This window comes from Hippichthys cyanospilos, chromosome 18 (genome assembly GCF_059441005.1).
Source record: "Hippichthys cyanospilos isolate Australia breed blue-spotted pipefish chromosome 18, RoL_Hcya_1.0, whole genome shotgun sequence".
NCBI classification, from domain to species: Eukaryota; Metazoa; Chordata; class Actinopteri; order Syngnathiformes; family Syngnathidae; genus Hippichthys; species Hippichthys cyanospilos.
Window position 1 is genome coordinate 15407781 of NC_142386.1, and position 71526 is coordinate 15479306.

The 71526-nt window shown below is 41.1% G+C and overlaps 4 protein-coding genes across 11 annotated transcripts in view; 3 read left to right on the forward strand and 1 right to left on the reverse strand.

Moving 5' to 3' along the window:
* Nucleotides 1-516: 516 nt before the first annotated feature.
* Nucleotides 517-14666, forward strand: bacc1 (BPTF associated chromatin complex component 1). The gene is made up of 6 exons (XM_088441517.1): nt 517-864; nt 3403-3497; nt 3570-3671; nt 10866-11101; nt 11387-11476; nt 14345-14666. The coding sequence occupies exons 1-6, from the start codon at nt 844-846 to the stop codon at nt 14407-14409; spliced, it is 609 nt and encodes a 202-aa protein (XP_088297643.1). The 5' UTR covers nt 517-843; the 3' UTR covers nt 14410-14666.
* Nucleotides 14617-20674, reverse strand: LOC148409138 (uncharacterized). 7 transcript variants are annotated; one of them, XM_088441519.1, is made up of 10 exons: nt 20179-20673; nt 19664-19790; nt 19166-19436; nt 18927-19005; nt 18459-18508; nt 18333-18393; nt 18200-18264; nt 18025-18071; nt 17450-17534; nt 14617-16596 (listed from the first exon to the last, which is right to left on the reverse strand). In XM_088441519.1, exons 3-10 carry the CDS (start codon nt 19252-19254, stop codon nt 16506-16508), a joined length of 567 nt encoding a protein of 188 aa, XP_088297645.1. In that variant the 5' UTR covers nt 19255-19436; nt 19664-19790; nt 20179-20673; the 3' UTR covers nt 14617-16505. The 7 variants fall into 7 exon arrangements, with proteins under 7 accessions (XP_088297645.1, XP_088297651.1, XP_088297650.1 ...); XM_088441525.1 differs by having other exon boundaries at nt 18025-18068; nt 18206-18264; nt 19664-20674; XM_088441524.1 differs by having other exon boundaries at nt 18206-18264; nt 19664-20674.
* On the forward strand, nt 20111-22389 carry ovca2 (OVCA2 serine hydrolase domain containing). 2 transcript variants are annotated; one of them, XM_088441515.1, is made up of 3 exons: nt 20111-20362; nt 21602-21887; nt 21965-22389. In XM_088441515.1, the coding sequence occupies exons 1-3, from the start codon at nt 20200-20202 to the stop codon at nt 22161-22163; spliced, it is 648 nt and encodes a 215-aa protein (XP_088297641.1). In that variant the 5' UTR covers nt 20111-20199; the 3' UTR covers nt 22164-22389. The 2 variants fall into 2 exon arrangements, with proteins under 2 accessions (XP_088297641.1, XP_088297642.1); XM_088441516.1 differs by having other exon boundaries at nt 21608-21887.
* A 24155-nt stretch (nt 22390-46544) lies between these two features.
* Nucleotides 46545-71526, forward strand: part of smg6 (SMG6 nonsense mediated mRNA decay factor) — a 42305-nt gene continuing 17323 nt past the window's right edge. Inside the window, exons 1-11 of the mRNA XM_088441506.1 lie at nt 46545-46687; nt 48755-50032; nt 53816-54401; nt 57995-58190; nt 58288-58398; nt 58892-58998; nt 60238-60316; nt 60387-60677; nt 63236-63297; nt 63412-63557; nt 63638-63754. Coding sequence (XP_088297632.1) covers nt 46600-46687; nt 48755-50032; nt 53816-54401; nt 57995-58190; nt 58288-58398; nt 58892-58998; nt 60238-60316; nt 60387-60677; nt 63236-63297; nt 63412-63557; nt 63638-63754 — 3061 coding nt within the window. The 5' untranslated portion in view covers nt 46545-46599. The remainder of the gene's footprint in view (nt 46688-48754; nt 50033-53815; nt 54402-57994; nt 58191-58287; nt 58399-58891; nt 58999-60237; nt 60317-60386; nt 60678-63235; nt 63298-63411; nt 63558-63637; nt 63755-71526) is intronic.

Genomic DNA, 71526 nt, shown 5'->3' on the forward strand with positions numbered 1-71526 from the left:
GGCATTTTCCAAACAATTGGCCCCACATTTCCACAAATGGTCCCCAAAAACCTTTTGGCATTTGCGCATCACTAAAAATTCGTATACATTCACCTTAACACTCATTCTCTCCTTGACGAATGGCGGGGCGGATGACTCCTTTGTCTGGTAGTCTGGCGTGACGTCATCTTAATTGGGATATTCAACTCAAATCCAAAGAATCACATCCACAAATCCAAAGGAGAGTTTCATGCAAAAACATGGAGTCGTGGTGTGAAGTCATAGTCGCGCAAACGAGAATTGTATTCAAAGTACTTGGCAGTTGCAAGTTTTCAATTCATAAGTTCAACACAGTTTAGATTCGTACTCTTACGAAAACAATTCAACCTAAACACAATTTGGAGTTGTACTCATAGGAATTGTTAAACAGCAATATGCCTTTTTGTCAGCGATCTTACGCCATAGTACATCGGCAACAAGGCGGCCAATGAACCCGTCGGATCACGACGGCCCTCCTTTTCCGGTGAAAATCAACTAATGGTGTGCAGTTAGCGTCAACAGTAGTCTGGCATTGTGTTTACTGCTTAGCGTTTGTTCCTGACTGCAAACTTGAATCGGCAGTCAATTGGGTTGTTTTCGTACCGCCAAATTCAATTAGGCAAGCTTTTGTCTTAGCTTTGGACGGACTTCGTTTTATTGTGTCAGGAATGTTGGGTCCCTCTCCAGGGGAACCCGATAAGAAGCGGCGGCCAGCCCACGGCGCCCCGTCTCATATATGCTAGCTAGCTCGCTACGGTAGATCGTGTTATTGTTGCATTGTCAAAGAAAGGTCTGCTAAATGACGAGCTGCTGACTTTTTCCGACATGACGTCTGCTTCTGCTAAGGTAAATGAGCAATGTCACTCTAAAGCAAACAACATGTTTTGGATGTTTTCTTATATTTGAACCACGTAAGACTTTTTTTCTTTAATGAGCTGAGCTAAATATAGGTATGACTCGTTTCCGCTCTTTTTCACGTTCACGTTTTCGTGTGTTCACCTCACACGCAGGTTTTTGACGCTGAGATGAAGCCCCATGAACAATCGACACTTTTAATCAACTGCGGCAGCACATGTATTGACATTTTATGACCCCTCTTTTACGCAATTTTGGCGCTCTTATGCTTGTCATCAAATACAGATCCGGTAATTACAAGTAGTGATAGCGAAACGAAGCTTCATTCAGCAAGATTTCCAGTCAATTGGTTGCATATGGTGCAACATGGCATGTATGGTGTTTCATTTATTTACATTAGTTTTCCGTTTTGAATGGACGTGGAACGCATTTAAGTGATGTGTGCGAGAAAAAGGGATAAAGGTGCGGTTGAGCGAGATTGGCGTAGATTGAATGGGGTAACGAAAAGAATAAAGATTTGCCGTGTTATCCCATTTAGTAGGAAGACAGCAGAATTAGGACTCACGGCTTTACCCTTTGGAGATCCGAGAAGCCTCCTCTTGCCCTTTTACAAGGTTACAATGGTTCAAGGCCAGAGGTAAAATACAGGATGATGTGAAGGTATACAGTCGTATCACATTTGTGACTTGTTATGGGGTAAATAAATGATGATTAATTAATGGAAAATGAGATTGTCTGATCGTTTTTATGTCATGAAAGATGCTTTATCTTATGTCCAAGTACTTTTATTCTTTGCAGTTAAGACTAAAGGGTGCAAATATGGAATATATAAGAAGTCATTATATAGCACAATATGTTTTCTGTAATCTATATTGTTTACCTGTATTTGTATGTAATGTGTATCTATTTGTCTGTATTTGGTACATGCAGCATCCATTTCAACCTGTGGGCCTGGAAGGGGGCTCCTCCCACCTGTGGTCCCTTCTGAAGGTTTCTGATTTTCCCCAAATTGGGGTTTTTGAGTTTTCCTTCCCCTTCTGGGAGTTTTGACAGGGGATGCTGTTGTGTACCAGATGTCTCTGCATGACTTATTTTTTCGAAAGAAGTCTTGACATGGCCTCTTTTCATCTGTGAAGCCCTTTGAGACTTTGAGATGATTCAGGACTATACAAATAAAATTTGATTGATTTTAGGTGCACACAAATGAGTTTAAAACTGTCAAATTAGACGCAGGGATCAAACCCACACCACCATTATTGGAAGCATCAACTGCACCTGTGCTACGAGTGTACGATAACCAAGCAAACATGATTGGAATGACGTCACTGGTGTAATGAAAAAATGCTAATTTATACAAGTACGTCTCTGTTTTTATATATCGACATATCCTGATTTATTTTTTTAGTTTCATCCAATGTGTACAATGCTGAAGAAAATTATATACTGCTTAAATTTATGCCGTCCGGACAGTGACCGTGGTCAGAAGACATAAGGGAATTAGCCATCTTCTGGATATTTTTCTGAGAACATGGAACACCACCCATTTTTTTGTTTTGTTTTGTTTTGAGTTGGAAACGTGAGGTAATTTATGTTAGCTTTCTTAAGTCTTGTAAATGTCTTCACCTCTTGAAATCTTAACATATTGAAAACATTTCAAAACAATTTTTTCAAGTTTTTTTTTTTTTTTTTTTTTTTTTTTTTTTAGTAACATCAGTCTTTTTGATAAAAATCTTTATTTTTTTATCCCATACCTATAAAATGATAATGCCGAGAAAAGACAACGGTGTTTTATTGTAACTATAATGTAGATTTACATCACGATTGTCAACAAAATGGCTCATTTGCAAGGGATGTTGGATCAGGCTTTTTCAGACTGATACCACTGAGTGTATTCTTTGAGTACTCACCTGAAGTACTTTTGATGTATAGAATTTAACATAATTATGAGCAATGTATCAAACTTTTACATAGTGCCAACTACAGCTGAGGAGGACTTGCTCAATGTCATTTTTTTTTTTAAGCTTAAATATCACTGGCTGGTGCCTGCTGGCTCCATGAGTACTTAATACCTTAAAAGAAGGCTGGCGTCAACCATGTATCGGTTCTAGTCCATATTGTTTTTAACATTGTCTTATTACTCTTTATTTTTTTTAAGATGAGCTTGCACTTTATTCTTCCTGTACTACTGTGGTGCTGTGTTTTACTGGAAACTTAATTTCCCTGAGGGAACACTTCAGAAGGATAAATAAAGTATAATTGAATTGAATAATCATAATTGGTAATCAAATGCTGACTTCATCTCATTCATAGTCACAGAATCTTGCTTTTGCACCGTAATTGTTTACATAATTGTTACTAAAGTGATGCATCATAAATTTTTGGCAAAAAGTAACATTTGTGTTATCAATATGTTGCATTTGTGTTCTAATTCTTAATACAAAGTTGCTCGTTCCTTCTAATTGTCATGAAAATTTTGCTTTTCCTTTTAAAAGTTGTCTTTGTGTGATTGTTGGGCCAATTGGTACGCAGGTGGGCGAGATCTTCTCAGCGGCCGGTGCTGCTTTCAGCAAACTGGGCGAGCTGACAATGCAGCTGCACCCTGTGTCTGACAGCAGCCCTGCAGGGTGAGCCCGGCCACCAGTGCGGCTATGCTACACTGAGATAAGCGAAGGGTGCTAACTTCTAACTATTTTCAGGGCCAAGTGGACAGAGACTGAGATCGAGATGCTGCGTTTAGCCGTTCGGCGATTTGGTGACGACCTCAACAGCATCAGCAGTGTCATTAAAGATCGCACCGTGTACGTACGCGAAAAATTCTTAGCAGAGCTGATGAAGAAAACATTCCAGACCTTGTCCAAAAACCCTCTTTCATAATTTTAGCCCTCCTATGTAATTTTAAAAGGATAGCCTAAGCAAAAAATGTTCTTCACATTAAGATGGTATTCATTTGACTGTTGAAGAGATGTACAGTAGTGCAACTAGTCAAAATGGCCGCCCCTTGAGATGGATCAATAATGGCAGCTTCATTCGTAATACACAAATGCATCATCAGAATGCCATCTTTATACAGTGGTATGAAACAGATTGGGCACTCCTGATCATTTTCAAGATTTTCCAATACAAATCATTGATGGTCTGGATCAACAATTTCAGTAAAATATAACATATAGCAGATAAACTGTGATATTTGAGAAGTGAAGTGATCTTCATAGGATTTACAGAAAGTGTGCAATAAACATTTAAACAAACGTAGACAGGTGCATAAATTTGGGCACCCCAACATAGAAATGACAATATTTAGTAGAGCCTCCTTTTGTAGCAGTAACGGCCTCAAAACTCTACCTATGGCTTCCAATGAGGGTCTGGACTCTGCATTCTGGCTGAAGGTATTTTCATCTTTACAAAACATCTCCAATTCAGTCATGTTTGATGGTTTCTGAGCATGAATGGCCCACTTTAAATCACACCACAGATTTTCATTAATTTTCAGGTCTGGGGCTTGAGATGGCCATTCCAGAACATTGTACTTGTTCCTCTGCATGAATACCTTAGTAGAATTTTGACCAGTGTTTAGTGTTGTTGAAGTATCCATCCCTGGTGCAACTTCAACTTTGTCACTGATTCTTGAACATTGTGTGTCAAGAATCTTCTGATACTGAATCCATGCGAACTTGAACAAGATTGCCAGTACCTGACCTGGCCACACAGCCCCATAGCATGATGGAAGTACTACCAAATTTTACTGTGGGCAGCAAGTGTTGGTCTTGGAATGCTGTCTTCTTTTCCCCCCTTGCACACACGTGTGCGCAGAAAAGGCTGATTACGCATTACTCTCCCATACACCATCTCTTTGCGCAAAATACGCTGAATAGTTGACTGATGCACAGTGACACCTTAAGAAGTAAAATCATGTTGCTGGTTTGTGGGTTGAGTTTGAGTGTTCTCACCATTTTTCGCCTCTGCTTGGATAAGATTTTTCTTGGCCTGCCACTTCAGGCGTTAACTCAAACTGTGCCAGTGGTCTTTCCATTTCCCATCTTGTAAGTCCTTGCGACAACACGCAACATGTATGATAATAACAATCTCCCCTTTCTTTAAAACAAACAAAAAAAAAAAAACTGGGCAACAACATTGAACATCACAAATAACAGGGCAACAAGTTTTGAACATCAATAACAGCCACAAACAACTTGTTTCAATGTGCGCATGCACCCCTCCTCTAAGGCTTTCAAAAGCATGAGGGTTGAAGCACATTATTTAGTTAAGTAATCAGCTACCTAGTTGTAGCTTTGCATTTGACCAACGTACCTCTTTGATTTTATTAGTTTGTAGAAGCTCTTTCATACTGCTGATTTCTAACCTGAGTCTCTTTTCTGTGACTTGTTTTGTGGATTTTAGAGCTTCAAACAGGGAATGATTGTGTGTGACACAGATGAGAGGAAGAAGTTTGAGGTCAGGGTTTTTAGTGGTAATTTCAGAATAGAGTAGCCAAGAACAGTGCATTGTCAATCCTATCTGACATGGCAAGTGTTTCTCCTGCTAGTGTGCTCCTTACTACGTGCCTGACTTTTTTAGACTGCCAAAACAGTGGGGAGAATCTTCAATTTTTTTTTCCCATGAGAGCAATTAGTGTACCTCCTTGCGTGCCTCCGTCTGGAAGATTACCCAGCAAGGCATCACTGAATACAGCCAAACTCTACTCATCATTGTTGCCTAAATACTGAAACTTAAGTGTGACTTTTTCTGACTTAAGATTGCGGATTATTTTGTTGACTTCAATGACGGACTGGACAGTAGCATTTTTAATGTTTGATGCCAGGCTGCATACATCAAACATAACATCAGGTCTTGCTACCCACAAAATTTGTCCTATTTTAGACCTCAGCTGGTCTCCAATGTATTCAATGAAGCATCATTTTGTTTAGCTCGTGCTTTCAGTATAGGAACTGGTTGTAGGTTGTCAATGTAGGTGTGTTGATGCACCTGCACTACACTGTCAACAGTTACAATTCAAGTTCTTCTCGACCCACATGAAATACAGATTTGAGTACAGAGATGACGGTGGAAATGAATATTTGAATGAATGAATATTTCTTTAGCTTCCCTTCCACACCATACACACCAGCTTCTGGTGGTGGATGAATATAGATGTCTCTCAAGAGTTCCATTCCCCTGCAAAAAGGCAGATTTAATATCCATAGAATGAATTGTCCATTTCTTTTGACATATCATAGCTAAGAGCAGTCTGAGTGACTCTGACACACATGTGGGAGAATCTTTTTGCAATTCATGAATACTGTATTGACTTCCTCAAATCCTCTTTCCACAAGGCAAGGTTTGGGAACAATTCCCTTGGAAGTTTCTTTTAGTGTATAAACCCATCTAGTAGAAACATATCTTTGACCCTTGTCACCGATTTCTTCAAATACATTGTTTTTTCTCCAGTTTTTAATCTCTTGCTGTTTGGCAACATCAAAAGAGATGTCTCTTGCAATGAGTACATCAGCATCAGCATTTTCACATCCTATTTGAAGATTTTCATCTTGTGCCATATTTAACGTTTTTGTCCCTCGCTTCCATTAGGTTCAATGTATTGTAAATTGTACCGTTTTTGTACTGCCCCTTGGCTTTTCCTGTTCTGCCTAAAACTAGCAGTATGTTGGGTGTCATCATTTTTGTTTGTAAATGTGACTACCTGCCCTGGTCTCAATTTGACATCAGTAGTAGCAACAGCACTAGTTACATCACTTTTGGTTTCTGTCTCATCAATTTGTTTGTTAGTTTCTCCTTCAATTGGTTGTCTGTTGTTAGTAACTTGTTCTTCTTCTCCATTAACACTGTGTTCATCATCTGAACTCTCTGACACCTGATCTTGAACTTTGCTTTCATTTTCTTTGCAATCTTTGGGGAGACAGGGCAGAGCAGGCTGATTTTCATTTTGTGCATTTATTTTATTTAGCCTGGATTGGTGTACTCTGACAAGCATTCCACCATGTCTGATGAACACTAATGCTCCGTCCTGGCCAGTGACTACAGCAGGAACTTTCCACTCTGAACTATCAGCTCGTTTATGATACACTCTGTCTCCTGTTTCATAATTTTCATCTGTACATCTGAGCTGCTTGCGAAGTGCCCTTTTTATTCTTTCTGAGCATTCCACCTCTGTAAAAGCTTTTCTAGCAGCATGTAATGCTGCTAGGTGTTCTCCTACTCTACTACCCATATTGATGTTCCCTAGAGCAGGTAGTGTATCGACCAGAACAAAAGGAAGGCTGGGATTTTGTCCAAACACAAGCTGATGTGGACTATATCCATGCACATTGATCATAGAGTTTTTTTTTTTTTGCCATAAGTGCCCAGTCTAAAGCAGTTTGCCAACCACACAGATTTTCTTTTTTTACCTTTTAAAAGGATTTCAGTCAGAGTCAAATTATGTCTTTGTAGTAGTCCATTGCTCCAGGGACTGTAGCCCACTGTGGTCTTCGTCTCAATTTTGAATTTTTTTGCCATGTCTCCAATCCCCTCATTGTTGAACTCGCCACCATTGTCCGTAAAGATCAGTTTGCGAGCACTAGGGATACTTATCCATGAGTGAATGAAAGAGTTGACGATCTCTGAAGGTTTCTTGGTCCTCACAATATTTCCAGTGCTGAATTGTGTAAAGTGGTCGATGATGTGGAGGTACCAAACACCAGGCTCCAGCTCGTGTAGATCCATTGCCACTTTCTCATTGTATTCTGATGCCAAGGGTAATCCAACAGCAGGCTTGGGCTTTGTCCTGCGATGTTTCTGACAAATTTCACAATCGTGAATGAACTCCTCCATTAATGGCTAGACAATCTTCGTCAGTATTTCCAGAACTTTGAATAAGTTTCTGTAGCCAGTCTGCAGAGTCGTGACCAAATTGCTTATGAAGCTTCAGGAGCACTTTGCGTTTTTATTTAGAAGACATCTCTGTTGTAACTACAAGGACTTCACCCTTATTGCAGCTTTCATTTGTATATTCATCTCTGATATCCACACAATAGTGTCCCGAGCTCAAGAATTCAAGAGGCACTTGCTGATTAAACATGACAACGCTGTCTTTCTCCATATCTAGGACTGTTCCTGCTTTCTTTAAAGACATTTTGTTCAACAGTAAAGGAACATCAGCAGCAACAACTGCAGTTTCAATGTGGCATTTTGTTTGCCCAATTTTGGAAGGTATTTTTACTTAGAGCACACCACTTGTCCATCTCCAAATCTAAAAGGCCTGTAATTGTTTGCAACAGCTTGCTGATTTGGCTTTGGTTCAATTCGGTGATGTAGCTGTCCAGCCACTTCTCACCACACACAGTGCATGTGCAAACAGTGTAATAATGGCTGAACCCAATGATTCAGTTAGAAATACCTCAGAGTCCGTCATAACTTTAGTAAACAGTGTGATGTTACACTCATCCACACTGTCTTCTTCTGTTAACTTGACTTCATTTCTACGATGAGGACAATCTTTTGCCCAGCGGTACGTGCTCTGACAAATGGCGCATTTTGTCCGCTTACCATACTTGTCTAGTGGATTTGTGCCTTATTGCTGCTGTCGCTGTCCGCTCTGCGTTGGAATATGGCTTCTTCTAAATTTATCAGTCGTTCCAGACTTTTGATCTTTGAAAAAAACGGCATCTTTAACTTCGCTGCCGTTGCCTGCTCCGGGTATTTTTCCTCCGAAAATCCGCTTCAACGCTGATTTCATCGACGTAAAAGTCAATTTTGTGCACGCTGTAATTGCAAGCTGTCTACTCTTCTCTTCGAGACACGACATATCGAGGAGTTTAAACGCCCACACAACGTCAGGCCGAGTCATATTGTACTTTTCCATGCGGTTGTATCTTTGCGCAAAGTCTGTTATATAGTCTTCCATGGAAACCGCACTGCCTTTAGATATCAAATCAAAATAAGAGTATGCTTCATATGCGCGGTCTTTCTCTTCTCGTAAGAACACTGTGTCCAATTTAGTAAGCAATGTCTCCATACCATCATCTTTATTCATGTCTTCTGCGGATACTTCCAACTCGATTTCTCTGGCTCTTCCTTCGAGTCCCAGTGCCACCGCTAGCCTTTGCTTCTTTTTATCCAACTCCGTAACCAGTCTCCAAATGCTGACTTCATTTTTCCAGCACTCATATGGCCTGGTTTCGTCGAATTTGGGTGGTACCTTATGAAGAGGAAAACCATCCTCTGCTACCATTGAAAGTATTCGAAATTGCACACGTAGTTTGCAATTTACATATACAGTGGGCCCCCGGGTTACGAACTTAGGCTACGCTCGTATCTCGAATTGCTCGTATAGCGGGCAATCCACACCCATGTTAATTCGTGAATGCGTGCAACCCGCGCCGAAGCCTTAGGTAAAAACGTCACACCTTAGGTAAAAACGTCACACCGTATACATATATTAAAATTGAGTGACATAATCTGCTGTACACTTGTATTATGTAACAAATACAATGGATAAATGGCTTTTACCTTTGAAACGACGAGACTTGAGCTGGGTGTAAGCAGAGGGGGGCAGAGACCAACGCTCAAAGTCATCAAGGCGATAGATATGCTATTGGTCTTACAGTGTTACAGTAACTCTTTCAGTCAGGGTGCAAATCACGGAGATACTAAAACATCATCCTCTTATTTCTTCCTTTACCGCTGCTAGTAATTTTAGAAGCTATGTCTAACAGATAAAGTTTGCAAAGTCTTCACAACATTCCGTTTTTCACTCATTTTCTCTCCTTCCTTCCATCCTGTGCCATCAAGCTAGATAAAGGCATTCGGCCAATAGCATATCGGCATTTCTGTGATTGACGTGTGACGCCGGCCAATAGCATCTCCGTGAGTGAGACCGGGTGACCTTAATCGACCAATAGCATATTCGCATCTCCGTGACTGACTGATAATTATTCACACTTTTTTTTTTAAACGGTTGGAATGTATTGACAATTAATAAAAAAAAAACACACATTTAAACCAATGACAATTCTTTGTCCTGCAATCGGCACATTTAATTTCATGTCAGCTGTTTTTCCCTCTAGCTGTACAAACACTACACTTAAATGGTAATATATTTAGACACCGTGAGTGAGACAGTCAGTGTGACGTTCTAAGAGCAATAGCGTTCACGTTGCTGACATAAGTATCTACTGGTGATTTAAGTGACGCATCTGCTGAATTTAATGACGCAGTTAAGCGAGAACATTTTAACATACTCAATGGCTGGCATGTCGGATTGCTCGTAAGGCGAAAGGTTTGTTCGTAAGTGGGGGACAAAAATCTTCGTGATCCACGCTCGTAAGGCGAATTGTTCGTAAATCAGGGTGTTCGTAAGCCGCCGACTGTGTATGTATGTATATATATATATATATATATATATATATATATATAGAAGAGAGAGAGAGAGAGAGTAATTTATGTATAAATAAGTTAATGTGCCAGGTGCCACCTTTTGTGTTTACACCCAATATGGTGCCATACTGGGAGGAGAAAATGCAAATTGATAAAAAAAAAACACAGTCACATGTAGAGATTGTATCCATTTTTAATATACTTCAGTTTATACACAGTTAAAGAAAACGACTTGCCAGACTAGTATGCTACATTCTCGCAATTGGTCAAAGTGCTTTCTACTGGGGAAAGATTGACTTTACAGGGGCAAGATAAAATGATCAAATGACTGAAATGTTTTCATTTTCAGTTAGACAAGTTTGGCTGGCTGTATTAAAACCCCCTATGGCCTTTAGTTAGCCCATGTCTGTCTTAGAGTGGGGGTTAGGGGTGAGTGGGATTATAGCAGTCATCACCTGCAAATACTGAACAGAAGCATTGAACTGCTGATTTGTTGTAAACTGGTAATCTTGTATTTTCAAGTGGCCAGGGGATTGACGGGGATCACTCTTAAATTGGTAGTGATTAAAAATGGCACTGACAGATTGCCACTGACAAATTGCATGCCTTTTGTCCCACTGCAGTGCTCAGATCAAGAGCACAGTCAAGAGGAAGTTGTACGAGGACAGCAGGGTGCCCCTCGCCGTCGAATCATCCAAAAAGACCGCCAAGAAAGCCGCCGCTGCTCCTGCCCCAAATGCCACTTCCCCTTCTCTGCCAGCCACCCCCGCACCTGTATCCACCCCGCAGGTCGTTGTGGCAACGGGAATGCAGAGCACCACCTCCCTAGCCCCACCTATCAAGAAGCAGAAGACAGCGGGTACACCTCTCACCCTGAAAAAAATCCAAACATTGCATTGTCATTCAGATTATTTTGAGATCACTTCATGATAGCTGCATTTAACCATAGTCAACAAATTTACCATTGTGGAATTAGAAACAAAATGCTTTGTTTGTGCTCAAATGGTTTAATTCACCTTTCATGTCCAAGTTGTTAATGGAAGGTTACATTTGGACAAAACAACTTTATGTGAGCTTTTTTTCATTTTTTGGGACATTGTCATTCATGGGAAAAGTCAGAGTTAGTCTTGCCTCTTGTTTGCAGATGTGACGCTGAGCGCACTCAACGACTCGGACGTCAACTGCGACTTAGTAGACATGGACGGACTAGGCAAGAAACTCAACTTCGACCAAGGTCAGTTTCTGTCTGGTGCCTCCAAAAATATGTTTCACCGCTATGAGAAAATTGTCCGTCTTTTTTGACCAATTAGACAAGTTTTATGCCTAAAAAATGTGATATTCTTACCTCATAAGTTTTGGAATGGCAGGTCTTTCTTTGGTTGGGGGTGGTGGGGGGGGGCGCTAAACGGGTTGACCCACTGCCACCCTTTCTACACTACCATAGTTTTTGTACGTCCTGTTTGTTGGATAGTCCAGGTTTAGCTTGTTAGATTCTCATTTGGACGCAATTTTTACATTAACCCTTTACTGGGCACGGCAGCCGCTTTCGGCCGATAGTTTAAACAGGCAACAATGGCCTTTGTTAGGCACATGTTTTCTATGTTTAAGTCCTAAACGGGCAAGAATTTTCTGGATTTAAAAAAGTTTAGGTGTATGTTAGAATTTAAGCAATGGCTGTTAACAGACACTTTCGGCCATTTTGCTTGTTGAGAATATCGGCCTAAAGTGGCGCTGTGCCCAGTAAAGGGTTAAATCATGTATTGTATACTCTGTCATTAATTTCACCAACATCACACTGAAGTGATATGCCTAAGGCATGGAAGTCAGAACTCAAGACTATTACTAGAGGCTTCATTTGTGATATGTTATTTGCTAAACAAATGCAACCCTCCCTTCAAATTTACATTTTCACCCCTTAGTTGTCTTGCAGTCTTCTTTTTTTTTTTTAAATAAAAATGCCAGCATTGACATCCGTACCTTAGCCACGACTGTCACCAGGTGGTAGAAACAGCAAACAGTGCATATCGAGTGGATGTAATAAAAGAATAAAGTTGTACCGTATCAAATCAGTAAGAGCTGAAGAGGTAGACAAACCCAGACACATTTACTCATTTTTTTATTATTTTTTTTAAGTGACTATTTTTAAATATCTACTATTATTACTTATGCATTCCTGTGGTGTGAGACTGGTCACTTCCTTTTGGTCCCGCCCCCATGTTGGCCCACCTCCATTGTTTGGTGTCAAATGTCAGCATATTGTGTCGTTGCGCAGTTTTATTCTCAGGTCTTGACGACATGAATCCAAACCCACATATTCCCCTCTTCCTTTGCAAAAAAAAAACAAAAAAAAATCTCACTCGATATAGTTTCATTTGTATAAACATATTGCCTCTACACGCAAACCCATCTGCGCATCTTCAAATTCATTTTCAAGCACACCAAGCCACTAGTCAGCAGTAGATTTTTTTTCACAACATCATTTAAAAAAATTCAACTTTCATTAAACAAACAAAACCTTCGTCACAAGTCAAAGAATAAAAATGAAAAAAACAAAAAAGGCGAAGCCTGGCAATGGATAACAGAAACAGGAGCGCAATTTATTCTCTCCTGATTCCTTGATTTTGCATCAGACGCAGAGCAGGTGAGCTGTACGCTCGCAATAAACAAAGAAGTGAGGTGCTTGCTTGATGTATGTTACTTGTATAACGCAATGATGTAAACACAAACCTGCACTCTGAGAGTTTGGTGAATCTCCTTTTGCCATTGACTGTAGTTCATAGAGACCTTAGTTTTTAATGGAAACTCCATTAATTCATAATGGGGGAAAAAAAAACGGTCACATAAGCGGATGACAAAATGCAGACATTTACCGCCTCTTTGCAAAACCCCAGCATATGTGTAGACTGCATGTGCTTTTTTGTTGGTTAATGTATTTGCATTTGTTTTACTTGCAGTTGTTATTTCGTTTGTCTTTTTACCTCATTTCTGTTTGTAGCGTTCTGCTTTCAGCTTTTTCACTGTAGTTATGGACCAAACTAGTTGTCTATTAGGTTTAAACTGCAGGGCTTCATGCTCAATTCTGATTTTTTTGTGAGCTCCTTCACATCTTCTGGGTTAATGCCACCTGTGTGTGAACGCTAAACAGCCCAAAAGTGTCCCGCATGTGCATTGAGGACACAGTGACGTCACACGCAGCAGGCATGCCTTCATGTTTATGGAAGTACCTGGTGATGGAAATGGGCCTGCTGTCATACAGGAGCCAGGATATTTTTCATCTGTTAAATTTATAGAGTAAATTACATTGAGGAGGGGAGGAAAGAATTTTTTTGACTTGGTATTTTGTGCATTGCCAACAACAGCTCGCTGGCTGAGAGTGAGACAGAGACATACACCTCCAACCCCCTTCATTGAGTTGCCTCCACCTCATCTGCTATTGTTGATTTGGTTTTTCCAACATGCCTTTTTGAGCACAGAATTCTGATGTTTGTTGCTCATTTTCGATGTGCAAGTCAGATGAATGCAACCTGGCCATTCAGACTGAAGTCAAAAGAGGTTTCACATTTGGGACCACATAACCAAGATGCCTGGGTTGCATTTGAAAAAAAATCTGATTTGTGTCTTCCACAGTCATCAAAAGATCTGTTACAGGTCGTATGGGGGGGGGGCAAACATCTGAATTGGGTTACTTCAGGCTGCAGTGTGAACCTAGCCATAGTTAGTTATGATTATTTTTCACGGAATGGGAAATAATGTCTTGATTTTGAACAAAGGAATGGAAATGAAGTTTTCTATATGCCATTGATAATCAACAAACTTATTGACAGATTATGATAATAATTAGTTGTAGCCCCACTTTGTTTATTTTCATGGGAGGCATTGGATTGTGTGAGTCCATTTGAAAAGCCACCAAACGGACACGAGACCGCCACAAGCCATTTGCCCATTATTTCCCCATCTCAACACAAGCGCTTTCACCACACCAGTGGCTTTCTGCTGTTTTTTTTTTTTTTTTTTTTTTCCCTTCTCACCGCGCTGTCCAAATCAAACGGTGAACTTGACTTTTGGCCATCCAGAATGGGTCAGCGTTGTTTGTGCTTCACAGAAAATCTCAACCTGGATTCCAGCCTCATCATCAACCCAGGCGACCTCCCGTTGCTCTCCCGCTGACCGGCACCACCTATAGGTTTTCAGCATACTTCTGCTTAGAAGGCCGCAAGCTTCAGATATCAGCCATCCGAATTGTTTACAGTAAATTTTAAATATGTAATTGGAGGCTTGTTTTCTGACTTGTTTTGACAATGGCACAAACCGCTAACAATTAGTAATGTTCCATTCTGATAAAGTGCTCACGTTGAAAGCATGCAGAGCCACAGATGAAATGATCCAGACCTTGTTTTATTTTCATAAAAATATTTCAGTTCCCACAGAGGCTCATTTTATTCCTTCTTATGCTATGTTCACTTCGACACTTCATCACTTATTTACACAAACTGCTCATCATTTGACAAAAATCCAAAAAGGGTAGCGGCATTTATTGTCATCTTTGGTTTGAAAACAGTGTTGTCTTGAATTTCTTTCCTCATTGATCTTTTTGACTTCACAGAAACTGTTGAACTTTGATGCAAGTAACATGTTAAAATCGAGTACTCAGCATTGATTTTGAGTCCACCATTGTCCCAGATGGCAGTCAGTCAAAAATGCCTGCACTTCGCTCGTTGGAATTATGAATTTATAAGGCAATGTCAAAATGACTTTATTCTTATGTTACAGTCAATCCCCACATTATTACACTTTTAACCTTCCATCCTTTATCTGTAGCCACTTAATCCTCTCTAAGGTCACTGGCTATCTGGTGCTTATCCCAGCAGTCTTAGTGCATTAGGCGGGGTCTGGTTGCTAGCCAATCGCTGGGCACTCAGATGAACACCCATTCACGCACCCAACCTCACGTAAGAATAATTTACAGTGTCCAGTACACCTACCATGCATGTTTATCCATTTTGTTTTGGTTTTTTTCCCCTGCCACTGTATACACGCAAGTCTGAATTTCGAATACTGTACATCATTAGTGTAGGAGTACATTGAGCCACAACCTCCCAAGCAGCACTAATGGAAGACATGTAGTGGAACTGAGTCTTGTTCTCCACTGTTGGTTTTGACTTAAGCCAATTCCCCAACATTTTCTTAACCGAACTGGACACTCTGTGGACTTTTGCACAGTGCTGCACACCAATGGTTCTCAAATGGGGCTCCACAAAATGATTAGCAATAAGAGAAAATAAGACTTACCCCTCCAGTACATTTCACTTTTGGGCTAATTATTAGCACGGATATTGCTGTATTGCATCATAATCTAGAGCAATCTCTAGGTTTTGATTTCAGGTGAGTTTAGTTCTATTTAGAAAAAAAGCCTTGCAATATGACAGGCATACAAGAATAAAGTTGTACATTTAATTCACTTGTTCCGTCGCTAAAACTGGCTTAGCTAGAAAAAACAAGTACTCGTTAAATGAGGCATTTCAATCATTGTACTTTTTTGCCTTATAACATTTTCTCAAAATATCAAATTGTTATACCATTTGGATGGTGGGTGAAGGAGGGAGCACAAGGTAGATCTAATGTGTAAGATTTAGACCATTTCTAAATAAAAAGGAATATTTAATGATTATGAATTTTTAAAACTTGCAAATAAATGTGTTTTTAACGACCAACTGTTTGTTTTAAATATAATCGTAGGTCAAGTTATTAAATTATATTACATTGTGTGTAGCACTCCTCTGGAAGCTGCCATGCCTGTTATAGCTATAGACAATGGTAAATGCAGCACCCCCTGCTGTCTGTGATAAAAAACGGTCTAAATCTTATATATTGTCAATTTAAGTACAGTAGTTGCATGAAAAAATTCTCCCTGTGGGTGTGGACTCGTTTCAAAACTGTTGCTGTAAGCGGTCATGGGTAAAAAAAATGTACAGGTGGTGATATTGAGACATAAGTGTCCACTTGGGAGCACCGCAAAATCCAGTGTCAACAAATCAGCTGACTGAATGTCAAAATTAGGGTTGCAAGATGGGAAATTTGGGAAAAAAAATTCCACATTGGAAACTACATGGAAATCGGGTTTTCACAGAATTTTGCAATCCTACTCAAAATGGTGACTTAGTCCTAAGGCACTTTCAGGTTTGCTCCGCTTGTCCGCCTTTCTAGACAGGCCCCATGTGTGACATCATTACCATGGGACAAAAAATGTGTCAGTGGGGCCGGGTTTAATGTGGTGGGTGGGTGGTGAATGATGTGAAATTGGGCGGAGACAACAGAGGAACACCTCCGCCTGGAGTGGAGTCTGCAGCTGAGGTACTGTGGGCAGAGACAAGAAAACAGAAATATTGATGGGCAAAGAAATCTTTTTTTTTTTTCACAAGAACTACTTTTTTTTTTATTTTAATTTTAATTGATTAATTGGATTGACTTTTTTTTTCTTCTAATCCATCCGTTTCCAATTGCTTATTTGAGGTATGTCATGTGAGCAGCAGTTTTAGAAGGGAAGGTAAGACTTCCCGCTCTCTAGCCACTTTGTTCAGCTTCTCCAGGGATCTCCAGGCCAGCTGAGAAACACTGCATTTCTCGGGTCATCCCCGGATCCTCTTGCCAGTGGGATATGCTTGGAACACCTCACCACGGAGGCATCCGCGGGGCTTCCTAACAATTGCCCGAGCCACCTCAGATGGCTCTTCAACATGGTGGAGCAGCAGCTCTACTCGAGTCCCTCTCAGATGACCTAGCTTCTCACCCTATCTCTGAAAGGAAAGTTTGGATTCCGTGTGTGCGAATCCCATTTCGGCCGCTTGTAACCGAGATCTCGATTTGGTCACGACCCAAAGCCACGACAATAGGTGAGGGCAGATTTAAAAAGGAAAAAATAAGTACAACGAATTCAACAGGATGACCTTGGGCGTCAACATAAGCAATCAAAGCTAACTACCAATGTTACCTCGAGCTATAGAGCTATAGAGTAAGTTGTTTGAGCATCACATTGTGATATTTTATGAAGGGCATCAATGTTCGTGGATGGCTCTAAATAGGGATGTTTTTTAATTAATAGTTAATTTGGTTTCACAAACGAATTTGCGAGCAGGTAGTTGTCAATTTGATGGTGGGGAGCATTATGATTGAAAGCAAAGAAAGGCAGAGTGCTGCGATTGGTCATCACCTGAGAGCATATCTACTGTGATGGGCAGGGTCTAACACTCCAGCCACAAAAAGCTTCTTCGGGGGACTGTCTGACTCCGCCCCTCCTGAAACAACATCAAGAGAGGACATATCAACTCTGATTGACATCAGTACATTCATACCTTCACTTAAGCGTTTTGTGGGTTTAGGCACCAAGCTTGTAACTATTGGCTTGTAATATCAAGTCACTTTTTCCCACTGAAATACTATCAACGCCTTCCAGACACCTCGTAAATAATTTTTAAACCCAGAAAATAGCGCTAGATTTGTAGAAAAGTTCAGAAAATTAAACTGATTTTGATTCAGTTCCTGGCTTGTGGTGTTCGTAACATCTGTCAGAAAATTGGCACAAATGCACTTCCAAGTGTGTGACTTAAAAAAAATTATAAGAATCAATCTGCTTTCATGAAAAAAAGTCAAAAGAAGATTCACTGCTAACAGACAGATGGTCCGGGAATTTATGCACTTCGTAACTCGAGCAAAAACTAGTTGGGGCTTTAGTAAATTAAGGTGGCGCTGTCTATAAAGCTAGGTATTCATTGAAAACATGGAAACCTTTTCTCTTGAGTGGTGTCAAAGCGGGGCATCTGATGTTGGCTCTGCTGGAAAAGTTGAGAGGTAGCAAAGATAGCTCATGAGTTAGAGTAAAGAAAACTAAGGGACATTTCCATAAATCAGGGAAGGGAGCAAGCGAAAGAGAGCTAAGTCCCAGCTGAGTGAGTGGTTGTACCCCAACCTCCTGGTGAGACTCGGCGAAGAGTTTGGCGTCAAACCGCTTTCCTGCCAACTGAACCCCTGACACAAAGGCAAACGAGCTTAAGTGTACACACCATGAGCGCAAAAAGGCGAGTATCAAGACGCACCTGGGTCAGCGGGCACTGCTGCCACTGGCTGCTGGCCGTAGCCACAAGCTGACAGGAATTGCTGGAATGCAAATCAGAAGTGTGGATGTGAGCGGCCACAAAGTGGGCAGAGCCAGTGTGGTGCACCTGAGTCTGTGCGCTGGGTTCCCGTGAAGCGATGCCTCCATGTTGTCATCCTGCACAAACACGTCATATTGACTTCAGGAGTGTAAGTAAAATGAAAGTGCAAACAAAAAGCTCATTTTGGAGACAAGCTGCTATTTGGGAGAACAGTTGTTGTTGTTTATTCTTTTTTTTTTGGGGGGGGGCAGGACTTTGATGCTGGTTCAAATTTAAATTGTCATGCTCTAGTCAGTTTATTAGAATGCACTTTTTTTTTTTGTTGACACAACTTGTAACTTGTAACATTTTACTCACCATCTGTGAAAAATAACGGGGATCCAATGGCTCAAAAACTTGACATTTAACAGAAAATCTGAGCTTCGTTTTGGATTCTGCACCCCAAAACAGCTGTCAGATCCAACTCAATAATAATTGAGTAACTGTCCCAACCTATTGCACTGAGGAAAAAAACGCCACAACATGCAAACTGACCTGTGACGGACAGCTGCAGTTGACGGACACCCGTCTTTGTCGCTGTGAGACGACTGGACTGCATGCGGTCATCCGCTCACTGATGGACGTAAACACCACAATGACACATGAAAATTGTTTTTAAATTGTGTATTGGTCTTGTTGGGTCTTAATGAGAATAAAAAAATAAATAAGAATATTGACTTATAATTGATGCACCAAAAGGTCCATTACGGTCTGTTAATGTTAACACCACCAACCTGACACTGGTGATCATAGGAGCGCTGATTGTCCGACGTAAAGCCCCGGCAGCTGCGCCTGCGCACTGGTCCACTTCCATCCGCTCCATCGTGCTGGGCGCGGGCCCGACGACGGACGGCGCTCGCAGCCGGCCCGCGAAGCCTCCCAGTCGGCCGAGAGCTCCACTCGAGTCCGCTTAGGAGCCTGACCCGCAGGCCTCGCTCACGAAACGCCGACGATTGACCGCCGGTCGGATCGGCGACGCGGCCTTCTTTCTATCGCATCGCCCCCCTAAGCACACAAACGCACACATTCAAAATAATAATGAAAGGACGACGCGGTTCCAGTTCTGACCCAAAAGCTATTCGAAGCGTTAGTCAAAATCAACAGAGACCAAAGTTGACGACCAAAATCATGAATTTAAAAATCTGTCAAAATCTGCAAAATTCGCGTCGGAACATGAGAACCAAACAGGATGATTCCAACTTTGTCCGGCAGTCCGCACACACTTTGCTCACTTTTCTGAAGTGGGGCGCTTGGCTCCCGCAGAACCGGGCCAGGGTACCGTCCCACCCTTACGCGCGCCCGACGCGTTTCGAGAACATGTTGAACGGATTCGGTACAGCCAGCAATTTTCAGGCAACACTTTGACGAAAGAAGAGACAAAAAAAAAAAAACATCAACAGTCATCAGCAGAAGAAAGGGAGCGAGCCCTCGTGTGGCTGCAAAGAAAACTACAGTACGGGCGCTGGAAAGTTTGACGCATTCAACAACAAAAAAACCTGTAAAATAGATTTGTTGAATAGGACCTTATGTCTAAAGCCTAATGTATTTGATTACATTTCTGTGGTTGATAGAATTATACAGTGTTTATAAGAGTGGCTCTGTTGTGTGCGCGCGCGCTGTGCGTATGCCTCTGCGTAATTTGGCCACTAGAGGACAGCGATGTGCACGATGTGCTTAGTTTCGCGGATATAAAGAATACTGAAGAACTTGGACAGAGAAGCAACACTTAACTTAGCTAGCCCGTTACCTCCGGTGATCTCGTGGCTAAATGTCGTCGCTGCGGGTGTTATGCGTGCACGGCTACCGGCAAAACGCTGCCTTGTTCCGGGCGAAGACGGGTGCCCTACGGAAGCTCCTCAAAAACAAAGTCCACTTTGTCTACGTGGACGCGCCACACTTGCTGGTGGTACAGGGTGAAGGAGATCTTCAAAGTGAGGCTGGCTCAATTCCCCCCCGTCTTGCTGCTTAATGTCAATTCTTAAAAACACTGCGTAACGCAGTTGCTTCGTCAATGTTACGGTGTCGTTCCCACGAAGCAAATCTGAAGTCAAACGTGGATAGAAGGCGCAGTTTATTGAATGGCCACTCGATGGCGGTCTGAGTGAATTCGCCCAAATTAAAAGTAAAGTTAAAGATGAATGTTTGTAAAATCGACAGCATAGAAAAGACACAAATTAAATAATTCCTGGTTTCGTCCACATCATCCATTTGCTGTCTTTGTGCCGTAGGCTGGTACTTCCTGAACTGATTGTCCAATATCACACAGAAGTGGGACCACTCACAAACACACTTAAAGGGATAGCGTGTATGAATTAGACCGTTTTTTTTTTTTTTTTTTTTTTTATTACGGGCAGCAGGGGGTGCAGCAGGTGCTGCATTTACCATTGTCCGTATCTTTAACGAACATGTCCACCTCCGTGGACATGAAGTGCCACCCCCCATGTAATACCATTTATTGATAACTAGAGCTATGGTTATATTTAAAACACACTGTTGGTCATTAAGAACACATTCATTTGCAACTTTTTGAAATTTACTATCATTTGTTCATTTTTAATGAAAAACTAACGGTCTAAGTCGTTCACACTGTTCCGGGGCAATTTGGAGTGTCCAATTCACTGGTCCATAACTTGTCAGAAATGTTTGATCAATGATTTATGGTCAGCAGTTTTTTTTAGAAATGGGTTTTTGAGAAAAGACAAACTTGTTTATTCTCCTTTTATGAAAGGATTAGAGAAGTCTTGACAATATTTCATGTTAACACAATGCACAGGATTTGGACAATTGACCATTACAATATTTATTAATGAATTTGGTAGTGAATTAGTTGTCACTCAGTCCGATGTCACATCTGTAGTCAACCGTTTAAAACAATAATCTGCAATCATTTTCAATGACAATCCCACTTTTGTAATTTGTACAATTTGTTGTTACCTGCCTTCATTGTCCAAAAGTGATGAGGCAGTGTTGAAATAATGCTCTTATCCCCAGAGATGACTTGCATGTATGTACAGGTACAGTATGCCTGCTTATGTCAAAACCAAATGTTCCTATCAATGCTTGATGTACCCTCTCTTTTTATTTCTCAACATTTTCTTTGAAATTGAGTGGAAACGTTTCAGAAACATACATGTCCAATATTAATGTGATGGTTGTTTTCATTATTGTTGGCGGAGACCAGGACGCCCGAGGCTGGTGGTTCTCGGACCCGGGTGCCCAAACCTTTAGTGCGCAGCAGCAGTGCGCAGAAAGTGGGGGCCTGGACGAGAGCATTGCAGCGGTGCGCAAGGCAGTGTTGCGAGACGGCCCATTTGATGGCATCTTGGGCTTCAGCCAAGGCGCCGCCCTGGTGGCCATGCTGTGTGCACTGCAGGAGTCCAACGCCGAGCCAGATTTCACCTTTCGCTTTGCCATCCTGGTCGCTGGGTTTCGCAGCGTCTGCACACAGCACATCAGGTAAGGCTGACAAAAACTTTACCATGTGTACATATGTTAAAAAGACAACTTTGTTGTCCTTTGCACGACTTCTTCAGTTTCTACTCAAGGCTGCTCCAGATGCCATCCATGCATGTGTTCGGCCTGCAGGATGGCGTGATTCCTGCCGGCATGAGCCGGGATCTCCTCTCGCTCTTCCAAGACCCATACGTGCTCACACATCCTGGCGGACATTTTGTCCCTACTGTCTCAGCCCACAAGCAAAAGTACCAGAGCTTTCTGGAGCGCTTCCTTTAGTGGAGGACACAAATGAAATACACAGCATTTGCTTTGAAATCTCACTTCTCCTTGTAAATCAATCACGACGAAAAGCCCTCTAAACTAATAAGAACTATGGGAATTGGTGAAAAAGTTTGATTTGTCTGATTTCACGTGACCTCCCTAACTTTGAAAATCCAAACAGCTCCTCATTCAGTATGTGTAATTTTGAAGTTTATCAATAAATGTGCATTCGAAGGCCAAATTATCACATGTAACAATCCATTTGCAATATAAATATCAACATTAGAAGTCCAAACATCACTAATGGCAGCCTGTTGGAAGAGTTTATCTTACTGCAAGAGTGAACATCATCAAGAAGCATACCAATCGGAAGTCCCAACTATCGATAATAATCATCTTTTTTAAATTCAGATATCAGTATATTGTCTCATTTTCAGCTGTAAACATTACCGATGTCAAACATTTAAATATCAATAACAAGCAACTATTTGACTCGTCTCCCTTATAAAGTCTAAACATTAGGGCTGTCAAAGGTGAAGTGTTAACTTTGGAAATTAATTAAAATTATATGAAGCATAAAATGTCCATTAAAATCACAGGCACAAAGAAAAAACAAAGATGGGCGTTTTGGTTGCTTTGCTTTGAAACAATGCTGACATGTTCAGATATGATCAATTCTAGCTTGCCCTGTGTGGAGTTTGTTCTTCCTGTGCTCACGTTGGTCTTCTCGGAGCACTACGGTCTCTTTCGACAATCCAAAAACATGCATGGTAAGTATATTGGACACGTCGCATTGCAGTTAGGTGTGATTGTGAGCGTGAATGGCTGTTTGCCTCGTTTGTGTGCCCTGCAATTGGCAAGCAGTCCAGGCTGTCCCCTGCCTGCTGAGACTGCTGAGATTGACACCAGCAAGCCAGTGACCCTAATGAGGATAAACTACTCAGGAAAATGGATGCAAAGCTAAGTTAAAACATTGTATTAGTTGTACATCTATGGCGGGCGTCACCAAAGTGGTGCCCGCGGCCCCTGAGTATCACTTGAGTAGCTCGCAGATTTGTTCTGCAAATAGTTTACAAGTGACAGAACTTTGTCATTCTCAAGGAATTCCATCCATCCATCCATTTTGTTCCGCTTACCCGGCGGGGGTCGGGTCGCAGGGAAGCAACCTCAGAAGGGAAGCCCAAGCTTCCGTTTCCCCGGGCACTTCATCCAGCTACGCTGGGAGGATCCAAAGGCATTCCCAGGCCAGCCGAGAGACATAGTCCCTCCAGCGTGTCCTGGGTCATCCCCGAGGCCTCCTCCCAGTGGGACATGCCCGGAACACCTCACCAGGGAGGCGTCCGGGAGGCATCCTAACCAGATGCCCGAACCACCTCAACTGGCTCCTCTCAATGCGGAGGAGCAGCGGTTCCGAGTCCCTCCAGGATGACCGAGCTCCTCACCCTATCTCTAAGGGAGAGCCCGAACACCCTGCGGAGGAAACTCATTTTGCTTGTATTCACGTTCTTTCGGTCACGACCCACAGTTTGTGACCATAGGTGATGGCAGGAGCATAGATCAACCGGTAAATAGAGAGCTTTGCCCTTCGGCTCACCACGAGAAGACCGGTACAGAGTCCGGATTACCACAGACGCTGCACCGATCCGCCTGTCGATCTCACGTTCCATCCTACCTTCACTCGTGAACAAGACCCCAAGATACCTGAAGTCCTCCACTTGGGGCAGGACCTCCTCCCCGACTTGGAGAGAGCCCTACACCCTTTTCCGACTGAGGACCATGGTCTCAGATTTGGAGGTGCCGATCTTCATCCCAGCCACTTCACACTCGGCTGCAAACTGCTCCAGCGAGAGTTGGAGGTCACGGTCTGATAAAGCCAACAGCACCACATTGTCTGCAAATGGCAGAGATGCAATGCTGAGACTCCCAAATTGGACTCGTTCAATGATTCGGCTGCGCCTGGATATTCTCCCCATAAACTTAATGAGCAGAATCTGTGATAAAAAATCTGCCCTACAACATCCAGAGTCTTTAGAAACTCTGGGTGGATCACATCCACCCCAGGGGCCTTGCCACCAAGGAGTATTTTGACCACCTCAGTGACTTCAGCCCCAGAGATAGAAGATCCCACCTCGGAGCCTCCAGACTCTGCTTCCTCAGGGGAAGACGTGTTGGTGGAATTGAGGAGGTATTCGAAGTATTCTGCCCACCTGTTCACAATGTCCCAAGTCTAGGTCAGCAGCACCCCATCCCCACTATACACAGTGTTAATGGTGCACTGCTTTCCCCTCCTGAGACGCTGAATGGTGGACCAGAATTTCCTCGAAGCCGTCCGGAAGTCGTTTTCCATAGCCTCACCAAACTCTTTCCACACCCGGGTTTTTGCCTCGGCAACCGCCGAAGCCGCACACCGCTTGGCCAGTCTGTACCTGTAAGCTGCCTCTGGAGTCCCACAGGCCAAAAATGCCTGATAGGATGCCGCTTGAGGGCATACCTTACCGCTGGTGTCCACCAATGCATTCGGGGATTGCCGCCACGACAGGCACCGACCACCTCACGGCCACAACTCCGATCAGTCGCCTCAACAATGCAGGCGCGGAACACGGTCCACTCGGACTCAATGTCCCCCACCTCTTCCGGGACGTGGGAGAAATTCTGACGAAGGTGGGTGTTGAATCTTCTTCTGACAGGGGACTCCGCCAGATGTTCCAAGCAGACCCTCACGATACGTTTGGGCCTGCCAGGTCTGACCGGCATCCTCCCCCATCATCATACATACCAAAAAATCATCAGAATCCCAATACTCATTACTATGATTTAAACCAATATAAAAGTCAATAAATCAATATTAAAATGCACCAGAAATCAATACGTTTCTTATCAGCTTCCGTACTACACTCTGTGCCATGACGTCACCACACCGCCTGTTCGAGATTGTCAAGCTTGCGCTGCTTTGAAAGAAGTTTCGTCGCTTTCCCACAGCTGCCAATTTAAATGTTTCTGTTCTGCCTTTCAGGCAACATTCAGTTAATTTTGTTTTGGCTAACACTTGTTTTAGAGCTATGCCTTTATTTTGCCGCAAAATGTAAATGTAAAATGTAAACAGGAAGTGTGGTCAACTTGTGAGCATGGAAGTTACTCAAGGAAGAGGGAACCCAGATGCGCCGCCGTACAGAGGGACTCGAAAAACGGATGTAATGGCATCTTGTGTATCTGGGACGGATTAAACAAAATTATCAATGTCGAAACAAAAACAAAAAAAAAAATCTTAGCAAAGCCAGTCGCGGAACCTAAGGCATACATTGAAGAACACAAGAGAAGGCTCGGTATGTGGAAAAATTACAGTTTATTGGCGGTGTCGATCTGCCACTTCAGCCTCTTTGTTTTAATCTGGGTCATTTAATTTTTTATTTAGTCAAATTTGGCATGTTCTTTTAATATATTTAGAATTTTATATCAAGTTTGTAATATTTTGTTAATGCTTCTACTTCTACCTAAGTTATGTTCAAATTGTTTCCAGTTACTATAGTTTGTCATAAGTGTGTCTTTCTTTAAATAAAGATTTGTTTTTGAGTACAATGATGTGTGTTCTCTTACACAATACAATAACAATGACTTATTTTATTTACTGAATATGTTACTTTAGGTTCTATAAACACAATACAAAGTACATATTGCAAAGTGCATATAAATATACTTCAATATACTTCAGTCAAAATTGACCACAGATGGACAAAGATTTACCAGAGCACAACAGACAAGTCCAATCTTATCTATGGTATAATAACCATCAGTGTCTTTGTGCATCAAAAAATCAATTGGCAATTTCCCACCCAAAATAGTATATTTCTGGTGCACACAGCAAATTACACCCTCAACGTGAATCCTGATATGAGTAATTTTCCATGACGTTCTATAAAAATATCAAAACAGTCAAGGATAACAGCACATTTTTTTCCAAAAGTTTCCTGAACTACTTTTTTAATACCAAGCTGTCAATTATGGCGTTATATTTGTGCCACAATTACGCACGCGCGGAAAAAAAATTTGAGCGTTGAAAATCAAACTGAGTGAGCGAAAACAGATTTTGAGCGTAGAAAAAAAGTTCTTGAAAAGAAGTTTCTCGCTCAAAATTCCTTTTTGCTCGCTCGCAATAGCATTCTTGCGCTCAACATCTCGCTCTCGTTCGCGATACTCCTCCCTCCCTCGCTCAACATCGCGTTTGCTCAACATCGAGCTCTCGCTCGCTCGAGTCGTCCTCCGCGCTCGCTCAGTTCTGCTCACGCGTTACATTTGTGCCACAAAACCAGCCAATCAGAGCTTGTAAAAGCACATTGACTGACAGCTTGGTATCCAATGAGATTGCTTGTTGTGTTCACCCGGAACGAGCAAACGAGAATGCGTCACATCGACGTGGGCGGGAGGGGTGGGCTTATATTATTAAAGTACAAAAACTAACAAGGTATTTCTGTCAAATGATACAATACAATAATAATAATAATATTAAAATTAATTCTCCAGCCCAAGTCCGTGTTGACGCACTCTCGTTTGCCCTTTTCGGGTGAACACAGGGCAATCGAGAGTGCGTCAACGGATAGCGTACAAGCAATCTCATTGGATACTAAGCTTGTCAATCAAAGTGCTTTTACAAGCTCTGATTGGCTGGTTTTGTGGCACAAACGTAACGCGTGAGCAGAACTGAGAGAGCGCAGAGGACGACTCGAGCGAGCGAGAGCTCGATGTTGAGCGAACGCGATGTTGAGCGAGGGAGAGAGGAGTATCGCGAGCGAGAGCGAGATGTTGAGCGAGAGAGGGCTATCCCGAGCGAGCAAAAAGGAATTTTGAGCGAGCAATTTCTTTTTCTGTGTTCAAACTCCATCGGTGCGCGCTCAAACTCTTATCATTACGCGCTCAATAGTTTTTTTCTTGCTCTCAAAATCTGTTTTCGCTCGCTCAGTTTGATTTTCTCCGCTCATTTTTTTTCCGCGCGTGCGTAATTGTGGCACAAATATAACGCCATATTCATTAACATGGGTGCGTCATGCAACGCAACCGAGCGGAGCGGAGCACCGCAGATGCTAGTGGAATCGAGCTGTGACAGACTACACTGTAATCAATCCTGATTGAGTATTTTAATAGCAACAGCTTTGTTGAGGAAGAGGAAGTCAGAAAGCATCAATCCTGGTTGAGCATTTTGATAGTAGTGACTTTGTTGAGGAAGACGAGGTCAGAGAGCCATCAATCCCGGTTGAGCATTTTGGAGGAAGTCTTTTGTTTCTCAAGTCATCTTCCAAGTCATTCTTGTTTCTTACACTGACGTCTTGACGTCTCAAAGCTCATTAGAAGAGCACAGTTTCATGAACACGTTAAATTACTGATACATTGCATTTAGAAAAACACATATTTCCATGGGGGGGGGGATTAAACATATAGAGCAGGGGAATAAATGAAATGGAAAAGTGCGATGTCTCCCACCGGCCTTTAATCCAAAATGTAGACATTTTGAAAACTGCATTTTCCATTTGGCCTTTATTTCTCTGATGATGTGGCGCTTACAGTCGGCGGCGACATAATGAGCAGCAGAGTCCAAAATCTGAGTTTCCGTGAGGACGCCTGCCCCTAGCGACCATGGCTGTAGACTGTTACCGTGGTTACTGCTTGCAAGAGTAACAATCTGAAGCCACGGTCACCGTGGAGACAGCAAAGGCGGCACCAGGTTGACATGGCAACTGGAAGCAGAAAGACTCTCATTGGCTGGCTGGCGGTGGAACTCCGATCAAGGTAAAACTCCGTCCGTCCATCAATCCCGGGCTGTCACCACCAAATGTGTTTAAAATCAGTTAGGGCTTTTTAATCAAAAAAGAGTTATTGGAATACTTGTTTACTATTCCAGAATTTTTGGAACTCATCATCCCAAAATAGATCTGTGACTTTCACTCACACTCAGTCTCCTCTAAACAAGGTGTAGAGAACAGACATCGAGACCAGAAGTGAGGTTTAGCCTACTTACATTTGAATGCAAATGAATTTACAGTTCCACATTTCCTCATCTTAACAACATACTTATTTTACTATTTGCACCAAGTGTGCTTCACATAGCAGTATAATATTAACTCTCAAGGTGACCTTGAGATGGTGGCTGGCCTGCATTCAAATTTTGGTCACCAACACAGATCCTAGCCACAACCCCTCACAAAATGGGTGGTTGCTGTTTTGGAGCGTCTCCACTGTCAAAACTATGCCAAATATTTCTTAGCTGGGTGCACCAAGTGGAGAAAAAGAAGTTGCAGTTGACTGCAGTATCAAGTGTCCACCAATACGAGATGCCATCTGATTGAAACGGTCTCGAGTAGTGGAAACATGAATACAGTCCAATATATATATATATATATATATATATATATATATATATATATATATATATATATATATATATATATATATATATATATATATATAGTTTAAGAATTAATAATACCTGAATGAAAAGCAGGCTTGTTGTACGTCTATTATTTGCACCCCATGGCTCCATAGTCATTCCTACTCTGTGTTGCTGTATTCAACCATCTTGGCAGTGGTCAAATCCCTTCCTAGCCCAAACAATCGTTACATGTTGTTTAAAAACATTCAAAGTAAGGCGTCCCTTTTATTTTCTCCAAAAGATGGTTAATTACAGCACTATCTAAGTAGGCCGTAAATTGGGGACTTCTCTGGTAAACTGCTTTCACATCTGTATTTTTTTCTGTGCAAATTACACTCGATGTGTTTTGCAATTGTTCAGTGCTTTGTAATTTTGCCCCCGCTTTGTATTTGTGAATCCAGCATTGTATTATTTGCAGAGTGTTTCTTTTAATGTATTTTGTGTTTTTCTTTTTATCTACATGTATTTTTTTTTTTTTGCATCTTTGCCTTTTTTCTTCAGTGTTTTGCCAGTTCTGGTTTGGTTATTTGCAGCATTTTTGTATTTCAGCTTTTATATATTGCACTTATTTTGTATTCTTCAAATTGCAGTAGTGTGTCCATCCATCCATCTCTGTCCTATTTGCAAAATTCCCGTTTTCTGTTTTATTTGCATCATTCCTGTTTCTGCTTGCGTTCTGTTTGTTGTTGGGCATTTGCCCATCGGCCACCATAGTATGGAGTGTGTATGCTGTAAAACTCTCCCAAAGGGTGAAATGTCGGGGCTAAATGGCGGTGGTGGTGAAGTTTGTGGTGGACTCCTACTTATTTTGTCCCAGCCATCCATCCAGGCAGATGGGTCGTTGCATTTGCCAGGCGTCAGTAGCCATGACTGTAGACTGTTACTGTAACAGGAGTTTGCATACAAGCAGTAAGCAGTCTAAAGCCAAGGTGCTGATGCTCCGGCCAGCTCCAGACACAATCAAGGGCAACAGTAATCTGTACCATCAACCGAGACCTGAAAAACAAAACAAAAAGAATAAACAAAATATCCTCTAAGAAAAATCTGCTTTAACTGCCAAAATATAATTTGTCTTTCAATTGTTCTAATGTTATTTGTCAAGTTTAATTTCTAAAAATGATAATTCATGTAAAGTTGTTATTCAGTTTTTGTTTTCGTAATTGTGATATTGTTTGTGCATTATTACGGTGTATATTATTCGTTGCCCTGGGGACGTTTTGGTTGTTGCACTTCCTGTTAAATTGCTTGTGTTTTGCGTCCAATTTTTTTAAGCCTTACAGACTAGTGTCCAAGCTGAAAACATCCACATTCAATACCATTCATTTTCAATCATCCATCCATCAATCATCCATCCATTCATTTTCTAGAGCTGCTTATCCTCTCAAGGGTCACAGCCTTGCTGGTGCCTATCACAGCTGGCTTTGGGCAGGAGGCGGAGGACACCCTCAACTGGTTGCCAGCCGATTGCAGGGCACACAGAGACGGACAAGCATTCATGCACCCAATCACACCTAAACACAATTTAGTATGTCCAATACACCTGCCATGCATGTTTTTGGTGTGTTGGAGGAAGGCAGTGCCCAAAGAGAACCCACGTGGGCTCGGGAAGAATATGCAAACCATGCAGGAAGGCCTGATTGAGAGATTTGAATTCATGAACTGTTTGAACTGTGTGACGGACGTGCTATTCACTGCGCCACCGAGCTGCCCTATTTTCAATTTATGGACGAATAATAGTTGATGCTGACACAACAATCACTGGGCAGTTGAATTATTTTACTTGTTTGTTTGTTTGTTTGTTTGTTTGTTTGTTTGTTTGTTTTTAGCAGCCCTGCCCATAGGTCAATGTGCAGGTTTTTGTAAAGGCAGACATTGAGGCCTGCTTTCAAGACTTGCAGGCCCAGCTTCAAAACATTTCAGCCCGAATCAAGACTCTCAGGCTACCCTCTTTTGCACATGCAAAATTAACACGGAACTTTACATTAGCGAAACAAACAAAGTGGCGAAAGCAAACACTGGCACCATTGCTCAAACACATATATTTCAAATATTAGCACAAACTGGCAAAAATACAAAATAAAAATACCTTCAAGCACCAGTGGAAAAACACATACATACTCCTCTTACAATCCATATTGTGCTTATTGAATAATATACTCTCGCTTTGTGGCCAGCGTTTGTAAAGAAATTTCACTAACTAGGCTCTTGCACCACATACTGGATTAGTCATGTCATTAGTCATTAGTCACGCATGAATTTTTGACCGACAGTCGAAGGCCCATTGACGAGATTCATACCGTAATAGAAATAAATGCACGATAAAACAACAGGTTTACAGTATATGGAAATGGCTATTTTTTTAATGGGTCAATGGAACAAAAAAATAGATTCAAATCAGGTTCCAGTGTATCATTTTCTTAGCGCCAATCTGAAACAGAGACAAGATCTTGGTGCCCTCAGATTTTTGGCCTCTTTTGACATTCCAACAAAGATTTCAGCTCAGTAGTGTTCTTTTTTTCAATGCTTTATCTTAAAAAATAGTTCCAAAAAACGTCATGGAAAAAATACAAGGGTTAAGAACTTTGTAGCTTTCTATGAATAATAAGAAAATTTTAAAAACTGTAAAGTGAAAATGTGACTAAAGTAATGCCTTTGCTGTGATCTGGATGCCAAGGAACTATGTTCTATGCTTCAGTAATACAAAGTTTGTATTTTGCCATCATTGTGATGTCAAGGAACTATGTTGGCACGTGTAGAGGCGCTTCATTTAGACCCGCGTTTCTCAAATAGTGGGGCACGAGGCGATTGGAGGGGGGGGGGGGTGACCCCATTTTGATGCACTTGTTTTATTTTTTTATTGTTTTTTTTTTTTGCTTTGACAAAACTTTAACCTGTATAAATGTTGTAAAAAAAAAAGAAAAAAAAAAGAAGTTAACCATTGTTGAAAGCTCTTGAAAGCTCGCAAACATGCTTCACTTTTAAATTAGATATGCAATCAAGGGTAATGTGAGTCTGTAATGTCTTAGTTGCTTGCGTGTGTGTGTGTGTGTGTGTGTGTGTGTGTGTTTGTGTGTGCATGTTCATCTTATTTTTGTCAAAGGCACCATTAATGTGGAACAAGGGACACAATGATTACATGTAACGTTCAACTATGTTATTGTTATTCTTACTTTTGCTTGCGGTTCCTTGTGATAAACAAATTGAACCATGTCTTGTAAGGCTTTTTTCTGTGTGTTGTGTTTGTTGTAATCAATAAAAATATGGAAAAAGGCAGTTATTTATTTTGCTTTTTCCTTGTGTCATTGTTAAAAAGGATATGGTTTTAGGCACAATTTTTTTTTTATGGATAATCTTATTTATGGTCGGCGTGTGGGTGTGTGTGTGTGTGTGTGTGTGTGTGTGTGTGTGTGTGTGGGGGGGGGGGGGGGGGGGGGGGGTTAGGTTTAGGGGGGGATTCTTTCCTGGGGCACAGATTTAGACCAAAGCAGGGCAGGCCGCCATCTTGTGGCGTCTAAAGGCAATTGAAAAATCACTGGAGAATGAGGGTGGCGATTATTTATGGATTTCGTGATATTGTGAGTGGGCGTAACCAGTGAAATCAAGCCAAAATGCATTTGTGAAATCTCAAGTTGTTTTGGGTGTTTGTTTGTTTTTTTAATCTCATCCAAATGTTATTTTTTAACGTAATCACGCGGGAACATGTAGTTCTTGCTAATCGGCATACACGAATGTATTTCCTCGCCACTTAAGCAGCGCATGGTGGAAGAACGCCTCTGCACGGGCGCTGTCCCTGGTCCTGAGCAGTGCGTGCCAATGACGTCAAGATTGGCCGCCAACCAATGGGCTTTTACCTCGCTCGGGTTCCTAACGTATCAGGATACAGCTGGCTGCTTGGTTTCCATGGCAGCAGCAGCCGTGTGCGTCGGAGTTGTGAATGAACAAGAGCAGCCATTCATCGCCCCCCTGCGCCCTAATGTACGAGCAAATTCGACCCTCTCCCTGCTCAATCCGCCGACGTCCACACAGAGGTTCACACTGCGTTGTGTGCGTGCGCGCCTACGCACACATTTTCCCATAGTTGCGCGCGTGCGTAGGCTGTTGTCCGCAACGTGCGCAAGAATGACGTGGGGCTGATGTAACTGAACGAGTATGTCACAGGGAGGAAACAACAGTCCATATAAGGAATAAGGGGGCTCCCGGCCGCAGGAAAGTCGTCAACATGATGCAATAAGTGACCGGAAGTGGAAAAACACTCACAGGGTGATACACCCACGTACGCGCGCACCTGTCGTTGAATTTAACGCAATGACATTGGTGGGCAAAGTCAGGTTGTGCGAGTGACTCACACTGCAGCAATGCTTAACTTTATCTTTATCATCATCATCAAAGTCAACCATTCCATCCAAACACGAGCTTTCCACTCACCTGTCAGCACGTGGGAGAAAAACCGGCGCGCACATATTTGACTGTCAGAGTCATCCATGCATATGCAGGGTCCTCGCGTGCAACTCTCTCTTCTACTTTTTCTTTTCGTTCTCGTCATCTCCTTGGTGTCCACAGCCAACGCTTGCCTCACTCATGGAGCAGCTCTCCCCTCGATGGTCTTTTTATAGATGCCCTAGTAACTCGTAAAGGAGGGGGGATGAGGAGGAGGGGCGGCAGAGCATTCATTCAAAGATTCACCTACACACGTACGTGCATGAACACGTCACCGAAGCGGGTTTGTTGCTACTTATAAGGAAGGAGGGGACAAGTGGGAGCTGAGGCTCATCAACTTCATCCTGATCAACACAGTATTATTGTCATCCCCCTCGTGATATGGGAAAGAATTCAATTTCATAATTGGTTCAAACCTTTTGTATTTTTGTTGTATTTTGTTCATCTAACTATCATGACAAACAGTAGTTCAAGCAGTGGTGGTTCGTCAGGGCCAGCAAGGCCTTCTCTGCTGGCCTAACATAATCTGACATTATTATCATAATAAACTATAATAATTATAATAGGCAAATGACAGTCAATTTCGTTTCAAATCCATTTTTACTAAATATATATATTATACATATTTTTTTAATTTATTAAATTATTCTCCATATTCTGTTCTTTTCATGTCATATCCATTTGGTTACACTCTTTGTAGTGTTGTAGTTTTAAGTTGGAGTTTTTAGCCAATTAGAATTCAGCTAACTTGTGTCGCCAGGCTGTATGTAATCTGCTTTAGCCAGAAGCCAGGGCATTCGCATCAACACGGCGCGGACTTCCGTGCAAGCACAGATGGATATGTGAGCGGCCCGAATAATTTAAGAGACAGCTATATTTGCCAACCGAGTCATCGCCATCCAGAGGCCTCACGTTGAACGTGACATAAGTGGATGCTCACTGCAGGAAGGTGGTGCAATACTCAACAAGCAAGCTACGCGGGGTTGGCTTTCCCTGATTGTCAGTAGCGTAGCTGTTAACTAACCTGTCCCGACTTAGCCATATTTCTGACTGGGCTACCAGGGGCCTGAGATAACCATGGCATTTAGTTCTGCTGGGAATGCCTTTTGTTTGCAAAGCATAAATTTGGTGTTTGGAGCTACACTGTATTTTCAAACTTCAATTGTTTAACCAAGGCAGCAACAAGACACCAAAGCACGGCTTGGGACACGCGCTACAGTGCTTTTAAAAACTTAAGGTGACACCCGAGTGGATATACGGTATTATACATCTAATTTCAAAGGTAAAGAGAGCTCCTCAATTCTCTAAGGTGCTTTTAAAAAACTTTTGGGACACCCGAGTGGATACACTGTACATCTCAGTGCAGAAAGAAAGAGATATCCAAGGAGAAGGAGAAGAAAAATCGGGAGATATTGAAAAGACTGATCAATTGTGACCGCCATTTGTTTTGGAGAGTGCAAGCCTTTTTTTTATTCATTGTTTCATTTTTCACACGTTTGTGTTATTTATTTATCGTTCATATTCAATTAATAGGAAAGAAATAAAATGTTTTTCTTATATTAAACTGTGATTTGTAATTTGGACTTCATAAAATTTCATGGGTATTTATGTTATTTATTTATTTATTAACAGACAAATTAAATATGAAACAAAGACAATTACACGGACAATTACATGGTAAGTGAGGATGTGGACCAGGAAGCAGTGGAGGCAAGTTGCGCTCACAAATAATAAATAAATTTAAAGATCACAAAAGAAAACACAAATGACAGCTGCCTACAAGGTAAAAAACACATTCTCTGAAATAAACTTAATACAAAAAGACTTGATTTTAAACAAATGAAAACACAGAAACCTAACTCTTAAGGACAACGAGGAACTGGTAGGAACATTCACTTCGACCAGCACCACTTAGAAACATTGATAGTCAGACAATGATACAACAAGATCTGGAAGGAAACTGGAAACTAAATACTGTACACTCTCAACTAACGATATAACACGGAACACCTGGACAAGAAACAATTGGAAGAGGGAGCTGACTGGACAACACAAGGGAAGCAGTTTAACACAGACGGGTGGACATAATCACACTGATGACAACAGACATGAGGGGAACAAGACATGAACTGAAACCCATGCACAAAAACTCCACAGCTCGAAACAAAATCATAGCACAGAAAAAGCCCAAGACAGAAAAGAACAGGAAAACCCCAGTATTAACCCACATACAACAAATACCAACAGAACATAACAAAGTATCCCTTATGCTTTGTTCCTTATGCTTTTGTTGCACGCAAAACATAAGGCTGGATGTAATATTCACATAGTAGCAAAGAAAAACAGTTAATTAATCAAACTTGGAAATAAAGAAGTAGCAAAACAAAGTGCAGTACAAGAAAATATGAAGCAACTAGGAGCCCAATGTTTTTAATGTCTTTACTAGAATTGTTTACATGGTCAATAGGGGTCGCTTAACAGATACAACAAAAACGATTGGCCATAAAATGAAGCATATAAAAATGGCCATATGGTCATTTTCAAGGCCAAATGTTGACTTTTAATAGGTGGACATGTTTTGTCCATTTCCTTTTAGTTATGAAGGTCTTTACAAAATTAAAAAAAAAAAAAAAAAACCTCTCTTTGTAGCAACCACCCACTTCCTTGACTCAAACTGAAATCCCTGTGAAACTCCCCTTTAAACTCACTCACTCACTCACTCACTCACTCACTCACTCACTCACTCACTCACTCACTCACTCAATCACTCACTCACTTTGATTGCCGAGCGAGTAGGCCAACGTGAAAACAACAGATAGAATGAGAGAGCAGGGATGAGCAGGGAAGACGTTTGATGAAAGACCGAGATGAGAAAGCGGAGATGAGGGAGAGACTTGAAGAAGATATGATGGAAGCAGAAGAGAAGGAATTGACGCAGGAGAAAAAGGAGACAAGCTAGAGAGGAGTGGAGGGTTGAGACAGGAAGAAGAGAAGGAGGCATGAAGACAGACTAAGGGATCAAGAAAAAGATGGATGAGGGGATCAAGAGTAAAAAGGGAGGAAGGAGGGGCTGTTTGCCGGTGGATCCCTGCTGCCCCCGCGTCTTTCCCTTTGCTATGCGCGTGTGTGCACGGGCTCACGAGTGTGTAAGAGCTCGTTATTACACCCACACACCCACACGCTTATGCCCACGTACTCACGCAGCAGGGGCCTCCACATCCGCCCACTCTTGCACACCTTACATGCATGGCAAAATCTGAGAAATTATTTGTATTTGGAGTGCATGATGTGTAAGGTCTACATTTCCCATTTAAAATAAATATCCACAGTCCAAACTATAAATTGCAGTTTAATATAAGAAGAACATCATTTTTTTCTTTAGTATTAATTGAAAATGAACAAAATAAAATTACACAAACATATAAAAAAATGAAACATTAAATAAAGAAAAGGCTTGCACCAAAACAAATCGGGTCACAATTGGTCAGTCTTTTCAATATCTCACGATTTTTCTTGACCTCTTCATGCTCTCTTTCCCTTCGCACTGAGATGTACAGTATATACACTTGAGTGTCCCCAAAAGCTTTCAAAAGCACCGAAGCACATTGAGGAGCTCTCTTTTACCTTCGAACTGAGATGTACAATATTGTATATCCACTCGAGTGTCCCCATAAGTTTTAAAAAAGCACCATAGGGCGTGCGTCCAGCCGTGCTTTGGTGTCTCGTTGCTGCCTTGGTAAACAATTGAAGTTTGCAAATCTAGTGTAGCTCCATACACCAAATCGATCCTGTGAAAACAAAAGGCATTCCCAACAGAACTATTTGCCAGGGTTAGCGCCCAGCCAGCCAGAAAAATGTGCCAAGTCCAGCTCACGTTCCTGTTCACCCAGCCAGAAAAAATGGCAAAGACGAGCTCACGATCCTGGTAGTCGAGTCAGAAAAATGGCCACTCATAGTTCCTTGATTGGAAGTAGCGGACAAAACATGTCCCCCGTCCGGGATAGGTTAGCTAAAAGCTGACAGACAGGTGGACAAAATCATACGAACGAGGGCTGACACGAGAGGAACAGAAATAGGAACCACATAAATAGGGAAAAGTAATCCCCCTCATTTGGTATAATTTGGTTAATTAGACCAATAATATTGTTTTATGTACCATTTTGCATTGTGACAGCGAGTGACAAGTGTTCTGACACTCATAAGTTTCACTTACACTATTCATCCAATCACACTGCATATACACGGCGTAGTTTAGCTATCTAACAACAGTGACATGCAGAGTTAAGAGACGCAAACGCTAACCCCTTTTCCTCGCAAAACGAAGGAGCAGTGACAAATCCACTCACCAAGCCAAAGTAAAAAAGAAATGCGCTTATTTTAAGATGGAATGGCTGTGGAGTGTTTGCAAATAGAAGAACAAGCGGTGAAAGTGGGTGAGATTTTCTTTTTCACAACGTGGCTCGTTTACTGCCATGGTGACAAGTACACTATACATTACAGTGTCGCTCTGTGCATGTCAGAAGTTGCTGACCTTGGTCCAAAGCCTGCTCAGGGAGTTTGTGTGAATGCTCAGATGGATTGAAAATTAGAGGGAAAATTAGGTTCATGCTAAGGTACAATGCAAAATGCCACGGATATGCTAACAAATAGAGTCATTTTTCCTAAGGTCAAAGTTAAAACTTTAAAACAATTTTAATATTTATTTTTCATAGTGAACAACTGTTCCATAGGTTTTTCCACTCCCGGCTGTAGTTTATTCCAAACTTCACACAAAACAGACATTTTGATTTACATCATGTGTTTTCAAATACGTAATTGCTTAGCTTAGCCGAGGAGACTATTATTCGTGCTGTTCATCTGCCTCACATTGCTGCCAGGTGGCCGAGGCACGTACCAGAAAGAGCAGTACAGTAGTCATTCAACTGGTACGACAGATGTGGTTGGTTCTCTTCAATGACATCATTGCAGGATGTTTCTTAAAAGGGCAACATTGAAATTTGTTCACAGCAGTGCTCACTCACGACTTGTCGTCTGTTCTTTTCTTGCGCGCCCAATTGTCATGAAATTCATTTTATTTCTCTGACTATCATCTCCTCTTGGCGTGTCCTCCCCGTCACGCCGGCACGTAAATGGGGATCACCACCAGTGAAAAGACGTCGTTGGGCGGCCCAGTGAAACCCACTTTGGCAGATTCGCCTGCCCCCGCTTTTCACTCATTTGTATTCACATCAATTCCCTCCTCCTCCTCACCCCGCCTTCTGTGTGTGTGTGTCATCATCCTGCATTGCTTTACCTGTGTTTTGCTGCAGTGCGCACACACATTCATCCGCACAAGCACAGGGGGAGCCACACACCCACCACATCCGGCGTGTCACCCCCTTCACACTGTCTCTTCTCACAGAAACACACGCACACACACATCCCACTTCCGGTGTGTGTCCTCCTTCACACTGGCACACATTCTAAAAGTGACACAGACACAAAATAAGACAGTGAGGATTTCAAGAGCTAAATGGAAATAGACGTGTGTGCACTGTGGTGTTGAACATGCTTACCAAGTCCACTTTCAACTCCCGTCTCTCTTTGGTATCACAATAGCAAAAAAAAGAACATTTTAGTCAGGTATACAGGATATTCCTGACATTTTTGTGTATATGCTTTAAAGAACATCGCATCTAAGAAGTATATTATAATATACTGTAACTAGGTCATCCTTTTAAAAAAAAAAACTTATTCTAGTCATTATGAAGGAAGAGAGTGCTCTTACCTGTTTCCATCAACAGTCTCTCCTCTAATCTACTTCTAATCTGTAACAGGGTTGCAGACAACAAGGTTGCAAATTTGTGCTAATGTTAGCTTTTTCTTAGTTTTTTTTTCTCTGTTTAGCCAGCTATTATGCTAGCTATGGGACAAACTTACTTATGTAGCTAAGAAAGAATTAAATTAAAAATCACTGTGTTATTCTGAGAATATGCAAAACAGAGTTGCCTGAATAAGAGTGAGACATTCAAGAAAGGCTAAATATTTTATAAAAATATGATCAATAGAAGACAGAACATACCGTTGCTCTTTTGGAAAACTGTTTGATGATGTCAAATCCATCTTATCATGTGAGTCGCTGTTTTTTTTTTTGTTTTTTTTTCTGCCATGCCCACAAGGTTATGGTAACAGCAACCAAACAGCACGTGTGTTGTGGAACATCCGTTCCATTAATAATAATAATTTTTTTAAATGTTCTGTTTATTAGAAAAAAATCCCACAGTTGCAAAAGACAGCAATGAAAAAAATAATACCAAAAATGTAATTTAAATTCTCTCTGAACAGCTTCAGTTTGGTCATTACAGGATGCGGACAGGATGAGTGAAAATATCATTTCAGGGGGTACTCTATGGCGTTATATTTGTGCCACAATAACGCACGCGCGGAAAAAAAATTGAGCGTTGAAAATCAAACTGAGCGAGCGAAAACAGATTTTGAGCGCAGAAAAAAAGTTCTTGAAAAGAAGTTTCTCGCTCAAAATTCCTTTTTTGAGCAATCAGAGCTTGTAAAAGCACTTTGATTGACACAGCTTAGTATCCAATGAGATTGCTTGTACGCTATCCGTTGACGCCCTATCGTTTGCCCTGTGTTCACCCGAAAAGGGCAAACGAGAGTGCGTCAACACGGACTTGGGCTGGAGAATTACTTTTAATATTATTATTATTACTGTATTGTATCATTTGACAGAAATACCTTGTTAGTTTTTGTACTTTAATAATATAAGCCCACCCCTCCCGCCCACGTCGATGTGACGCACTCTCGTTTGCTCGTTCCGGGTGAACACAACAAGCAATCTCATTGGATACCAAGCTGTCAATCAATGTGCTTTTACAAGCTCTGATTGGCTGGCAATGCTATTGCGAGCGAGCAAAAAGGAATTTTGAGCGAGAAACTTCTTTTCAAGAACTTTTTTTCTGCGCTCAAAATCTGTTTTCGCTCGCTCAGTTTGATTTTCAACGCTCAATTTTTTTTTCCGCGCGTGCGTAATTGTGGCACAAATATAACGCCATACCGGGCCGCGTGGGCCACACCCAAAATAATGTTTTGGAACTGATTTAGTTTCGCAGTTCATTCCTTTGTGCTTTGTTTGGCTTGATCTTTGTTTTTTCGCGCCACCTCTGGCAGCTATTGATATTACATTTTGTTGTGAGAAGGATGGTGTGGTTTGAGAGAAATCAGTCGGTGACGCACACATTGTTTTGTCTCTGTTAAATCTGGCCCACAACTGTAATTAATTTGTTTGTTGATCCAACAACTTGTGACTGTGGATAGCATGCTAGCTAATATTAGTTCCCTTCTGCATCATGTTATATTGCATAGTGCTGTCCTGTATGCATTTAGCTCGTTTGCATTTTCATTTGTGCCAGGTATTTCCCTTGAAATTAATAGCTTTTGTAATTCAGTTTTTTGGTTGACTTCATGTAATTTGCATACATTTTTGTACATTTTAAGTCCCCCAGTCCGCAGTAAAAATCTCAAGCGTTGACCGGTCTGTGGTGAAAAAAGAGGTTGGAGACCACTGATGTAGATTATTTAAAATTTGATGGGTGGGATGTAAAATGACCTCCAATTCTGGAATGACCCACTTTCTACTTTGAGGTTCAAAAACGTGACAAAATATTTTGGAGGTCGTTGATTGGTCCAACACAGATTTGTACAACTGGGGCAAAAAAAGTCATGAGATAATGCAAAGTGTGCGAAAAAGATTGTTAGAATAATTATTGCTAGAATAGTTGTAGATATAGTGATTATACATTTGCTACAAAATATTAACGCTCGCAATGAAGAAATGCTTTGCTGTGTGAATGAATATACTGAATGATAATAATGAATAATTAAACTGCTGATGTACCGCTAGGTATGTTGATGGTACGCTGGGAGAATAAGTGCTCTGTTTGTGGGAAAAAAACTGTCTTGTCATTGTTTTCTCTCAAGGAGAAGGAAGGCCGCTCAAGCCTGCCAGTTGGAGCATTCCCACAGCTGTGACTCTTATTGATGTTTTTGCTCTGCATTATAAGAATGTTTCGCTACGTATTTTTTCATACATGCATTAGTTTCTCACCCACATGCTCACACATAGAAGAACAAGTACACAAGGTCCCGGCCATAGACTTGCATTTTTTCCTGCCCCTTGGGGGGCGGGACCTTCATGTAGTTAGGGATCTCTGTATCAAATAAAAGTAAGGGGAGTCAGAGAGATTGGCAGAGCGCAGTAGAATTGTCCTTGGCCAGTTCCTCTTCGCTTCCCTCATGCATGAGTTTGGAAGATTGCCTTGTCTCCTTTTTTACGTACAGTTTCTTACAAATGTCTGACAAATGAACCTGACAAAGACCATTCAGCACTTCCATCTATCCATCCATTATCTGTAGCCACTTATCCTCACAAGGGTTGTGGCTTGCTGGTGCTTATCCCAGCTGTGTACGGGCAGTAGGTGGGGGACATCCTGGACTGGTTGCCAGCCAATTGCAGGGCACAGAGAGACGAACAACCACTCATGCACCCAATTACACCGAAGGACAATTTAGAGTGTTCAATACACCTTCCAAGCATGTTTTGGAGTGTGGCAGAAAGCCAGAGTGCCCGGAGAGAACCCACACTGGCCAGAGGAGAACATGCAACCTCCAGACAGGAAGGCCTGAGCCAGTTGGTTTCGAACTCTGAGACCCTGAGGCGGACATGTTAACCACTTGGCCATGGAGCCGCCCTACATTCAGCACTTATTTATCATAAAAAACAAATAGGTCTTTAAACTACTCAATCATATCAGACTATGTTGCTGTCAAGATCTTTGAATGTGACATGTACTTTGGTAATGCATCTGTCCAACTTGTGCACTTTACTCCAGGCTTCTGAACCATTACTGATGACAGCAAAAAAAGAAAAAGAGAAAGCTGTCAAATCCTGGATTACAGGCCTGAACACCTTTTAGAATTTGGCTGTTGAAAGATGAAAGATGCTGATCCATCTCAGCAACGATCCTATCAAGGCAAGGTAGATACAAGTTTGCCTTCAATTTCTCTGCATCACCTAGGTCACTCACAGCCCTACTATTAGAGTCGACAACATAGTCCTCCATGCGTTTTTGCTTTTGCCTTTGTCTGGTCACAGCACATGGCTCTGGGATCTAGTTGGCTGCACAGTAGGTCTGTGCTCTGTCAAAAAGCTCAGCAGCCTTCTCATCTGTATGCATATTTTTTAGAGTGGTACACATGGCACATTTGTACTCCTCAGCTTTGGCCAGTTCTACTGTTTAACTTTGCAGATATCTGTGAAGGTTTTCAGTCACAGTCAAAAAAGTCTTGAACATCATCAACAGATACACAGCGGAAAACCTAGCAAGCCATAGCAGCAATACCTCTATGGCAATAACCCTATTGCCATAGGGATATTGCTGCTGGACAGGCACTGACAGCTCGGTGGCACAGTGAATAGCACGTCCGCTTCACAGTTCAAAGATCCCAATTCAAATCCACCTGGCTCCGGCCTTCCTGTGTGGAATTTGCATGTTCTCCCCGAGCCTGCGTGGGTTCTCTCCGGGCACTCTGGCTTCCTCCCACTCCCCAAAAACTCCTCCAAATCCACCTTATAGTGGCACATATAATTCCATACTTATCGATTTCACCTGCGCCTGAGAGGGGGCTCTTTCTCGCGCTCTATTTCTCTCTCCCTGACAACGAAGTACAGTACTGTACTGATTATAAAGCTGACGTCTTGCACGTAAATAAATTACGATATTAAATTGCCATGTGTGTGTTGCTTATGTGGAGAGTCGTGGCACATCAATACAGTAGGAATTAAGTATCATAGAAAGTAGAATGTGCATTCTAAAATGATTTTTTTTTTTTAATTGATTAATTTTTTTACCGGGGCACAGCAGATCTATACTGGGGCACGTGCCCCAGTAAAATATGTCTGGTGACTCCGGTGGATACAAATTACTGTATTTCAGTGAAATTTATTTGTATTTACTGAATATCTAAATGATATTAATTTATATTTACTAATTCATTTAATTAATTTTATTTAATTATACATAGTATTTAAAAAAACAGTTTACTAAATATTTGGAAGATATTGATTTAGATAGATTGATTAATAAGATTGTTGGACCTTTCACCTTAATTTTCTTTGTTTGCGTGCTCATATGAAGAATGCTGTTTACATACCATGGTAAAAGATTCCTGTGCATTCGGTAATGATTTCAGTAAGAATCACATATCATGCCGCATCACCAAGGATTTATTCCAAACAAATACTGTACTCTTATTACAGCAAGCCAGTTTTCCAAATTCCAAATGAATTTTCATTCACATGGGCAGATGGGCTTGATCAAAGTTCTTACTTACGCTCTGACCCTTATGGAGGGCACCAGGGGAGTGGCCACATTGCACGGTCAAGTCAGCAGTGCTAAGTTGTTCCTTGTCTGCTGCCCCCTTTCAGACTCCAGTCTTCACTACGACCAAGACCAGAGCGCTTCCCAAAGACACAAGAGATAAAATTGTACAGTTGCACAAAGCTGGGATGAGTCTAATTGCAGTTGGTAAAACTACTTTGTGAGAAAAGATCAACAGCTGGAAACATTGTAAAATTGATTGAGTATAACATCACTGACAGTCTCCCTTGGAGTGAGGCTCCCTACACAAGATCTCACTTCGTGGGGTTCAAATGATCCTGAGAACAGTGAGGAATCAGCCCAGAACTACACGGCACCAACTGCAGGTCAATGATTCGAAGACAGCTAGGATACTAGATAGGTAACACAGTACGTCCTCATGAGACCTATCCTGCATTGGCCGAAAGGTTCCCCTAACAACACAACGATGATCTAAGGGTGCTTCTGAAATTTGCCAATGACTAACTGGATGATCAAGAGGAGGATTGGGAGAAGAGACCAAAATTGAACTTTGTTTCAAGCTCACAGTGATGTCACAGTGATGTCTGACTCTCGAATAACTACTTCTCATGCGCACACGTAAGCATTGCTGGGATACACAGGCTATTTTCTGGAGTATTTAAACATCAATAAACTCGCATCAGCAACTAAAACTTGTCTAATTAAACCCTAAAACTTTCATCATTATACGTGATGCTGTCAAAACTTAAAAGAATTAAAAATAATTTAAAATAAATATCCACAAAATTTTATGAAGTCCAAATTACAAATCACAGTTTAATATAAGAAGAACATTGTTTTATTTCTTTAATATAAATTCAATATAAACAAAATGATATAACACAAACATATTAAAATGAAACAATAAATAAAGAAAATGCTTGCACTCACCAAAACAAACAATGGTCACAATCCAAAAAAATGGACGTCTCGTTTTCTCTGCACTGAGATGTACAGTGTATCCACTCGGGTGTCCCAAAAGTGTTTTAAAAGCACCGTAGCGCATTGAGGAGCTCTCTTTACCTTCAAACTGAGATGTACAATACTGTATATCCACTTGGGTGTCCCCATAAGTTTTTAAAGGTACCGTAGCGCGTGTGTCCAGACGTGCTCTGGTGTCTCGTTGCTGCCTTGGTTAAACAATTGAAGTTTGCAAATCCAGTGTAGCGCCAAACACCAAATTGATCCTTTGCAAACAAAAGGCATTCCCAGCAGAACTATTTGCCAGGGTTAGCTCAGGCCACTGCTAGCCAAGTCAGAAATATGGCCAAGTCGAAACAGGTTAGCTAATAGCTATGCTACGCATCTAAAGCATTCAGCCAAAGCCAACACCACATAGCTTGCTTGTTGAGCATTGCACCGCCTTCCTGCAGTGAGCATCCACTCACATCACGTTCAACATGAGGCCCCTAGATGGCGACCTTATGATGCCGTTGACTATTACAGCTGTCTATTAAGTTATTCGGGCAGCTCACATATCCATCTGCGCTTGCGCAGAAGTCTGCGCTGTGTTGATGCGAATGCCCTGGCTTCTGGCTAAGGCAGATTATATACAGCCTGGCGACACAAGCTAACTGAATTGTAATTGGCTAAAAACTCCAACTTAAAACTACAACACTACAAAGAGCGTAACCAAATGGATATGACATGAAAAGAACAGAACATGGAGAGTAATTTTATAAATTTAAAAATTATATATATATATATATATATATATATATATATATATATATATATATATATATATATATATATATATATATATATATAGTAAAAATATAATATAATAAATATAATAAAAATAAAATAATAATAAAAAATAAAATATAAAAAGTATATATATAGTAAAAATGAATTAAAAATGAAATTGACATTTTTTCTTTATAGTTATAGTTAATTATTATAGTTTATTATTGTTTTAATTATGATGTTAGGTTATGTTAGGCCAGCAGAGAAGGCCTTGGTGGCCCTGACGGCCAGCCACTGCTTTTAAGACACGCTTGCCAAATGCTGAAAAAGGTGCTTGTCTGGGAAACTTTGCAATTAACCAGATGCTCGCCAGCTCCAATAAGGTGGATATCCATGATCAAAATTCCAATAATGTAGGTGTTCCCCTATCCCCTTCCGACAAGATCAACACACCACCCTCACTGTGGTGGTGTACCTTGCGCCGGCTATCCCAGAGGACTGGTAAGGATACCCCCCAGCTTTTTCTCGTTGAGAACATTTCGTCGATCGAGTCAAAAGCCCAGCTGACCAATTTCATGATTAGATGTTGGAACAGAATATTGAAGGAGACGACAATGATAGTTGAGACAGCAGACAGCATAGGACAAAGACAGCAAAAGCGGGGGGGGGGGTAAGGGAGGGAGTGGAGCAGAGCAGAAAACCGTCCACATCCGTCAAGAGCAAGCAAAAAAAAAAAAACAGCAACAAGCGTAAACTAGAGATTAGCGTCATCGCGCTACTCTTTTTCCCGCAGATCCCAGTGACATCAGATGCAAAGTTTCTTTCTGATTGGACATGTCAGAGGTGGAAGTTCTTTCTGATAGGACTGAATTTGGTGGCACTACTGCCATCTAGCGACTTGGCATGCGTGTAAACAAATTAAACCGCACTGTGCAGGATTCATGTAGCAGCAATTTCTTTAACAAAGCAATGTGGACAGGTTTTTGACGCATGACTATCCGGGTTAAATAAGCCTGTAGACAACGCCTAAAATGTGGAGTTTTGTTGGATAGTCATTTTAACGTTTGGCTGTGGTTTGATACTTTGATCACTGTTTGAAGAGTTTAGAAGAAAAAGCTTAGATAACTCAAATTAGATAAAGACATGCAGCCAGTGAGGAATATAAAATCTGCCCTTGTTCTTCAATTACACAAGCATTATCCTCCAATACTCCAAAAATTCACAAGCATTTTAGTGCGCGCATAAACCCATGGCAGTCATTTGAAATATATGGTGACAAACGTATACTGGGTGGAGTCACACGTTAGCCCCACCTACACATTGAGCCGCAACTGCGCTCCCGGGATTAGCAAGAGCTTTCTTCAATTACGGCAAATACTGTAGTGCAAAAAGCAAGTGACGTCATATCTCACCAAGTTTGTGTTGTGGCCGCTTCCGTAGCCATAGTTGTGTTTTGGTATTAAAGCCAACCGAGATGGCGGAGCAGCTCGACCGAGTGCGAATTTCCGCTGCCGAACTTCGAGCCCAAGGCACTGCGGCGTCCAACTGTTCGCGTGAGCAAGGTGTGAGCAAGGAGTAAAACAAATCAAGGGCGGCGGAAAAGTTAAATGCTTGGAACTCGCTGTATGTCGATGCTGCGTTACGTTCAAGTACAGGCGAAACGCGCTCGCTCAACTGTTGGCGCTAATGCGGCTAATTTTCATCCTGCTATTGCTAGCTTCATCGCGCCTTGTTTTTTTATTTTTGTAACGTTGCCGACATGTTGATCCCTGCAACTAATAACAACATACATTAAAGTCAGCGGCAAGATTGTGTGCGATTTTTAATATTTTTTTTTTAAACAACAAGCGTTGCTAATGACGTCACGAAGACAACAAAAGGGAGAGTGTTTCGGAAATACTTAATTGTGTTGCAATATGTACGCTTTATTCATAAAGTGTGATTAAGGTACGCCTGTAGAGCAGAAAATTGAGCGGGATTTACATCTCTGAAACGCTACTCATAACAGTATTACGTCTCTCAGTTTTAATTGTTGAAATAATTGCCGAAGACGTAGACCTCGTGATTAATGGAGTCATCATGAAGGTGGTTATAACTGCCTGCATTAATGATTACTCTAAGACGAAATAGGGAGAGTACCGATTCTACAAAGCTGATAGCGTTTATATTTTGATGGGAGGTGACAGTTAGGCAGTTGTTGCGCCTTTAGCCTTTTTTCCCAGCCACTGACATTTTGCAGGAAATGATCCAATTTCGAAAGTAGCAGTAAAAGTGTTTGTTTGAGTCAGTTAACAGTCGATTTACGAATGATATTAAATAATTTAAAATTCACAGGCAATATGTAAAAATTATAAATTGAAAACCTCCCACAATATTTACAAAAATAAACTTGCAGTTAGAAAAATATAGTCAATTACATGGATTCTACAGACTTAAAAAATTGTGATTGAAACAAAAATCAAATACAGTACATGGAATTTCACTCTGCGTGAGAATCATGTGATATGGTTAATGAAGATTCATTGAATTGGTCCAGTTTGTTTGTGTTTACAGATTTTGTGTATTTATTTGTCTATCTAGGCCAATGACGAAACGTGACAGGCAGAATATTTCAGTTTTGGTAGAAAACACCATTCAATGAGTCTCCACCTGTTACCATTTTTATAACATAGTCGGTCACAGCTTTCTGCAAATACATCAGCATTGTGTTCCAATGAACAAGCCCGGACTTCACTCTGAGTAAATTGAAATCATTACTGGTTCTGTATACAATGGACTCCTGCTTTGTGAAATTAATCAGTTCCGCAGTTGGGATCGTAAGGCCAAATCGTCATATGGCGGGCAATAGAAAACCAATGTCAACTAGCTAAAGTGTGTAAAACCCCAGGTAAAAACTTCAAAATTGTATATACATATCAAAAATCTGCAACAAAATAGTCAGTGCTACTTATGTATAAATACATGTGTACAATTAAATAACATCATAAATAAATATATAAAGGATTTATTTGCATTTGAGTGATGGGACAAGCTTGTTATGGCCATATTCCCTAGTGAGGGTAGCCTAGCTAAGCCGTCTTTGTATTTCTTGATTATTTCTAGCTTTGTTTCCTTATTAATCATCTTCTTACTTCTACCTTTAACATCACTATCAATCTTGGGATCCATGGCTAACCAATTCAAGTTTGAATTAAGCACTAAAATGCACAATAAATACGATATAGTAAGCAAGAGACAATAAAATATCTTATGAATCTGTGTTCATATCTTTCGCATGTTGCCTTCTTGAAACCGTGACGCTGACCAATAGCAGACCAGCATCTTAGTGACGTAAGCAGTGACGCGCGTAGTGATGTATAGCGCGGCATGACATTAATACAAATGATGCTTTGAACTCAGCTCAACATAGTTCCAAATTGCAACAAGACTGGCAGAGAATTTAAAAAATACTTTCCACAATATTTCACTGGTATAGGTTGATATATTTGTACATTTTCAAACCATGAGTGAATTTGGATCATTGAACCTGATCATTTCTGTGGTTGGGAATTACTAGACTAGGGCATGGGCATGAGAGGCTGGAAATGGTATTTTACATATGTTTCTGTGTTTTATATGATGGAACGCAGAGGACGATCACATGGCCAAGAAGCAACGGAGGCGTCCTGACTTGCAGCGTTACCAGCGAGGGCCCACACAGGAACGCCAGCGACATGCCAGAGACGAGGCTGAAAGCACTCTGAAGCATTGCTGCCATTCCCCGGCATTGGACTCGCGTGATCCCAAACTGAGGAATGGCAAAGAGAACCTTCCTGTGTATGATGACAGCAGGATGCGAGGCGACAGCAGTAACATTCCCGCCATCAATAACGAGGCTGTTCCGGACCAAGTCACACCCGAAAACCCCCAAGAAAGTTTGCACTCAGTCGGAGCCGCCAAGCCAAAGAAAGCCCGCAAACCTGACCAGGAATTTTACCAGCCTGGAAGCCACCGGACTGCTCCAGGAAAGGACAGGGTGCGAGAGCTGGATAAACCGTCGCCGCCGTGGACTGACCATCACAAAGCCAAAGAAAAAGAAGCGAAGGGAAATTGTGCCAGTGGAAAATGCACCCAGGAAAATGCCAAATCCAAGGAGACCAACTGGAATGACAGAAGCCAGATGGCTTGTAGTAACTCAGTGGAGAATCTTTTGAGCAAAGTGGAAAAACTCAGCGTCATAGGGAATGCGTACTGTGAAGACTTTGAGGATGCAGTCGGACACAGAGGGAAGAAGATGGAACAGGAAAGACGGGAGGAAGTGGAGAGGAGGGGAGCCTGTCAGAGAAGAGGCCGCGAAAAGGAGAAGAGTCAGGATGTACTTGCAGCATCGGCTGAATGTGAAAAAGAGACAAATGAGGGCTACAAGGTAAATAAAATAGAAAAAACGTTTACAAACAAGGGACGACAGAGCAGAAGAAGCAGCCACGATGACAACAAGAAAAACATTGGCAACAGAGAAGACGGCCAGGGCACTCCCACACTGAAGAATGGCCAACGGAGAAGCCAGCGGAGCAACCGCACCAAATCAAATGGCGCTGCACCTGCCTCCAAACGCTATTCCAAATCGGACACCCGCCGCCCTCGCACGTACAGCAGCAGCTCAGCCAGCAGTGCTGCTGGCCCAGTCGCCGCCAATAGGCCTGTGGGGGAAACATACGGTTCACACGGCCGTCATACTGACGGGGAGTCCTCCGATTCTGTGGAAGGAGGGGAGACCAGTGATATGGCAGATGACCCCAGAGAGATTGATAGGTTGAAAGGGGGCAAAGGCAGGGGGCCTGGAATCCTCAGGATCTCCTCGGGCATCAGACAGGCCGCTTCCGGGGAGTGCCACAAACACAGGCCGCCTCCTCGGGGCAGAGGTCGGGGTACGTACCTGCATAGATTATACCAGGATTTGATCGATTCCTTCACATCCGCAGTGCCCTATCCTAATGCCACATTCAGATGGAGTGCGTCGTTTATACTCTACGCAAGGCAAGTCGCGAATTTAAGATGAAGTTCACTTTTCACGCAACAGTATCAGGAAAGGGTAGTTAGCTTGCTGTGCACTTTACTGTGGATTCGGAAAGGAGAGCATTGCTGAGAACTTTCACTTTTCCGGGATCTGGCAGAGCCAATATTTTCTCCGACAGCACCTTTATTCTTCTTTTTTACGTTGCGTGTCCCTCCTTTTATGGCAATACTCATCTGCCAAAATAAACAAAAGTTTCAATGTCGCAATCAAGTGGCCGATCCTATGCTAAATACTGAGTTGCACTATCGTTATCCTAGCACAGTAATTACGGTTCAACAGCTGTTAAAAAAGGAAGAAAACGCTGCACATACCAGTTGTCCCAAGTTCTCCCTTCCGCCCTTCTACAAGCCAGGTGAGAGCTCTTGCTTGGCTAGTTTCAGCAGCCTTCCACCAGAGTGAAATAGAATTGGGTTTCTCACCTGATTCCTAATATATACCCTACTAGCTGAAGTGCTCCATTTAGCATCACTGCGTCCGTGATGCATAATTTTTGCCATGGGCTGCATACTTTCAAATCAACATGTGTCCTCTGGATGCAATGTTTTTTGTAGGGAAGCTGTGATACACTTTGTTCACACAACGCAATTTCAAGGCCTTAGCCTATCACATACTCTCGTTCACGTCCTGGTTTCTTGGCTTGAGTTACCACTGTAAATTAGCGCAGCTATGCTAATGCCTCACGCTGCGTTTTTTATATTGTTCGAGGTAAGACGCTAGCAGTTTATCAAGCTAAAGTGTGGGTCAAGAAGGCAATGACACTTGATATACAGTAATCAGTCGCTATATCACGGTTCATCTTTCACGGATTCGCTGCTCCACGGATTTTTTTTACAGTGAATATTTTTTACAGTACATTGTGGGGCTTTAACTGTTGTCTCAAAATAAAATATTGACGCTGTTTTGTATTGGTTTTTCACATGTCAATTTATTACAAAAGGCAAGAGGATCCAAAAGCTTGGTTTCGTCTCTCCTGTGCGCAAAACTCAGCACACACACAAACGTGCTGGTAAGCACATTGATTGACAGCTTGGTCTCTGTGAGCCAATCACGTGACTCGTAGGCGTGCTGAGTGGAAACACACGTGTGTCCTCACATAGAGAGCAACGGAGAAATGCACAGCTTTGGAAATATGATTTTTACCTAGATTTCTTTTGTAATAAATTGAAATTTCAAGTGTATTGTTATGATACAAGAGGCTTCACTTTAATTCGATGTCCGGGCATAGCCGTCTATAAAAATCTTGCTCAGAAAAAGAAAGCTTAAGAGCTACTCGCACTATGTGTGGGTTCATGAAGAAGAGGCATAGCTGGGACTGTGAAAAACGCGAGTGGCAATGTTTCCAACTTTGTATTACTATATTAAAATGATTGTTTTAAACAAATTTGGGGCTTTTAAACAGGTTTTGATTTTTGGTTTTATTCTATAGTTTAGGATTGCATTGTAAAATAATAAAAAAAATAAAGTTGGCTACTTCACGGATTTCACTTTGCGCGTGTTGTTTTTGGAACGTAACCCCCGCCATAAACGAGGGATTACTGTACTGCTAAGACGCTAGCAGTATATCAAGCTGAAGTGTCCGTGTCCAAACATACAAAGTCGGCTGTTTGAGTTTTTTACCATTTAGGAGCTCACTTAAATATGTTTTTTTTTCATCTCTTGTTTGTCATAAATGCACAGAGAAATATTAATAATTTTCATTTGGGTGACATTTTCATTTTTTGTTCATACTTATTTTATAATGTAAAAGTTATAACATTTATAGCTAACTTCAAAGAGCAGCAGTTGTCCCCATGTAATTTGGGGGGGGGGTGTTTCTTATGAATCAATAATTAGTAAAAAAAAAACAAAAAAGACACTTTCCCTTTTTTTTCTGTCATGCAAACCAGACCGAAGTTGTGTGATGATTCTTTACGCATCAATAGATATAAACAAAAGTCATTTTTGCTTCAATTGAATCATTTTGAATTGAAAATTGATTCTGAATTGAATCAGAGACCCCAAACTCAAAATCAAATTGCGAAACAAAGATTCCCGCTCCTAATTTTGTCCTTTTATTGCACAATTTTTAGGACCAGTGTTCCAATTGTGCAATGCTCACACGTTCTCAGCAAACAAGAAACCTTCTGCTGCGCATATAACAAAATGCAGTTTAAACATAATAAATAATATCTAATATTAAACCTAATCTTACCTGATTAATTAGACCAATAATACTGTTTTCTGTACCATTTTGGAAAGTGACAGCGAGTAGTCCAGCCAATGACACGATAAGTTTCACTTACACTATTCATCCAATCATTCGCATTGACAGAAACGTTCCCTGCATATACACCCAGTGCAGGTTAGCTAGCAAACAGGTAAGAGACGCCAACGCTAACCCCTTTTCCTTGTGAAACGAACGAGCAGTGACACATTCACTCACCAAGCTGAAGTAAAAAATAAATGCGCTTCTTTTAAGATGGAATGGCTGTCGGAGTGTATGCAAATAGAAGAACGTACTAGCTGTCAATTGAGACCCATTTTGATAAATTAGAATAAATTAGTTTTGAAATGACCAAAAATGACAGTTTGATTGCTAATTGATTCCAATTATCTTAAAAGTAAATAATGTACTTGATTCTAAGTTGGCTTCATTTTTTTTCATTGGTTTGCACTCAGCAAGTAAGTCAGCGTTGGTGCTCTGTGTGCCAAGTTTTTGCCATGTCTTGGGTGAATTTGTTTTCATAATTATTTACTTTATTTTTGTTTATTATTATTATTTATAAGTATCAAGCCTTGAAGCCGTGTTTATATACTGCTTGGTTTTGTTGTTTTTTTTTAAAAAGGGCAATAAATACACGTTTGGCCAAACATGATGAATATTTGTGATTAATAATTGTGATTTCAATATTGACCAAAATAATTGTGATTATTATTTTGGACATCATCGTGCGGCCCTACTTCCAACTGTCCAAATCCTCAGAAATTCAGCCTGTTACCAGTAAATATTCACTCAGTCGTCCATGTAAACAAATTGATTGTTTTTGCAAAATTAGCCAGTGAAAAACATTTGCGATTTTCATGAATGGAACATGTTTTGAAATTTTCTGACATGATAACCAATCCCTTTCTGACTGTCATATTGAATAAAGGGATGTTGGTCTCTGTACCCTGAAGTTGGCTGTCAACCAGTTCAGGATAAGCAGCTCTAGAAATGGATGGACAAATTGAGGGAGTAAAGTAGATGTTTTTTTTTTTTTAAATCAGATCATTGATTATTAAAAAAAGAAAAGCAATCAAAAGATTATTGTTCTACTAAAATTATTAATTGCAGCCGCAATCATTAATGTTTGTTAAAAAAATATGATATAGCAATTAGTTGGCATCCGATTCAGGGATGTCTTGCTCAAGGACACTTGACATGATCTTGATGGTCGGGGGATCGAACCCACGGCCTTTTGGCTGGCAGACGACCACTCTACCACCGAGCCATGCCGCCCTCCCTTTATCATTAGAATATGATAACAGCCCATGCCCAATTGACAGTGAAATCAAATGATTCTATTCAGAATAGCACCACAATCAACAGTCTATATAATACGCATATGGTTGAAATGCCTCTTTGAAGAAAATAACGCACGTGTGTATGCTGCAGGTATCCTGGTGCTGCCATCCCGTACTGATATGATCAACCCTCCCGGATGGGGCCATCGCCTGCTTTTGGGTGGAACCCGAGGCGGAACCGTCCCCAGGACCCGTGGAGGACGTGGCGGAGGTACCAGGCGCCTCTGGGACCCCAACAATCCAGAGCAGAAACCGGCACTAGCCCCTTTGGTTAGTGGAAACCGACTGTCCGTCCCATCGGCCGCCTACCCGCAGTTGCACTTTCTGGACACAGACGATGAAATGGCGGGGCAGCAAGTGGCCACTTTGGCCTACTACAAGTTTCAGAAGTCGGACAATCCCTACTGCTGTCCTGCGCCAGCTGGCGGCCAGCGCTATGGCTTGCCTTTTGCATCCTTGCCCTACCAGGTGGGCAACGGTTCATACGTGCCGGCTCAACTGTACAGAGCTTACTCACCATCGGGTGGTGGCTTGATGGTGGAAGAGGCGGAGCAGCGGGCCAGGGGCGAGCTGGGGCGCATGCTGAGGGCAGCTGATGCCCAAGAAGTTCAGCTCAGCAACCTGCTATCTCGAGACAGACTAAGTGCAGACGGACTGGAGCGCATGGCTCAGCTCAGGTTGGTGCACTAGAAATCACCCTCGTCATTTTGACGGTCGTGCTTACGCCGACCTTTTACAGCAGAGGACCAGCTGAAAAAAACAACCCTATACCCAATGTTCAACACGCTAGTGCAGTGGTTTTCAAGCTTTTTCCAGTGACGTACTGCCTTTGAAATATATTTTCAGCAAAGTATCCCTTAAACAGTGCAAAGCATTTTTGGGTTAAAAAAAACTTAAAACATAATCATTTCTGATTTATTAGACTCTAGCACCTTTCAAACGTCATTTGTATTGCTCCACAAAAAGTAATCTACAAAGTGTTCTTTTTTGGGTCATAGAAGAGATCTGTTTTCAAAAAATTTGTCCACAAAAAAGAATCAACAAAGTGTCAGACATGTTCTCAAAATAAATACCGTATTTTCCGCACTATAAGGCGTACGGGATTATAAGGCGGACCATCAATGAATGGCCGAGTTTCTAAAAAATTCCATATACTGTATAAGGCGCAAGGATTATAAGGCGCACATAGAGTTGAAACCTTAGTACTGGCTGGAGTTGCATTATGCATCCACTAGATAGAGTTGCGTTATGCAGCCACTAGATGGTGCTTTACTAAAGGAAATGTATTAAAAACAGCAAAGTCATCAAACTTTAGTAATAGAATATAAACTTTATTCATACAATATAAGTGTTGTATTTATATTATACTAAGAAATATTTTTTATTAAAAAAAATCAGATTAAACAGAATGTGTTCTTGGTAATTGCTATTTAACTACTAAACAGGAGCCGCAGAGCGCAGAATAGATCCTGATCAAGCCATGCACTTGTGAACGTGTTGCGCCGCAATCCTTTTGATTTTCCCCTCGGCATGCATTATATATATTTTTGACCAGCTATTCCGTTATGGAGCACAAAGAAGTTAGGAATAAGCGAAAGTCGGGGAAATTTAACTGCAGGCGAGTATAAACGACAGACATGCAACCATATGAGTTTAGATCCAAGCGCGGGTGAAGGCGTGGCGCCGCTGTCTTTTTATTTTTTTCCTCTGCATGCATTAAATATTTTCAACCCACTATTTCTATGGAGCACAAAGAACTTATGAATAAACTAACGTCAGGGAAATTTAAACGACATACATGCAACGATATGAGTTTGGAGCCAAGCACGGGTGAAGGCGTGGCACCGCTTTTTAATTTTTTCCTTTACATGCATTAAATATTTTCAACCCGCTATTTATATGGAACACAAAGAAGTAACGAAAAAAGTCAGGGAAATTTAAACGACAAACATGCAACGGTATGAGTTTGGAGCCAAACGCGGGTGAAGGTGTGGCGCCGCTTTCTTTTTAATTTTTTCCTCGGCGTGCATTACATATTTTTGACCCGCTATTTCTATGGATCACAAAGAAGTTGGGAATAAATGAAAGTCAGGGAATTTAAATGACAAACATGCAACGGTATGAGTTTGGAGCCAAGCACGAGTGAAGGTGTGGAGCCACTGTCTTTTTAATTTTTTCCTCGGTGTGCATTACATATTTTTGACCTGCTATTCCGATACATATAAATTATATTTGGCACATTGCTCATTTCTTTTATATTAAATATGTTACATATGAGTATTAAATAATATAAATATAATAAATTAATATGTTAATTCAATTAATATTAAATAAATCAAATATATTCTTATTAAATATAGTGGGTTTTTTTTGTTTTTTAGCCAACATTTCTAACCAGGAAGTGAAACGTCTCATTGACTGAAGCCGCACATCTCAGTCTGTGGCTACCGCACACCTCTCATGATGTAGTTCGAAAGCTGTCAGGCCATGAATTATCCATCTATTCATCGTCTTGCCTGCTTATTTTCATGAGGGTAGTGGGGTGCTGGAGCCTATCCCAGCAGAGTGAATGAAGCAGCCAAAAACGGGCTTCTTATTGACAAAATGAAATGGAAAGCTAAAGAAGTAAAACTTGTCATGTGACCGCAGACACTAAACACCTGTTCCTCCTAACAAATTGATCGACAGTTGTGGGTATCACAACTCATAAACAACAGTTAAACCCACAGGTAAATTACACTGAAAAAGTGTACCGGAGATTAATTTAAAAATAGTGAATTAATTCGTAACAGCCACTTATCATGCTCCAATCAATTTGAAAATATTCAATTGATCTTACTCCAGTGGAATATTTTTTAACTGATTGGACCTTGAATATTAGCTGTGCTGGATTACCGTATTTTCTGCCCTATAAGGCACACCGGATTATAAGGCGCACCATCAATGAATGGCCGAGTTTCTAAAAATGTCATATATACATAGAGTTGAAACCATAGTATTGGCTGGTGTTGCATTATGCATCCACTAGATAAAGTTGGGTTATGCAGCCACTAGATTGTGCTTCACTAAAGGAAATGTATTAAAAACAATCAGCAAACTATTCAAAATGTATTTATAGAATATAAACTTTATTCATACAATATAAGCGTTGTATGGATATTATACTAAGGAATATTTGTTATTAAAAAAAAAAATCAGATAAATCCGAGAATGCGTTCTTGGTAATTGCTATTTAACTACTAAACAGGAGCCGCAGAGCGCAGAATAGATCCAGATCAAACCATGCACTCGGGAACGCGTGGCGCCGCAATCCTTTTGATTTTCCCCTCGGCATGCATTATATATTTTTGACCCAGTATTTCGATATGGAGCACAAAGAAGTTATGAATAAACGAATGTCATGGAAATTTAAACGACAGACATGCAACGGTATGAGTGAGGAGCCAAGCGCAGGTGAAGGCATGGCGCCGCAATATTTTAAATTTTTTCCTCGGCATGCATTATATATTTTTGACCTGCTATTCCGCTATGGAGCAGCAAGAAGTTAGAAATAAATGAATGACGGGGAAATTTAAACGATAAACATGAAAAAGTATGAGTGAAGAGTCAAGCGCAGGTGAACACGCGGTGCCGCCGTCTTTTTAATTTTTCCTCAGCATGCATTACATAATTTTGACCTGCAATTCCGATATGGAGCAGCAAGAAGTTACGAAAAAACAAAAATTCAAACGACCAACATGGGAACGAAAGACACCGAAAGACAGGGAAAATTGAAAAGAATTGAAAGAAAGAATTGAAAGTTTAAAAAGTTTTAAAAATTCCATGGTACTGGCCCTTTCAAGTGTGGAACAATTTTACGTCACTGAGTTAAAAAAAAAAAATCAAGAACATTTGATATGCCCATGTGCAAATTAAGAAAAAATGATTTTTTTCTTTGGGTTTTGGGTCATTTGCCTTACCTCATAAAAGTTTGAAAATTGTAAGTAAATATTTTGTTATATTATTATATTATGTTTGCTTGCATTTTTCTTTCCCCATTTTGTGACAGGGTATGCACAAGAATAATGGGGGAATAAAGATATTGGGAATTGAAATTTCATTTGAATATATTAATGAGCAAAATTGAATATACTATATTTGCAAGTAGTTTTAAATGCATTTAAATGGCTGGTGGGCAGTATGACCCCCCCAAAAAAATACTCTTGATTGTTTCAACACATTTGCAACTTAAAATTATTTACGCTTGGTTGGTGTACTGTTGACTTGTCAGGGCAGAGCTGCTGGGTGTGTATGAGCGCGTGGTCCTGAGCGACATTGAGCTGGCTGATTCCCAGAGTGTGGACCAGGCGCTGTGGAAGAATGTCTTCTACCAGGTCATTGAACGCTTTCGCCAGCTGCTCAAGGACCCTGCCTCTGACGATGATCCACCGCACATTCGCAACGTACTGCTCACATTGCTGGACGAGGTCAAGTGCAGTGCAACACCGCCTTCGGGGGGTAAAAAAAAAAAAAAATGCTGTTTTTGCTGACCTGGCTATGCATGTTTGTGTGATTTGTTTCCAGGGAGCACACTTCTTTGATGCTCTACTCCAGAAGTTGCAAACTGTCTACCAGTTTAAACTTGAAGACTACATGGATGGCATGGCCATCAGGGCACGGCCGCTGCGCAAAACGGTATGCAAGTCATTTAAATCAGCACTGAACTATGAACTAAGTCTGCACAGAACAAAGCTCAAAGATGAAACTAGCATTAAACTATTGTTTTTTGTTAATGATTTGGAATCATTTAAAGCAGGGGTCACCAACTTTTATGAAGCCGAGAGCTACTTCTTTGGTACTGAGTAATACCAAGTGCTACCAGTTTATGTGAAGACCCTGATCATGTTATTGATTTCTCACAATACTTAAACAGATGTAGTAAATATGTAAATCAAATGTAATTTGTAATGTATATGTCATATGTGCATAATCGTTAGTAAAATTCCTAGAAAATCACAAAGTTCTATCACTTGTCAACTATTTGTAGAATAGGACTGCGGGCTACTCATGTAATCCTCGGGGGGGCTACCCAGTGCCTGCGGGCACCACATTGGTGACCACTGATTTAAAGTATGTAAAGATGTCATGTTGGAAAGCTTTGACCAAGACCGCTTTTGTGCTCCCTTAGGTCAAGTATGCTCTGATCAGTGCTCAGCGCTGTCTGATATGTCAAGGAGACATCGCTCGCTATCGGGAACAAGCCAGTGACTCGGCCAACTATGGAAAAGCCCGCAGGTATCTAGAGAATTTGTGGTAAAGGATGAGAATTGTCCTGTTTTTTTTTTCTGCGCACTGTGATCTCCCAGCAAGCCAAAAAAAACAAAAAACACTTCACTTGAGTGACGGTACAGAGACATCATGACACCCATGTAAAGTTGAAATGTCTTTTTTTTTTGGGGGGGGGGGGGGGGGGGGGGGGGGGAAGCACGAGATGCCACTATAGAGCCACTAAAGATGACAGTCGTCTGTTCGGATTTATGTATATCATATTTGCATTAATGAATGATATACATGTATTCACTTTTGTTTAATGACATCAACCACAAAGTTTTGAGGGATTTTCCTTTCCTTTCATGTTTCTTTTTTTATGCGGCATATGCAAGAAGCCTGCTAACCTGTGTTCGGTGGTGAGTCATTTGAATTTATGCAAATAAAGATTAAGAAAGTTATATTTGATCTGAAAAGTTCTGGGTTTAACTTTTGCCCAGCCCTTTTATCGTGAATGCTCACAATAGGATACGACTAGAAGACTGGATAGTCTCAGTTGAAAGATTCAATAGATCGCAGAAAGATGGAGACACGGCTGTGCAGGAGAAAGTTCAATCCATTCCAAAACTGTCCCAAATGTTTATTGTCCCCTAACCAGCATTTTTGAATTTTAGGATTGTGCTATGCCCTGGGTGTCTTGATTTATTACACTTTGGAACTACACTAGTAGCGTTATTTATAGACATATTTTCATCTGCATCTTCTGAAGATAGCGCGTGTCACAATTTGTTTTACTCCAGCTTGTCTGCTGGAAAATTGCATCACTAAAGACAATGTACCTCTGTATAAAACCTAAAAAATAAAGGTAGCATTCTGCTGAGGAGTCACGATAACATATCAATAGATTGGCTCCAATTCACTTGCTCTTAATTTGAAAGCAGGAATGTACTATTCCTGTTGCGGTATCAAAAAGCATATTAGATTTGGTGGTAGTTGAAGAAACCCTGTTAAAATCTCACGAACCCCCTGATAACGAGTTTTGGCTCACAGTTTTTTTGTCACCAACAATGTTTTCACACACACACTCAAGGTAGACGGACGTAGCCATATTTTTTTTGTGTGGCCAGAGGGGAATTGTCATAGTTTTACTAATTTCCACAGAAAGCATAAATTGGGTTCGCAAACAGAATCTCGTAAGAGACAAGATTTGTAAATGTTTTTCTTGTGCTGGATTTATTGAACACCTTTAAATTCGATTTGTTTTAGTTGGTACTTGAAAGCACAGCAGATTGCCCCCAAGAATGGCCGGCCATACAACCAGCTGGCTCTGCTGGCAGTGTACACCGTGAGTGAGCAAACGACACATTTCGGTGCACCTCATCATCTTTGCCTTAGCGTTCATTCCCCTTTCGCAGAAACGCAAGCTGGACGCCGTGTATTACTACATGCGCAGCCTGGCGGCATCCAATCCTATTCTGACTGCCAGGGAGAGCTTGATGAGTCTGTTCGAGGAGGCCAAGCGCAAAATTGAGCAGCTGGACCTGCGCAGCAGCCAGGACGAGCAGGACGGTGGCTCCAAGGGACCCGCTGTCAGGGGTTGTGCCGGCTCCGAGGAAGGGGCTCGCTCTGAGGTCTGGGTTCACCCTAGCCAACACACGGCCGACTCTGAACAGGATGCAGAGCTCAGTGGGCTCAGTGCCAGCGACGTAAGACATCAAATCTCATACAGAAGATGTCAATATCAATCTGAATCTTTATCCTTCCATCATCAGAGTCACACATGTGCATATACAGTGGGCCCTCGTGTTACGAACTTAATCCGTTCAGCGGCTATGCTCATATCTCGAATTGCTCGTATGACGGGCAATCCAAACCTATGTTAATAAGTGAATGCGTGCAACGCGTGCAAAAACCTTAGGTAAAAACATCAGGACTTTATACACATATTAAAAATTAGTAACATAATCTACAGTACAGTTAAATTAAACAACATAAATATACAAAGGAAAAATGACATTTACCTTTGGGGCGACATGACTTGAACTGGGTGGAGGCGGAGGAGAGCAGAGACAAACCCGCAGAATTTATTTATTCATTAAACGAGAACTTTTCTCAAACGAGAACATATCACTGCCGATTTTCTTCTCTTTAATCCATAATAGAAGAAGCCTCTCCATTTTGTTGTTGACCGAGGTCCGTGCCCTGGCAAGGAAAGTCTTGCCCTTAGAAGATTGCCGAGCGGTTATGGCCATACTCACTAGCAAGGATAACTATGCGTGCGCCTCCTTCGTATTTTTGTTATTATCTCCTGCTTCGTTTCTATTCTCATCATCTCATCATCCCCTTACTTCTTCTTTTCCTTTACCGCCACTTGCAATTTTAGAAGCCATGTCTAACAGATAAAGTTTGCAAAGTCTTCACAACACACCGACCAGCTGTGCCATCAAGCTAGATGAAGGCGTTCGGCCAATAGCATATCGGCATTTCTGTGATTGACGTGACGCCGACCAATAGCATATCGCCATCTCCGTGACTGAAACCGTGACTGTGACCTTAATCGACCAATAGCATACAGTATCGGCATCTCCATGACTGAGACCGTGACTGTGACCTTATAAGACCAATATATCGGCGTTTCCGTGACTTGCGAGAATAGTTATTTTTGTTGATGCAGCAAAGCGAAAAAAAAAGTGCGGACACACTGACCGGCATGTTGGATTGTTCGTAAGACGAAAGGTTTGTGTGTAAGGGGGACAAAAAACGCCGCCGTCCACGTTCGTAAGATGAAAAATTCGTAAAACAGGTAGTTCGTAAACCGGGGGCCCACTGTTGATATACAGCTCTGTTTGACTTAGTTCAGGGGTGTCCAAGTCAAATGGACAGGGGGGCTATAAATGTACTCCAAGCCGAGGGCCGGACTGATTAAAATTTTGATTTAATTTTTTTTTAAAAGTGAAAAAATGCACATTCAAGATTCAAGAGTTTTATTGTCATATGCATGCACACAATGAAAGGCTTATTCTATTCAATTCCCTGATCAGACTACATTCTATAATCGAGCAAATAAGTAAGGCAATAAAACAAAAATAAAAAAACAGTAATAGGGCAATAAGGGCAGTAATAATAAACCACTAATAAATTAATAGATTTACATTCTGAGCATATCATGGAGTAAAATATTATGTATTTAGCAGCTTTCCTGCACTGTGCGGGGTTGTAAGGTGCATTTGTGCCTGCGGTAAAATGACTGGTGATAAGGCAGATTAGTGTGTGAGGTACAGGGTGACCCAAAAAAAAAAAAAAACGGCCCCAACCCAAATTAGGCCCCGTTTCTTAGTGTTTTGTCCGAATGAAATGAAACTTTGGTCAGAACTAGTTTATTATATTCAAAACATCACATCAAAACACTAGGGTCTTTTGCCTTTTTTTCTCCGTTCTACAGCATATGTTGTAGATGGCCTCCAATTAGCTCCGTGCATTTCTGTGCATTTCTCATTTTACTGTGCTAAGCTAACGATAGCGCAGCATTGTCAGCTCAATATTTAGCACAGTCTGACACACCACTGCGAGATTGCGACATTGAAAACTTTTGGCGCCGCCTCTGGCCGCTGTTGATATTACATATATTACATACATAGTGAGAAGGATAATGTGACTAGTGCACCTAATTGAACCTACTGAAAACCTAACAAATATGTTATTATATGATTGGATATGAAGCAATGTTTTCTCATGGCTCTGTCAGTCAATTTCCTGACACGGTCATCTGTGAACAATCCAATGCTTTGGTTCCCCTTGTAGATCATCTAAACTTTTTTTAGATGTCGCACACTAAATTTGTTATAGGTTTCAGCAACATCAAAGATGCAATGTCCCTACAGCACAAGCTAAAACATCAAAGCCATACAGCACTCTTGGAAATGCTAATTTCACAACACCAAGTTCCCCATACAATATATATCAACTGTAAACATAAAGGACATTCAATGATGTAGGGTTAACCAACGCAGCTAAGTCTGCTAAATCATACACACAGCTCCCTTGTAACATTACTTTTACACACCAATTACATTTCTCTTGGTTGTGCAAGTTAAAAAATTAAAGACACAACTTGTAATACAAGCTAAAACACTGAAGATGTGAGTTTCAACCACAAGTAAGCAAGCCACCTGCACGGACATGTACAACTCCCTTGGTAACCTCACTGCAAACGTCAATGGTGGGTGCTTTTCAATGACTGACCATTTATCATCCTGCTTTTCAGCTCAACAAAAGATTCATCCTTACTTTTCTTCATGCACACGGGAAGCTCTTCACCAAAGTGGGGTGAGTTTTTACTTGAATCAAGTCCTCTGGCTCGACTTGTGCGAGACATGTCTTGTCTGACACTTTTGCAAAAAAAAAGTTCCTCTTGGCGCAAACACAAACTCTCACACACAGGATGGAGTTGTACCCGAGAGTGTCCCGACAGGTTGTGCAGGAGTTCCGCGCACTGCTCCAACATGGTCCGTCGCTCCTGGGCAGCACACAGCTATTGCAGATTGTCACTATCAACATGTTCACCATACACAACGCCCTCACTCGAGGTAACGCACGCACCCTTGTACCCATATGAAGGTGTGTGACACACTTATGTCATCCATTGGTGCATCATGTGGCATTGAAGAAGAAGGAGGAGGAGAGTGTCGCTCGATGCTGCAGGAGCAGAGCACGGCCCTAGGCCTGGCCATGTTTGCGCTGATGGTGCAACGCTGCACGCAGATACTCACTGACAGCCTTGAAGGTACTACTTTTGAGATCACTTTCAAGTTTTTTGTGAACCTCAACTTCTGCTTTTGGCTTTTAAACCTGTATACTGCATCCTATTATCTCACTCAAACTACCTTCATGTCCTCTTTCATTATAGCTATAAACCTCCTCTTTGGTCTTCTTCTAGACCTCCTACAGAGCCGTTCAAAATTCAGCATCCTTCCACCTATATATTCAGTATCTCTTCTCAGGACATGTCTGAATCAGTCTGGCCTCTCCTTTTTTTTTTTAATGAATGATAGAAACATACATTACAGAGTCAGCAACATAGTACAATATTAATGGACATAATACAGAAATAATATAAAAAAATACAAAATAAGTGAAAAGAAATTAAACATGGTCTGGGGTTGTATTAAATAATTCCCCTAAATATAACAAAGTACATTCACTTTTTTTGTTTGCTATTACAGTTGATATGTCAATGTACATTTCAAAGTCAATTAAAAATAATTTAAAATTAGGAAAGGTCTTCGAAAATTTGGCCTTGTGAATGTGAAATTTACCAATTATTACAATAAGGTTAGTCATATAACTCAGTGGTCCCCAACCCCCGGTCCGCGGACCTGTCCGTGGAGCAACTGGTACCGGGCCGAGTGGGCTGCACCCGAAATAATGTTTTGGAGATGATTTAGTTTATTGCTGCGTGCACACCGAACGCGAACAAGGCGAAAAAGCGGAGAGTTTTGTATTGTAGTCAGTGGACGCGAATGGAGCGACGCGAATGGCCGCACGCGGTCGCGAGAAGCGAAATTTCGCCTTTGGCGTGAAGTTAATTTTTTTTTACTTTTTTCGCGTTTCGGGTCGCGACAGCCAATCAACTTCGGGAACATTCAACGGCTCACGCAGTGGGCACAAATGAATCATGGCGGCCGCGTTGCGGTCACCGGGAGCGATCCAACACGGCCAGCTGAGCTTTCAATACAAAACAGAGCCAAGCAAAAGCACTCACCTGGCTTGTAGAAAGGCGGAAGGGAGAACTTGGGACAACTGGTATGTGCAGCGTTTGCTTCACTTAACAGCTGTTGAACCGTAGTTACTGTGCTAAGCTAACGATAGCGCAACATTGTCAGCACAATATTTAGCACGGTCTCGGCCACTGCGAGTACTGCAGGCGAGTATAAACGACAAACATGCAACGGTAGGAGTTTAGAACCAAGCCCGGGTGAAGGCGTGGCGCCGCTGTCTTTTTCATTTTTTACTCTGCATGCATTAAATATTTTCAACCCACTATTTCTATGGATCACAAAGAAGTTAGGAATAAACGAAAGTCAGGGAAATTTAAACGACAAACATGCAACGGTATGAGTTTGGAGCCAAGCGCGGGTGAGGGCGTGGCGCCGCTGTCTTTTTAATTTTTTCCTCGGGCGTGCATTATATATTTTTGATATGGAGCACAAAGAAGTTATGAATAAATGAAAGTCAGTGAAATTCAAACAAAAAACATGCAACTGTGTGAGTGGGGAGTCAAGCGCAAGTGAACGCGTGTTGCCGCTGTTTTTTTCATTTATTTCTCTGCATGCATTATATGTTTTTGACCCGCTATTATGATATGGAGCACAACAAAGTTACAAATAAATGAAAGTCAGGGAAATTTAAATGACAAACATGAGTGTAGGGCTACACACTCTTAAGTCCTCAAAAAAAAAAAAAAAATCGTGTTGGGCCTGCAAATCAAGTTAATTAATCGCGCTTGGCTGTGTCTGCTTTAATACACTCGGGCCAGGTCGTTTTTTTTTTAAGGCATAAACTATAATTTATGCAGTCAGCACATGATTTGATCCATATATAAAGCGCACCGGATTATAAGGCGCACGTCAGCTTTTTAAAAACAAAAGCTGGCTTTTGTGTGCGCCTTATAGTGCGGATATACGGTAATTTGAGTAGTCAAGTAAATCTAATACAGTGGGCCCTCGTGTTACGAACTTAATCCGTTCAGCGGCTACGCTCGTAACTCGAATTGCTCGTATGACAGGCAATCCAAACCTATGTTAATTAGTGAATGTGTGCAACGCGTGCAAAAACCTTAGGTAAAAACATAACGACTTTATACACATTAAAAATTAGTTAGATAATCTACTATACAGTTAAAATAAATAACATAAATATACAAAGAAAAAATGGCATTTACCTTTGGGGCGACGTGACTTGAGCTGAGGGGAGCAGAGACCAACCCGCAGAATTTATTTATCTATTTTCTTAAACAAGAACTTTTCTCAAACTAGAACATATCACCGGCGATTTCCTTCTCTTTAATCCATAATAGAACAAGCCTCTCCATTTTGTTGTCGACCGAGGTCCGTCCCCTGGCAAGGAAAGTCTTGCCCTTAGAAGATTGCCGAGCGGTTACGGCCATACTCACAAGCAAGGTTAACTATGCGTGCTCCTCCTTCGTATTTTTTTATTATCTCCTGCTTCGTTTCTATTGTCATCATCCTCTTACTTTTTCCTTTACTGCCACTAGCAATTTTAGAAGCCATGTCTAACAGATAAAGTTTGCAAAGTCTTCACAACATTCCTTCCTTCCGTTTTTCACTCATTTTCTCTCCTTCCTTCCGTCTCGACCAGCTGTGCCATCAAGCTAGATGAAGGCGTTCGGCCAATAGCATATCGGCATTTCTGTGATTGACGTGACGCCGGCCAATAGCATATCCGCATCTCCGTGACTGTGAACTTCATCGACCAATAGCGTATCGGCATCTCCGTGACTGACACCCTGACTGAGACAGTGACTGTGACATCTTAAGAGCAATAGCATATCAGCGTTACCATGACATGTGGGAACAGTTGATTTTATTGACGCAGCACAGCGAAAAAATAGCACGGACACGTTGACCGGCATGTTGGATTGTTCGTAAGACGAAAGGTTCGTGCGTAAGGGGGGGACGAAAAACGCCTGAAATGTTCGTATAAGAGGGAGTTCGTAAACCGGGGGCCCACTGTATTCATCAAATATTAGAGGTAATGTGATATTTGACCATTAAGCCATTTTGTTTTTCACATATAATTTCTTCTAGGTTTTTTTCCAAACAATTAGCATAATTTTGTGATAAAATGTTATAGTCTGTTTAAAAGTGAAACAGGCCTCCAATTGTCAATTAAAAGATTATGTTTATCTGGCTTAGGTATTAAGGTAATCAGACCCTGCTTCATGGTTGTTGTCATCTCCTGTCTGTGTATACATTCTTTAAACAGGTGCAGTAGAATGTCCTTAATCAAATACCCAAAACATAAATAAAATTCTATTGAGAGACCATCACTTCCAGGTGATTTTCTTAACTTCATGGAGTGCACAGCATCTGTGATTTCTGAACATGAAAGCTCATCTTCACAGATCAATTTGAATTCTTCAGAAATCTGGGGAGTAGAGTTTTGAATATGTCTAATAAAGGTTTCACACTTCACATTATCAAACTTGGATGTATATAAATGGTTATAAAAGGAGGTAACATAGTTTCCTATACTTTTAGGGTCTGAACTGATGGTGACGTTTATATTAAGGGACGTAATATTATTACTTTTCCTGTTTTTTTTTCCCCAAACCAAAAAAATAACTGGATTCCCTCCCCCCCCCCCCCCCCCCCCCCCCCCCCCCCCCCCCTCTTCTAACCACTTAGCTGTGAACCTGATGAAAGTGCCCTTGGCCAGACTCACATACATTTTGTCAAGTTCCTTTCTGAGACTTTTGCGTTCTTAAATCATCTTCAGATAAGTCTTGTTTTGAAGTTAACGACTGTAGTTGGCTCATCAACAAATCTTTTTTGCTAGTATTTAGTTTTATTTCTTTACTATGCTGTAGTGCAGTTTCTCTAATTTTAAATTTAAAGAATTCCCATTTTTGAATCAAACTCATTCTTTCATTAAATCTTTTGCAAGTAACGTTACACTTTCTTTAAATTTTGCATCATTTAAGATATTATTTAATTTCCGATATCCTCAAATATTTTGTTTTTCCTTAGAACCCTTCAACCTAAGACTTATCATTTTAGTGGGGCATGAGAATGAGAAACATCTGAAATGAACTGTAAACCTTGTGAAGACATCAATCATAGATCAATTCTTGACTGAGAGCATCTACTAGAGTTTGTATATGTGTAGTCTTTGACATTGGGATTCAAGAATCTCCAAGCATCTGAAAGCAGGAGGTGATCATTTAAAAACTAATGTCGGTTTAAAACCCAATGCTAATGATGATGGAGGAGGTCACCGGTCCATTTCGTTATCTGGAGCATAGTTGAAATCCCCTCCTATTATAAGAAGGGGTTCTTTGTATTTACCTTTAAGGTCATCCAATTTTAAAGACAGCTTAGAGAACATTTCTTTGCCTGATACTGTTCTTTTCTGTTCGGTCCATAAACATTGCAAATGATAAACAGAAGTTTGTCCCCCTTTAAGACTAAGATAATCCAACACCCTCCTCTGAAGCATCAGTACATCACCATCAAATCTATTCAGTAATACGGCAACTCCAGCGGAATGAATGGAGTACATCACCATTAAATCTATTCAGTAATACGGCAACTCCAGCGGAATGATTGGAGCCATGAGAAAAATATATTGTATCCCCCCATTGTTGTATCCCCCCCATTGAATTTCCCAAAATTGTCATCATCAATACACGAATGAGTTTCTTGAAAGAAAATTATATCTTAATTACAATGCCTAAAAAGAAAAACTGCTTTCCTTTTGGTATTATCACGTAGCCTCCTTACATTATAAGGGCACAAATTAAATGTACCAAACTTAAAATGTGTCATTCAAAAAAGGAAAAAAAAAAGAATAAATAAAGCTGACATCTGAAAAGAATCTTTTTTTACTATGATAGAGAAACAATGAAATAACGTAGATAACTTACAAGCAATAAACTCCAACTATGAGTGCCATAACACAACTGTGCATTGTAAACCACTTAAACAGCAACAAGTATAGGCCTACCTTCTTAATGAAACATTGTGAGCATTAAACCCAATAAATCTAAATCTGCATTTAAAGAGTCACCCTTTTTCCTTCAATGTAGGCTTCTGGACCACGAAAACCATCACGTTTTCCTTGCTTTCTGGCTGCTTCAACTAGGGGCCAGAGTTTACTTCTCTCCATTTTGTCGGCTTGTGTTAAATCTTCTTTGATCAGCAGCTTCTTTTCTTTCAGGGTCGCATTATCCCGAGAAATCCTCCAGATCTTGTCTCTAAAAGATCGCATTGTGAATCGTATGATGGCAGGCCGATTTGCGTTATCACGGTGTACTCCCAACTCTATGCACTGTGTCCAAAAGAAAGCCCATCTTTTCCCTGTCATCAGGCGCAAGCACAGCCAGGAGCCTCATAGCTTCATCTCTGATATTCTCCGCGGGTGTTTCACTCTCTCCATACAGACGTAGGTTCCAACGCCCGCTGTAGCGCTCAGCATCCTCGCTCCTCTTCTGCAGCTGATACACTTGCGCTGACACCTCTTTCACGCGTTTCTTGTTTTCTTTCACCTCCATTTCCATTCCATTCAGCTGCTGGGACATTCGGGTGATGTCATAGGTATTCATTGTCAAGTTTTGCTCAAGTAGTAAATCGTTTGGTTAATTCAACCACTACTCTCAAAATATCAGCGTTATTTCCTCTGGTACTTCATCATCTTTAACACACCGTTTCTTTGTTCCTGGGCTCTTGCTTGGAGTTGCCGGCAACGAGGCGCATAAACCATTAAAGCCAACTTCTTTTCAAATAGTGACGCACAGTCGTTTGTTCGAGTCTCTTTTCGGCATGGTGACAGCTAGCAAGTAGGCTTATGTTAGCTTGAAATAGCGTACATAAGGTTCGTGCTATTTGTTTTTTTACTTGCTCACAATGCACTTTCTTTCAAAATGCAGGCATAAAGGTCTTAATATGTGGTTTAGTTTTCTTTTTTTAAAACATGGTACACAATTTAGTTTCGGAGCTCATCACACACCAACTGCACAGGTCGCCATTTTGAATCGACTCTGTCTGACCTGATGGGTTGATGAGACCTTATTGAGCTTGTCGGCACACTGACACATTGTGTTGATATTGTGTAAATCAAGTCGAATCGACGTGTTAACATTAGCATTTTTTCAACGTAAACGTTCGAACACTTGAAGCAACAAGATAATAATGCTCACGGGCAGCATATATTCTTTAACCTCAATAACTAATACACCCAACAAATCATTTTGGAAAAATTTATAATTTTTTTCATGTAAAATATTGAATATATTTTTCTAATTTGTTATGTTTCTATTAAATATGTACCTTGTCTATCACACTCTTCCACTTCGGTGAAAAACTACTTAGGCTTTTGCCTCTATCACTGCCATTGTAGTAGATATGCTGTAGATATGAAAGATCGATTTTTACCTGGCTGTCAGTGAATGTTAATGAGGAGCCATGCTATCACTGTTTAGTATGCCTAGCGACGTATATAAACAGATTCGGGCCAACTTAATGTCTTGGTGATTTCACTGGACACCAACCATCAAATCACATCAAATAACTGGTTATCTTTGCCATGTAAATCTAGTTGTCAGTGAAACAGTGAATGAAAATTAATAGACAAGAAATACAGTATGCTTTTGTTTAGATTAGACCAGGGGTGGCCATTGTGTCGATCACGATTGACCAGATGCCTGTCTTGCTGTTGTTAGTAGTGCCAAGGAGCTGATTAGTCGTCTGCATGATATCACCAATGGAAAAAAGAAAAAAAAAAAAACGCAGGCATGAAAAAAAAAAAAAGCACGAAAGAACGTCAATCGAGGAAAAAACACGGCCCTATTTATATGGAATGTTGCTTACGCTTGGAGGTAAAGATGATCAAATAGTACACCTTTGTCAAGGCCTTGCTTCTTGGGGGAATTCAAAATAAATGTGTTCCAAGGCTAATAGTTTCATTCATTAATTGTTATGCCACAATTTTGAAGCATTGTCTGGCTTTCTCACAACGTTTGGCTGTTGAATGAAAAAAACAGTGGCTTGACAGGCGGCAAATTCTCCGCAAGTCTCATTGCCCTCCTGGGCCAACAAGCTAAAAAAAAAAAAAAAAAAAAACTGATCCTATCCGATAATTACTGCCCGTCAAATGTGTCTGTCCTGCCTGGGTCATTTTATTTTTCCCAGCTTGAAAGGAGAAGCGATGAGTACTGCAAGTCTTAAGTACGCTGAGCGAGTCAGACTGTATCTCACTGCAGTTGGACAAATCTAAAATGTGAGTGGCACAGACCAGATGTGTATCATTCATTGTGGTTACTAAACTGTTAATATCTCTAAACATTTTTTGGTGTTATCACTGTGAAAGAAGAGGTATTAATTGAATATATGTTGGTGTATTTGTGTCCCTGGTTATTTCGTTATCAACAATAGCGCCTTACAATAATTTTGAAGTTGCCCTCCCCCACGATATATCACAGGACGTGGGCTGCTGGAAAAGTAGCACCCTAGGCTTGGACATATTTTGGAAGATTGTCCATCAAGCATCATATTTTGGAGCTAAGACCTGTTTCTTGGTGTCCAAGTATCCTGGGGATGCACTTTTACTGCCCATATTTTCTGGCTCTTTAATCATGGAGGACTATGGAGCTTCACTCCTTCTTCATTTTGTGTGTGACATCCAACAGCCACGTATGAGACCTTTAATCACAATATTTATTGTTCATTATTATTAAAAGACTCACAAAAAGCAATTGACTAAGCACCAACAACAGCTGGGATGGACTGCAAGTTGGCCTTGTGAAAAATCATGTAATCA

What these genes read in the sequence shown, in the direction of transcription:
- bacc1 (XM_088441517.1), top strand. Translation starts at nt 844, where the DNA reads ATGACGTCTGCTTCTGCTAAG. An exon ending in TGACGTCTGCTTCTGCTAAG is followed by an intron (nt 865 to 3,402) that starts GTAAATGAGCAA and finishes ATTGGTACGCAG; the next exon opens with GTGGGCGAGATCTTCTCAGC. An exon ending in CAAGAAGCAGAAGACAGCGG is followed by an intron (nt 11,102 to 11,386) that starts GTACACCTCTCA and finishes TCTTGTTTGCAG; the next exon opens with ATGTGACGCTGAGCGCACTC.
- LOC148409138 (XM_088441522.1), bottom strand. Translation starts at nt 19,254, where the DNA reads ATGGAGCGGATGGAAGTGGACCAGTGCGCAGGCGCAGCTGCCGGGGCT. An exon ending in ACTGCAGCTGTCCGTCACAG is followed by an intron (nt 18,509 to 18,926) that starts GTCAGTTTGCAT and finishes GTGTTTGTGCAG; the next exon opens with GATGACAACATGGAGGCATC. An exon ending in GACACCACTCAAGAGAAAAG is followed by an intron (nt 17,535 to 18,024) that starts GTTTCCATGTTT and finishes ATGTTGTTTCAG; the next exon opens with GAGGGGCGGAGTCAGACAGT.
- ovca2 (XM_088441515.1), top strand. Translation starts at nt 20,200, where the DNA reads ATGTCGTCGCTGCGGGTGTTATGCGTGCACGGCTACCGGCAAAACGCT. An exon ending in GGGTGAAGGAGATCTTCAAA is followed by an intron (nt 20,363 to 21,601) that starts GTGAGGCTGGCT and finishes TCATTATTGTTG; the next exon opens with GCGGAGACCAGGACGCCCGA. An exon ending in GTCTGCACACAGCACATCAG is followed by an intron (nt 21,888 to 21,964) that starts GTAAGGCTGACA and finishes CGACTTCTTCAG; the next exon opens with TTTCTACTCAAGGCTGCTCC.